The 63,405-nt window shown below is 45.7% G+C and overlaps 1 protein-coding gene across 1 annotated transcript; it reads left to right on the forward strand.

Annotated features, from left to right (window-relative positions):
- The first annotated feature begins 280 nt into the window (after positions 1-280).
- KIF3C (kinesin family member 3C) lies at positions 281-33,779 on the forward strand. The gene is made up of 8 exons (XM_052648405.1): positions 281-2,425; positions 19,117-19,218; positions 19,846-19,968; positions 21,042-21,160; positions 21,632-21,748; positions 32,973-33,081; positions 33,241-33,413; positions 33,653-33,779. The coding sequence occupies exons 1-8, from the start codon at positions 887-889 to the stop codon at positions 33,747-33,749; spliced, it is 2,379 nt and encodes a 792-aa protein (XP_052504365.1). The 5' UTR covers positions 281-886; the 3' UTR covers positions 33,750-33,779.
- Positions 33,780-63,405: the final 29,626 nt, after the last annotated feature.

Genomic DNA, 63,405 nt, shown 5'->3' on the forward strand with positions numbered 1-63,405 from the left:
GGGTGACGGCGGGCGGTGGCTGCGCTGCACCCGCCTGGTGGGCGCAGGACCTGGGTCGGCACCGGAGCCTGTCATTCCGGAGGGGGGCGGTCTGCGTGGCGGGGGGGCGGTGCGGGCGGGCGATGCACCCGGGTCCCCAGCGCACTGGCCGCGCCGGGCTCGCGTCTCCCGCCCCGCGGCCCCGCCCCTTGCCCCACCCCAGCCGGGCGGTTTAGCTGGGGCCGCAGAGCAGCGGCAACATCACTCTCGCCGCGGCTGCTCCGCCCCATCCCCTTCTGTTTTTCTCTCTCATTCTCCGGTGGCGACGGCGGGGAAGGCGGAGGCAGAGGCTGCAGCAGCCGCGCTGGCTGCAATGAATGATCCCCCAGCTGGGGGAGAGGACTCCAGGTGAGCCTCTGCCCTTGGGAGGGCCGGGACCCCCGGCCCCCCAGAACCTGCAGCACCCTTCCCCCCATCCCCCGCCATGGATCTCTAGAGGAGGAGGACGAGAAGACAGCTCTGCCGCCCACCCCCATCCCATTTTCCTCTTCCTTTATCTCATTGTTGCCGTCGCTGTTTACGGCAGCGCTCCCTCTGCCCCAGCATGGGGCGGGCTCTGGGTACTGCCGTTCGGCAGGCGCTGCTCCCGCGGCTGCCCGGCGATTCTGCCTAATTCTCCCTCCGCAGCCGGTGCAGCGAGGACCGGAGAGCGGTGGAGGCCCGGACTGCAGTAGCGGCGGGGCCAGCTCCCAGCATCTCCACCCTAGGAGGCTGCATGCGGATTGAAGAACGGTGACTGGGGGCTGGGCCGGCCCCGCTGATCCCGACCTAGGGAGGACAGCAGGACTAACTAGGCTGCGGAGGGGGTCCGGGGGTGGGGGGTGTGCAGGAAGGACAGAGCAGCAAGATGGCCAGTAAAACCAAGGCCAGCGAGGCCCTGAAGGTGGTGGCCCGGTGCCGCCCCCTCAGCCGGAAGGAGGAGGCTGCTGGTCACGAGCAGATCCTGACCATGGACGTGAAACTAGGCCAGGTGACCCTGCGGAACCCCCGCGCTGCCCTGGGGGAGCTGCCCAAGACCTTCACCTTCGATGCCGTGTATGATGCCAGCTCCAAGCAGGCAGACTTGTATGATGAAACCGTGAGGCCCCTGGTAGACTCGGTGCTTCAAGGTTTCAACGGCACCGTCTTTGCCTATGGACAGACAGGCACGGGCAAGACCTATACCATGCAGGGGACCTGGGTGGAGCCCGAGCTCCGCGGGGTCATCCCCAATGCCTTTGAGCATATCTTCACCCACATCTCGCGCTCCCAGAACCAGCAGTACTTGGTCCGGGCCTCCTACCTGGAGATCTACCAGGAGGAGATTCGAGACCTGCTCTCCAAGGAGCCCGGCAAGAGGCTGGAGCTGAAGGAGAACCCTGAGACAGGCGTCTACATCAAAGACCTGTCCTCCTTCGTCACCAAGAATGTCAAGGAGATAGAGCACGTGATGAACCTGGGGAACCAGACCCGGGCAGTGGGCAGCACACACATGAATGAGGTCAGCTCCCGCTCCCATGCCATCTTCGTCATCACCGTGGAGTGCAGTGAGCGTGGCTCTGACGGCCAGGACCACATCCGTGTGGGCAAGCTCAACCTGGTGGACTTGGCTGGTAGCGAGAGGCAGAACAAAGCAGGCCCCAACACCACTGGAGGGACCGCCACACAGCCCACTGGTGGTGGCGGCGGTGGAGGGGGTGGTGGCAGTGGTGGAGAGAGGCCGAAGGAAGCCTCCAAAATCAACCTGTCGCTGTCCGCCCTGGGCAACGTGATCGCTGCTCTCTCGGGTAACAGGAGCACCCACATCCCCTACCGGGACTCCAAGCTGACCCGGTTGCTCCAGGACTCTCTGGGGGGAAATGCCAAGACCATCATGGTGGCCACCCTGGGGCCAGCCTCTCACAGCTACGACGAGAGCCTCTCCACCCTGCGCTTCGCCAACCGGGCCAAGAACATCAAAAACAAGCCCCGGGTGAACGAGGACCCCAAGGACACACTTCTGCGGGAATTCCAGGAGGAGATCGCCCGCCTGAAGGCCCAGCTGGAGAAGAAGGGGATGCTGGGAAAGCGACTCCGCAGGAAGAGCAGCCGCAGGAAGAAGGCCGTGTCAGCTCCAGCCGGGTACCCGGAGGGACCGGTGATCGAGGCCTGGGTAGCCGAAGAGGAGGATGACAACAACAACAACCACCGCCCGCCCCAGCCCATCCTGGAGACAGCCTTGGACAAGAACATGGAGAACTACCTGCAGGAGCAGAAGGAGCGGCTAGAGGAAGAGAAGGCGGCCATCCAGGACGACCGCAGTCTGGTGAGTGAGGAGAAGCAGAAGTTGCTGGAGGAGAAGGAGAAGATGCTGGAAGACCTGCGGCGGGAGCAGGAAGCCACGGAGCTGCTCGCCGCCAAGTACAAGGTAAGAGTCCCCAAGGGAGCAAGGGCTCTCAGGAGGCCCCCAGAGGGATCTGGGCTGGCAGGCTTTGCTTTGAGGATCTGCGGTCTGGCCTGAAGCAAGGTGTCCTGCCCTTCTGCCAAGTGCTCCCCTGGAGAAGCCAGGCAAATTTCTGCGGCTCTGGGCTGCCAGGCAGAGCTGCTGAGGAGCACCTGAAAGGAAACACAGACTCACACACAGAGCAAAAGCAGGCAGGCAACCTCTCAAGCCAGTGAGCTTGGGCTGGCCTGACCTGCGGCCTGGCAGTCTCTGCTGGTGGCCCCCAGAACCGGTCAGTTCCATGGACAGCCAGGCAGGCGTTGAGCCTCATTTAGGTGTGGGTTCTCACTCTTGCTTAGCTGCCTCCCTTGTGATGGCCTCCCTTTGCAGCACCATCAGACCTCACGCTGCTTTAATACCTGACATTTGGATAACACTTCACAGTTTCCATAACTGTGTACGTGCTCTCATTTGATCCTTATGGTAGCTATCCGGGGTCCTGGTTGTTAAATCCCTATATTTACAGATGAGGGGCTAAGGCTCAGAAAAGTGACATGAGGTTCCATCCTACAAAGTAGCAGAGCCAAGCTGAAACCAGTGGCCCTTGGGCCCTTTCAATTCTTGAATGGCAAGGTGGGACTATGAATGGGTCCTGCTCCCTGTGAAGGCAGTCCAGCAGTCCACAGGGCCTATTGCTTGGAAGTTTAGGGAGGAGATCATGCTGAGGGTAGGAGAGCACCTCCGGCTCTACACTGGAAACCTGGAGTCTAGGGCTAGATGTACTGTAGCTCATTGAGTGACCCTGTGTTTATTGTGTCTTCCTTTCCTCAACCCTCAGTTTCCCATTTTGTAAAATAGAGGGTTGGCCTGGGTGATCTCTGAGGTTCTTCTAATCTGAGCAGCAAACCAGCTAGCTCCTAGTAAGACCCAATTCCCCATTACCCTGAGAGACCTCAGGGCCTCAGCATTCCCGCAGCCCCAGGGACACCTCCAGCCCACAGTGGAGCTAAGCTGCAGAGGTCCCCCTGCCTGGCTGGCCACTGACCTGTTAAATTTTGTTGTCACAGATGCCAGGAGTCCCTGTCCCAGGCGTTTCCAGGTCCATAGAGTCCTTAACTGTGGATTGGAGGAAGGGTGCAGGGAACCATGAGCTGATGTCTTGCTGGGGAGAGCAAAACACTATCGTTTCTTAGTCCCTCTCAGGAGTGTGGGCTGGGGCTCAGGGAAGCACCGCCTGGGAGGGAGCATGGCAGCAGCTGGAGGAGGGACAGTTGAGCTGCACACCATTGTCTGTGTTATGAGAATGTGCTGCTGCACCGGGGGGTTCTGGCCTTGCTTCTTTAATATTTAATTCACCACCAGGAGCTCAGCAAGGGTTATGCTGAGCCGCTTCCTCAAAGAAAGGATCAGGGGCCTGGCACATTTGGGGCCCTCCTGGAAGAAGCAGGATGTGAAAGGCAGGACAGTTAGACTCAGCTCTTCGAGGAGAAAGGAAATCTGGGCAGTCTAGTGCTTTCCACCAGGAAATCTTACAGGGGTGGTGTGTCATCAGTTTCATCACCAAGAGCCTCACCACTACCCATTGCTCTCCACCTCCACCCATCCTTAAAGCTAGGGAGCAAAAGAGGCTAAAAGGGTGCTCTTTGCCCCCGAAGACATGGGTAGAAGGGATAGAGCGAAAGATCCACTGGAATCCTTTCCACTGGGAACAATGGATCTCCCACTGCTGCCTACTCCCTGGCTCCCTCCATAGGATTCTTGGAGCACAGATAAGGGGGCAGTCAAGAGATCAGTGGCCAGTGGCAGAATTCTTGCCGTAGAGGCATAGCCCACTGAATCTCCCTTCTTACAACTGCCAGAGGCCTTGGGAAACTGAGGCCCAGACTCACCTAGGGCCACACAGGTGAGTTAAGGATAGCCAGACTCTACACTTGGTCTAGCTTCTTTCTATTACACCAGAGTCCTGCTGTTGTTACCTCGCTACTTGATGATCAGAGTAATTCATTTTTATGTCACTCTTACATTTTGATCTCATGGCATCCTCGCAGCTATCTCCAGAGATGAATATTACTATTTCCATTTGACAGTGATGAAAGCCAAGGCTGCTGACAGTCTCAGTGACCTGGATTGATAGGTGGCAAAGTCAGGACTGGAACCCAGGTCTATGCTGTGCTGTTTCCAAGTCTTCACAGATCCCTCCATGTGTGCTGTCTGTGTGACTCGTGACGAAGGCCTTTGCCTCTCTAGGCCTTGGGTTTCCATTTGCCTAATGAGGGGAAGTCTGACGCAGCTCCTTGGGGACTGGGTGACATGGTCATTATGTGCCAGGCTTTCGGATATAAGCAAAGGGGGAGGGGCATCTGGGAAATTCCAGGAGAGGAATGATTCCACATCCTGTGACTTCTTGTCACACCCAGCCCAGGACCAACAGCAGCCAGCAAGCCCAGAACAGAGCCTGGACAGAGGACCCCAGGCTCCCTAAGGCACTGCTGGTTCAGAGTTGGTTGTTTGGAGGATGGAGGAAACAATTTGAGGGCCCTTGAGGGATCCACTGGGTAATGAGGGGAGGAGCATGGCAGAGGTCCTCCCAGGCCTGCCTGGTTCACAGGGTTGTGCTGAAGATGAAGTGAGATCATTAGTGTGAGGGCATTTGAAATAAATGGAGGGCATTAACAGCCACTGGGTGGCTTCTGTCTGCCAAGCAGGGGTCCAGTGATCTCCAGGACTGACATCTTTATTTCTGGCTTAAGGGTTTCTTTCCCCTGCCATTTCAGCTGCCTTGCCTGCAGCTGTGGGAGCAGAGTCAGGCGAGAAGGATCTAGGAGCCCTCCGAAGGCAGGAGCTCGGATCCCTCCTGGAAATGAGTTTCTGCTCCCCATGTTCGACACACTCCAGCTCCCGCTTTCTGAGATATGACATCAGCTCCCCTTCTCATCCCCCCCTCCCCAATTCCCTTCTTCCAGTTCACACTGCCGCTGGGGGCAGTTGAGCAGTAGCTGACGCGACCCAGTGCCCTCATTCATTCTCTCTGACTCATCTTACAGTCTGTCTCACCCGTTTTTCCTGCCCACCACTTCTGGGGTCCCCATTCCCTTTGTTCTCCCCTCACTGTGTACAAACACAGTGCCTATCTCCTAGGAGTCTCCTTTCATCTCCTCTCATATTTACCTTGAGCCTTAGGGGGTTCGAGGTGTGCAAACGTGTGAGGGTTGGTGATTGTCATCAGCGCCCTGTTTCTGGGTAGTCATTAGCCATCCACACTTCCACCGTGTCTCTGGGGGGCTTGAGCGCGTACCAGACCTGAGAGGTAGGGGGAGTTGGTCAAGCCACAGGCCAGACCCACGACTGAGGTTACGGCTCTGCACAACAGCAATTCCAGTGTCTGTGCACAGTGCAGTCTCACTACCTTGAGAATATGCAATGTGTGTGGGTGGATCGAGAGAAAGCCCACTTTCATTGTGCAAGGAAGATGTTTTCATAACTGTTTTCATTTTGAGCTTAATTTTTTGAGGGCTCGGACTAGATGATTTCTAAAGCTGTGGTTCTAGATCTTTAGAGGGAAAGAAGGGTGTGTAGGGGAGGCAAGGGCTGCAGATGATACAAAATGCAGGCTCGAAATGAAGAGAGGACTGGAAGAGGTAGAAACAACACACTGCTTGTTGATCCCCACGTAAGTAGGTCTGGAGGGGGTGGAGGGAGGGGGCTGCTTGGCTAGAGCCCAACTCTCTCTGTAGTGGGTATGGGAAAGAGACCCTGCAGAAGCCGCCCCTGAAGCCAGAGGGATGAGGTCACTACAGAGAGTACAGGCTGCTTGAATTTTCATTGTCTCTCTGTCAGTCCCTCTTCTTCCTCCCACTTCTCAGCATTGGGGTTCACCATAAACAGTTTTGCAAGAGAAGGAGTCTGACGCTCGAAAAACAACAGTAATAGCAAGAATCATGCCATTTACGTAGCACTTGTCATGTGCCAAGCCCTATACCGTATATTGTATCCAGATTATCTCATGTAATCCTCACAGACACCTTCCAAGAAGGTGTTATTATTATTTCCATTTTATACTTGAGACAACCCAGATTTTGTGACTTGCCCAAGGCCTCGTGGTATGTATACGGCAAATCTAATTAGGTCCAGGTCAGTTTGACACAAACTCTGATCCTCTCTTGTGCTTAAAGAATTATGAATACTGGGACTGGTTGCTGGGGAGGTAGTGAAAAATGACAGCAGTGAGTGTAAATGTGTTGAATTTGAGGTGACAGAGTCCAGTGAAAAGCGGGAGATGGAGAGGGGGAGGTTTGTTTTTTTTTTAATGGTTTTTTTGTTATAGATCATTTTTTTAAAGTCTTCATTGAACTTTTTTTACAATATTGCTTCTGTTTTATGTTTTGGTTTTTTGGCCGCAAGGCATATGGGAAACCTAGCTCCCGGACCAGGAATCAAACCCACACCCCCTGCATTGGAAGGCGGAGTCTTAACTACTGGACTGCCAGGGAGGTCCCAACAGGGGAGTTTAAAAACAAGCACAGGACTGGAAATGGAGTTGAGGGGTCATCTGTAGAAGAGGGCTCAAATGAGACCCTTAGCCCTCTGTTCTTAACCCTCCCTCCCTTAATGTAAGTGACTCGCAAATCAAGATCTCCTGTCTGGGTCTTTGCTGACCTTTTTTTGTAGAATGCTGCATTCAGAGGTGATGTCAGAGTCAGGCAGGCCTGATTTACCAGTTCTGAGACCTCAGTTTCCTCATCTCTTAAGTGGGATAATAATAGTACCTATGTCATAGTGCTCTTGAGAAGGTGACAGTCAACATTAAAGCATTTTGCACAATTCCTAGCATGTAAGCATTCATAAATAATAACTTCATTACTGTTATCTTCAGTTACCTAATGGATGTCTTCACTTGGCCATCTTTCTGATATGTTAAACACATCACATTTTGGTTTGGCATTCAAGACCTACCAGAGCCTGGTTATCTCTCTCCAATGTCACCTACCTAAGAAAGCGATAGGAGAACTTAACAGCCAACTCCTCTACCCCATACTTTGAACTTAGGATGTTTCTCACTGCCCTTCTGCTGATTGTACTGGTTTTATATCACAGGTTGTCCTAGTAACCAGGGAGTGAGAATTATGGCAGCAGGTTAAACTCAATGTAAAGAGCTTCTTGATAGTTAGGATTGATCTGCTTCAAGAGATAATGTCTCCAATCCCTGGAAGTGTCCAAGGAGAAGCTGAACACCACAGTTGCTCTAAAGGGATTCAAAAGCCAGAAAAGTCATTGAACTAGGTGATCTTTAAAGTTCCCTCCTCTTCAAAGTCCTTTATTGTTAAAAGTAGCATTTTTTTTAAGCAAAATATAGAGTGTTCAGTTCATCTTTTTGAAAATTAAGGTGATAAGATTTAAATGTTAATGTATGAATTCAACCAATAATGGAAGATATTTTCAGCTTTCTATCATAACTGGTTAGAGAAAGACAATGAGAAAAAAAAAATGGGAGGAAAGACAGGAAAGAAATAGAGAGGAAAGACAAATGGAGTCAGAGCTGGGGAGACAGATGGAGAGAGAGAGAGAGTGGGTGAAGAGATGGACAACAGAATTTCTGGGGAGAAGAAAGCCCAATTGGGAGAGAAAGTGCTTTAGAGGAGAGCATGATCTTGAGGTTAGTCTCCAAACAGGGGTGTGTCCAGTCTCTAAAGAATCCCCAATAATCCAAGGAGCACCTATGTTCCCAAAGCTGGTCTGGTTCCTTCCCCATGTCCCCAGGGACACTAGCCCCATGCCAGACCCTCTGAGATTTATAGGGCCAGGAGATCAGGGAACTGTGTACACTGCCCTCCCCACCCCCCACCACTGCCACCACCCATTCCAGCTGAGTCCTCTGTGATCCTTGAGAGAAGCAAGTAACCAGAGCTCCAGGCTGGGTCTGGCATCTAGGTCAGAGTCCATGGCTTCTTGGCACCACTGAGAGCAGTGACTTACATTCCTTCCTGTCCCTGGCGGTGTGATCAGTTAACAGAATTGCCGTGAGCTGGGAGCATTTTGTAATATAAAGATCTGACCTGCAGGAAGTATGTAAGACATTGCCATCAGAGGTTCTGCGATTCAAGTTATGTTGGGACTCAGCAGGCCTTTTGGTCCAGTCTTAGGTTTCTCTTTCTGTGTGTTGGCTAGAGGAGTGTATTATCATATTGCCCTTAGTCATCTCCAGCCCCCAGACAGCACAAGATTAGATGAAGTGGCTATGATAATGTTCTTATTGTGCTTTGAGGACTAGGCGGAAGGGCCTGGAATTCAGCAGGAGAAGGGCACGCCCTCCCATCTGTGCCCTGCCAGTCTGCTGCCCCTGGCCAGTCTGGGGGCACTTCTGGGGCTGACTGGGCCTGAGAGCTGCTGAATCAGGTAGCCTGAGTAGATGAGAAATGGTCTCACTTCCACCCAGTCTAACTCTTCAGCCACGACAAGTCTGCGTAAGGTGGATTCCAGTGCTCTGAGCTTGTAGGGTCCCTGCACTGGGGGGTTGGTGTATATCTAGAATTTTGAATATCCTGAGAAATTCCTGGGCATTAAATCCTGGTCAGATTCAAGACTTACTTTCTAGTCGTCTCCCTTTGCTCTCAGATATACTCGGCTTCCCTTGTAGCTCAGTCGGTAAAGAATCTGCCTGCAGTGCAGGAGACCCGGGTTCAATCCCTGGGTTGGGAAGATCCCCTGCAGAAGGAAATGGCAACCCACTCCAATATCCTTGCCTGGAAAATCCCATGGACAGAGGAACCTGGTGGATTGCAGTCCATGGGGTCGCAAAGAGTTGGGCACGACTGAGCGATTAACACACACACATACTCAACTGAGGGGTACCAGGCCCTGGGCTGAACTGTGTCTGTAGTGGTAAGGAATGGACCTGCAGGCTTTCTCTTTCTTCAAGTGAGCCAGCAGAATAATAACAACAATTGGAATAATAACAGTAGCCACCATTTCTTTAGTGCATGCTTAATGTCAAGTATGGGCTCCCTGGGTGGCTCAGTGGTAAAGAATCCACCTACCAGTGTGGAAACACAGGAGACATGGGTTCGATCCCTAAGTCAGGAAGATCCCCTGGAGAAGGAAATGGCAACCCAGTTCAGTATTCTTGCCTGGAAAATTCCATGGACAGAAGAGCCAGGCAGGCTGCAGTCCATGGGGTCTCAAAGAGTCAATCATGACTGAGCATGCGTGCACAATGTCTAGTACTCACTGTATTCTCGAGTTGTTTTATTTAGTCCTCACAATAGCACCATGAAATAGTAGTGTTTTAATCTCCACGTGACACATGAGGATACTAAGGCACAGTAATGAAGGAACAATTTGAGGTCACATGCTTATGAATGTTAGCCAGGAATATGAACCGGTATCTGCTTGATTCCAAAGCCCACGATCTTCCCTCCACCCTGTATCACCAGCTCAGAAAGGGGGCTTCATGCCAGATCCCTGGCTAATAGACCCCAGTGGGAGCTCTTGTCTGCTGAGATGCTTAACTCGTCTCTGTCCTTACACATGATGCAAACCCCAGCCTCAGACCTCCGTCTGGGGCTGTTCATTCATATAATCAACAAATCTTGAACACTATGGCCAAGAATATAAATCAATAGGTAGGGTTAACTTTGTCTTTAAATTGTTTAAATTTCTGGAGTGAATCACAGGAACTCACTAATAATGGTTATCTCTAGGGATTTTATTAATAATAGGAAGGAGGCTTTTTTCACTTTTTTTTTTTTTTTAATAGCAAGCATATAGGGCTTCCCTTGTGGCTCAGTTGGTAAAGAATCCTCCTGCAATGCAGGAGACCCTAGTTCAATTCCTAGGTCAGGAAGATCTGCTGAAGAAGGGATAGGCTACCTACTCCAGAATTCTTGGGCTTCCCTTGTGGCTTAGCTGGTAAAGAACCTGCCTGCAGTGTGAGAGACCTGGGTTTGATCCCTGAGTTAAGGAAGATCCCCTGGAGAAGGGAAAGGCTACCCACTCCAGTATTCTTGCCTGGAAAACTCCATGGACTGTATAGTCCATGGGCTCATAAGGAGTTGAGTGAGCGACTTTCACTTTCACTATATTACTTTGTTAAAAACAAATCTAGAATTTTTAAGGGAGAAAAATATGTAAAAGAAATGTGTTAACACATGGTTGGAAGATTGGCTTAAATGAATAATTGAGGGAGACCCAGGGTCGAGAATAATTCTTAATGGTACTCAGTTTTTGGTAATCCTGTGACTTGGACAAGTCAGTTCCCCTTCTGGTTCTATAAGAAACGATCAATCAATGATTCCTTGCTTTCTGCACTATTTGCTGATTCACGGTGGAAGCAGCAGGTCAGATGCCCAGGTTTAGAGACCAGCCTGGATGAGGAACAGTAAGGGCCGGAAAGGAATGACCAAGCATTGCCTGGAAGCTGGAGGCTGAATGACCCAGGGTCTGTAAACTACGGAGTCTACACTTGATGCATCCTTAGGTCTCATCCAGTTCTGACATTGTATTAATAGCGTTCTTTTGTCTGGCTGGGTTTTTTTCCCCAGTGTTGGAGAGAAACCCTTTAGGACAATGCAAATAAGTGAACGAAGTAGAGGAGAAAGACAAAGTTAAGGATTAGATCTGAAGTGATCATGCTTTTCCTACTCAAGCAGATGAGCTGATTTTTTTCTTCCTGTTTTTCTCCAAGGTGGACTGAAGCGTTTCTGGGCATTCGTATCTTGTCCAGTGCAAGACTGGAAGTGGAATCCAGCTCATCTCATTCTCTGGCCAATATGTTTCCTGATCTCTAATAGTTCCTTCTTTTTTTGGCTGCACTGGGTGTTCATTGCACGAGGGCTTTCTCCAGTTGCAGTGAGCAGGGGCTACTCTTTGTTGCGGTGTGAGGGCTTCTCATGGAGATGGCTTCTCTTGTTATGAAGCAAGGGCTCTAGGCCCATGGGCTTCAGTAGCTGTGGTGCTCAGGCTTAGTTGCTCTACAACATATGGAATCTTCCTGGACCAGGGATTGAACCCATGTCCCCTGCATTAGCAAGTAGATTCTTATCCACTGTACCACCAGGAAAGTCCTAATTTTTTCTTCTTTTGGATGAGAAGATTACTAGCATGTAGTGTTTTGAGGCATCCAAGGAGACCCAAGGCAGGAACTCAGACTCAGTTTCCTGATTTATGTTCCTGAGGGCAGAGAATCACTGAAAATAGCATTCTTCTTCCCCTCGCCATTGTTTCTTTCATTTCTTTTTCCCTTGCTGCTGGTTCCTCAAGATCTATAACCAGAGGCCACAAAAGGAGAAACAGGTTTGTGACTGTAGGCGTGGCTGTATTCCCTAAGAGGTGGGACCCAGGATTGCTGCACTGGTTGTTTGTTCTGTGTGATGAGTGGTGGATAGGTGTCAGGTACTGCAACAGGAAGTAACCTCTGACATTTGATTGTACATTATCATTTACTAGGCATTTCTTCACCTGTTATCCAGCTCACCATTCTTACCAAAGCCTGCAAGGTTAGTGAATATTTGCCCCATTTTACAGATGAGAAAAACAGAACTCCAAGAGCTAATGCCCTAGATTTCTTAGCAAATAGGATGGCAGAGTGTGTGCCAGGATTCATGTTCTCTGATTGACAGGCCTGGTGCTCTTTGTTTCTTTCCGCTATGGAACTTGTGAGGTGGCCCTTCCTGTGAGCATTTGGGCTTCACCCTCTCTCAGGGACCCTAGTGATACTGATGCCCTCCCCACAAGCACACACTTAAGAGCCCTATCCCACTCATCTCAGAGGCCCCCATAAGAACCTCACACAGGCAGAAGCATCTTTAGCAGAACCCCGCCTGTTTCATCTGGAAGAGAAAGAAATGGTGCCCTGAGCTTTCCTGATGATTCCTGAGTTGGCAAAGGTGCAAAGACCAAATGCTACTTTCCCCCAAGGCGCTTTCCTGCCCAAATCCAGGAGAAAACTATGGCACAAGGACTTGGAATCAGGAGGCTGGTGTTTAAATACTACTGCCACTTACTGTCTCTATAACCGTAATCTAGTCACCTCACCTGTCTGAGGATGGGATCATATTCATTATCTCGTGAAGTTCTTGTGATGATTAAATAGGATGATAAATGCAAAAAGGACCCAACCCAGGCATATGGCAAATGGCAGCCAGGATTCCTGTCTCTTGCAGAATGTCATAGGTTAGCTGGCAGTCACAAGGCAGAGCCTGTTTGGCTTCTCTGTAAAATCATACTTGATGGTATCTCCTCAGAGGGTGGCTGGCTGTGCCTGGCTGTCTCCTTGCTGGTTTTCCAGACCAGCGTTTAATGAGCACTGGGCCTCCTTTCTACTCCTGATTTTGCCCTTCAGTTGCTCCTGGGATGGGAAGAGGGCAGCTTCTGAATATCCCAGGCTGTATCTGCAGGCTGGCCTGGTCCCTGTGGTGATCTTTGCTATTAACTGGGAGAATTTTGCAGGAACTAATAATGCCGTGGCCGGGGATTTGTTATGTAAGTGAATATTGAAACACTCCAGTCAGTAACATTTGGGTAACAAAAAACGTGTTACTATGTCTCCGGTCAGTAAGTTGCTAATTGTCACAGCAGCTGACCTGCCTCTAATACCCTAAGCAAAGGCCCTAATCAAATTGGGAAATTATTTGGAAAGTGTGTAGTCAATATAGGAATGGATACACATGTGCATGTGTGTGCTCAGTCACTTCAGTCCTGTCCCACTCTTTGCAACACCATGGACTGCAGCCCACCAGGCTCCTCTGTCCATGGGGTTATCCTGGCAAGAATACTGGAGTGGGTTGCCATTTCCTCCTCCAGGGCATCTTCCCGTCCTAGGGATTGAACCCGCGGCTCCTGCATTGGCAGGCAGATTCTTTTATCACTAGCACCACCTGGGAAGCCTCAACAGATACACATACCGACTCCTTAATTATGAGTTCTAGACTTAGAAGTCTTCATCTCTGGGCCTCAGTTTCCTCCTCTGTGAAGCACAGGGCATTGGGGTTGATGATTCCCTGAGGTCACCTTAATTGTCTGGTGATTTGTTTCCCTCTCACAAGAGTCAGACCACGTCCTTGCAACTCCCTGCCCTGTTTTCCGCCCCCACAGCCTCTGCTGGCCTTTTAGTTACACTGGACATATTCAGAACCAGTAGAACCAAACCCAGCCCTGTCTACAGGCTCCACCCACCTGGACTCTTTTTCCCTGAGAAATCGCAAAGGCAGCATTAACTGGGGCAGCTAAGAGCTCTGGGGAACTTTTCCTGGGAACTGGAAACCCCATATTCTGCTTTGTACCCTTCCAGCCTGAAGTGGGCTTAGGGATTTGAGACATCCTTGTCCCCTGCCCTCCTTAGGTGATAAAGGCAGAGATCTCTGAGGAAAAGGAGGAGATGGTTACTGGTATCCTCAGAAAAATGAGAAAAGCAAAGAAGAAAAAAACCACCACAAAACTGTTTCGAAGCAAAGAACCAAAGTCACGTATGACATGTCTCAGAGCATGGGGGTGATGCAGGCAGCGATGGACTGAGGCTGGGGAGAAGAGGGAGCTCAGACTCTGCACCTGGATTGGGGCCCACCCCCAGGTTTTTGTGCCGGGACCAGCCCCCTTTTCTAGCACAAGACAAGTTCTATCAGGCTGGCTTGAGCGACAGTGTAGGCTGGGCCAGTGGACAAGACTTGGCAAGAAACCAATAAGGCACATTTGGCTGTCATTCAGACCATGTCTGTGCTGGGTCCTGGCGGGTCAGGCAGAGACGTGTAGGAGCAGTGGACAAATGGAATGGGGTGATACGGGCAGTCAGGCATCTCCCAGAAATTCTCTGCCTGGAGCCCAGGCCCTGGCCAGAAGGAAAAGCCCTGAAACAGAGTTCCAAGGAGGAGGCCTAACACGAAGTCAAATGAGCAAGAACCAAGACAGAAACCAATCCTGGGCACGATGGCATGAGGGTGGCAGTGGGAGGAGCCTTGGGACTTGGCGGCCCTGGTAGCCTTGACTGATGCATCAGATTCCAGGCCTGATGGGCAGCGTAAAGTCTGCCTGTGTCCAACTTCTTGAGCTGGGTGTGGGTAGCCGGAGAAGGTGGGGGCTGAATAAACAAAGAATTGTTTTAAGTCACATCCATCTCCTCACTTTAAAATCACCAAAACACAAAAAAGCAAGCATAAAAGCGCGTGTTGGAAGAGGGGAGAGCAAACCTTTGCAAGCCTACCACAGAGCTACAGAGAATATAAATAGGAGACTCAATTTTATATCTATTATTAAGCCAAATTTAAAATCATGATAATACTTCATGGCTATGAATAAAAGCGGTTCCGTTATTTATTGCCGGCAGTGGTTTTAAGTGGTAAAACTGTTAGAAAGGTAACTTGACAGTATGTTCTAAGATATACAAAATGTTTATAACTTTTTGTCCACTTCTGTAATGTCCTTCTAAGAAAATCATCTAAAAGATGAAAAATTGGGAATTTTCTGGCGGTCCAGTGGTTAGGACTCCATGCTCTCACTGCTGTGACCCAGGTTCAACCCCTGGTCCGGGAACTAAAAGCCTATAAGCCGAGCAGCATGTCCAAAAAAATTATATGCATAAGAGTGTTTATTGTAAACATTAACCAGGCAAACAAAATTTCTTATAATGGGGTTTATATTATAAATTATCCACTCTAAATATTATGACTCCTCTGTCCATGGAATTCTCTAGGCAAGAATACTGGAGTAGGTAGCCATTCCCTTTATCAGGGGATCTTTCTGACCCAGGTATTGAACCCGAATCTCCTGCATTGCAGGCGAATTCTTTACTGTCTGAGCCACGAGGGAAGCTCAAATATTATGCAATCATTAAAGTAACAGAAAATTCTTTTGTTTTTAAATTTTTGTTGGAGAATAGTTGATTTACAATGTTGTGTTAGTTCAGGAAATTCTTGAGCTATTTGATAGTGTGGAAATAGCAAGATATAAACTTATATTTCGGAGAAGGAAATGGCAACTCACTCCAGTATTCTTGCCTGGAGAATCGCAGGGACAGAAGAGCATGGTGGGCTGCTGTCTGTGGGGTCGCACAGAGTCGGACACGACTGAAACAGCAGCAGCAAACTTATATTTATCCTATGTCTATAGATAGGAAAAATGATGTGTGCATACGGAAAAATCTGGGGTCAAAAGCTAATTTATATGATGAAGAATATGTGAATTTTTTTCCAGTTTATTTCTGTGCTTAGTTTGACATTAGTGAATTTGTTTTTCTGAAAGCAGAGAAAGACAATAAAAGGTTAAAAATATGTCCCCAGAATCCCTTGATGAACTGTGAGTTATTCAATCCAGTACTCTTGAGATATCACATTCCATAAATATATTATCTTCTGTAAAGATGAACTTCCCTTTGTCCTAAAAATTCAAGGTCTAAGCTCTTATTCTCCCTACCATGGGTTGATTAGAAAAGCCTAAATCTTTGCCTTTCACACCTTTTGATGGTATAGTTTCCAGGTCCATTCTCTTAGCCTTTCTCTGTCTTTGCCATCTAAAGAGTCCTATTGTTTTTTAAGCCCTTGCATGGTTTTAGCCGCCCTTTTCTGAATCTTCTCTCTGCTTCAAGTCCCCAGAGATGCAGTGAGAAACTGTAGACAGTCCTCCAGATTCAGCTGCATCGTGGTGTTATATTAGGGTAGGATGATTTTTGTTTTGTTTCCAGAAAAGCCTTGGTGATGGTACCTGGCCAGATACTATTGGCTTTTTTAGCTGTGGCAGCGTATTAAGCCAATGTATTCTGGGAACCATAGAGAATTACTCCTCGCTTTTCCTCTTTTTGTGGTTTATAACTGACTGCTCACAGCTATCATTTAATGAAGATTTAGGATTACTTTTTTCCCCAATGTAAAACTAACTGAAGCTCATCTGCCATTTTTTGGTCCTTTCACATGGCCTAGAAATTCTCCTGCTCTTTCCCACCTACAGGGATTTGGGGGCATCTGTGAAGTTGGCATTTCGCCCTGTGCACCCTTTCTTGCATGATTTCTGACATTTGAACATGTTTCCATCTGGAGAGATGCCGGTTTGTTTCCTTCCCCTCCTTCCCCTCCCCTTCCTCTGTTCCCTCTCCCCCTCCCCCATGGAGTAACCGCTGATGTAGGACCGTGCCAGGAGCATTTTAACCTCTTAAGTTCTGGCCATTGGCTTCCTCGTGGACTGGAATAATCTAGTCTGTCCCTGAGGGAACTCTTGTAGAGTAGTCACACATGATTCCTCTTGCTGGAAAATGCTGCTTTTCTATTAGCAGGTTCTGCTTCCTAAAACACTGCACAGTGTCTGTGGTAGGAAGAGCCTGGGCTTGGGAATCAAGCAGACTTGGGTCTGGAGTCTCCGTTTATATGCAACCACCATGGTGTGACCTTGGATGGATTACTTAACCTCCCTGAGCTTTCATCAGAAGAATGATGGTGCTTATAGTTTGTCCCTAAAGCATGTCACACAAGTTACTGGAGGGGGTCTCAGATGCTGATTCACTAGGCCTGTGGAGGGCCGGAGATTCTGCATTTCAAACAAGTTCTCAGATAATGCTGGTTCTGGGGACTGCAGAAAGCAGTGATTCTCCAATTTGATTGCACCCCCAAATCCCCTGGGAACCTTTAAAATCCACCGATGCCTGGACCTCACCACCTCCCTGCTGCTGCTGCTGTTGTTGCCGCTAAGTTGCTTCAGTCGTGTCCGACCCTGTGCGACCTCATAGACGGCAGCTCAACAGGCTCCCCTTCCCTGGTATTCTCTAGGCAAGAACACTTGAGTGGGTTGCCATTTCCTTCTCTAATGCATGAAAGTGAAAAGTGAAAGTGAAGACGCTCAGTTGTGTCCAACTCTTAGTGACACCATGGACTGCAGCCTACCAGGCTTCTCCGTCCATGTGGTTTTCCAGGCAAGAGTACTGGAGTGGGATGCCATTGCCTTCTCCCCACCACCTCCCTACCCTCCTCCATTTCCAGTTTAACTGGTGGTACGGTATAGTCTGGGATTTCCCTGGTGGCTCAGACTGTAAAGAATGCCTGCAAGGCAGGAGACCCAGGTTTGATCACTGAGTTGGGAAGATCCCCTGAAGTAGGAAATAGCAACTCACTCCAGTATTCTTGCCTGGAGAATTCCGTGGACAGAAGAGCCTGGAGGGCTACAGTCCACAGGGTCACAAAGTCAGTTGGATACGACTGAGCGACTAACACTTTCAGGGTGTAGTCTGGTCATTGAGCCTTTTAAAAGCTCCCTAGGTGATTTTAATGTACACCAAAATCTTGAGATCCATTGCTTAAAGGGTTATGAGCAGAAATAAGTGTGAGACACCTGGCACATAGCAGGTGAGGAGAAAAGAATTATTTTCTTCCTCTTGATTCCTTGCCCTGTGCTTCTCTCTCCACCCTCATCCCCAGTCTTTAAATCAGGTAGAAAAAAGCAGGGCATCAGCTGTGGCCCTGTGCCTCCCTCACTCGAATCTTCTCTAGAGCATCTGGTTTGGGAGAAGCCCCACCTCTGACCCCCTCCAGAAGCCACCTTCAACTCCTGTCCTGCTCTGTCATCCATGATGTATGGGATACAGGGACCCCCTGCTCTCTTTTGCCAGCACTCCCTGCTTTGAGAGCCCTCAGTCGGTCAGCAACTTCCACTGGGAAGAATTCCAGTGGGGAGGCAGCCAGTTTCTTTTGGTGGCTCAAGGTGATTTCAACCTTCCAGGAGGCCTGGGATGAAATCAGAGAACAGCTGGGCAGCACCCTCAGACTAGCAACAGTGAAAATGCATTTTATGTAGTCACAACTGGCACAATTTATCCATGGCTGTTATTCTTAAAGCTTCAGATTCAGTGAGCACCTACACAATGTCTGTGCCAAGCACCAGGTGAGGGGCTGCGCATAGCACAGGGCTCATTGGGGAGACTGGTTCACCTCTTTATTAACCAGCTGCATGACCTGAAGCCAGTTGCTCTTAGCTTCCTTCCTTATTGATTGAGGTCTCTCTAGGGGTAAAGTTGGAGGCACCTGGCCAGTAACGCTCAGCGGATGTTTGCTGGCTGTCTTTCTCAGAGCAGGGGTGGCCCCAGGGTTACAGATGTGAGAGATGAAGGGTAATTGGGCTGAGACCTTGCAGTGAGTGGGTGGAGCTCAAGTCTTTCTGGCCATCTCCAAACGCCGGCTGCTTCTGGGGCCCCAAATGCCCTTCAGTGCTGGGGAGTCTTCTCCCTATGTCTTTTCTTCTGTTTTCCAGCTGAAGAGCAGACCCTTTCCTGCTGTCTGAATGAGAGCCCCCTTCCTGAGTCAGGAGCCAGTTAGCTAAAGGGCCAGGCTGCTCAGAGACTGTATCCTGCATCTCCCTGCCTCCTGAACACCAGCTGGTCCTGGTTGCCAGGATTAGATCGCCGCCCGCATTCCCTTCCCCGAGCATGATGAACCAGCCTTCCATCCGTATCCAAAGCAAACAGATCAGGTGCCCTGTATTCTCTGAGGGCTTCCCTGCCTTGACTCACCTAATGGTCTTGCTTACAATGGGAGCCTTGTGCTGGGGCCCACGAGGCTAGAGGGGAAAACTTCCTTCTTGGTGAGGGTCCTGAGCCCCCATCTGGGACATATCTTCTGTTCTTGCCCTGAAGGGCAGGGAAGCCAAACCTCTCAAGCTGGGGCTGCTCTGGCCCTTTGAAAACCCATCTCTTTACCCCTCTGTGTCCCCAGGCCATGGAGAGCAAGCTGCTCATCGGGGGCAGGAACATCATGGATCACACCAATGAGCAGCAGAAGATGCTCGAACTAAAGAGGCAGGAGATTGCCGAGCAGGTGGGGCTGGGGGCTTCAGGTCCCTGGGGGGTGGTGCATGGCCTTGAGGTCAGATCTGGGGGGCTGAAGGCAGTGAGTCATCATGAACTCAGGGTCCCTGGAATTACAGGGCTGAAAACCTAACTCTGTGCATCCTATGGGTCCACCCGCCCAGGTGCTGGCTCTCCATGATGTCAGCTTCTACAGGGCACCCGATCCTAATTCCCAAACCTTCCACAAAGGTGTGAGTTCTTCACCAACTGTTTCCGAAAGCATCAAGAACCACAGTTTGTTGGTCTTACCAATCAGCTGTGATACTACACAGGAGAGGCTGAGACAGCTGAAAAGCCAGTACCTGGGCATCAGTGGATGTGGTCAACGGCCCTGGAAGCCCCAGCGGTTAGGGGCGGGGTCTCCTTCCACGTGGGGCAGTGCCTGCAAAAGCATGGCCCTGTGAGCTGGGAAGAAGGTCCAGAGAGGCCTCCACTGAGGATGGGGTGGGAGCGATGGACCTGGGCTGTGAGAACCTCTCTGTGTCCTCCTGGCTCCTGTGGCCACGACGGATCCAGGTTCCATGACAGGCAGAGCTCCCTTGGGTCTTGCCGGTATGTGCTGCTCCTCTGAGCCCTGTCCCCTGCCCCGACCTAGAAACGCCGCGAGCGGGAAATGCAGCAAGAGATGATGCTCCGGGACGAGGAGACCATGGAGCTCCGGGGCACCTACACGTCCCTGCAGCAGGAGGTGGAGGTCAAAACCAAGAAACTCAAGAAGGTAAGTTGGCACAGCAGGACCCTGGGTCTGGGTGTGTGTGAGGGCCTGGCAGTCACCTGCCCAAGGCAGGTTGTGCTTTAGCGACCCCTCCCCACTTTGCTTGACCGCTGACCCCTTGAGTTACGTTGCCTGGGTGCTGGGGTGAGGAGCCAGGGGATGCAGGGGTCTGGGTGGAATAGAACCTTTTCTCTTGCTTCAAGAGGGGCCTGAGAGGCTGGGAATGCTTTCACTTCCGCTCTGCAGGTTTGCTGCCCTCGTCCTGGGTCACTTGCCCCTGTCCTGCAGTGTCACCAGTGAGTCACTGTTTGGATAGTCAGACACTGAGCAGGCCAGGGGAGTGGAGACTTGAGCCTGGGAGAGCTCAGAGAGGAAGCACAAGGCCCTCCAGAGATGAGAGTATTGGCCACCAGGACCCTGTGAGGTCCATGGCCAGGGAATGGCAGGAGCATGAGCTGAGGGCCTAGGGCAGGAAGCCGCAGATTCCAGCCTGGATTCTGGAAGAGCCTGGAAAGCCCTTTCATTGCTGAGGTGGCTGCTCCAGAGCAGGCCCGGCAGAGGCCCAGTTCCAGAGGCAGTTTCCAGTTTCCATACCTCGCGGTGTGTTAGGAGTGGGACAGACAGTGGGATCGGGGTTGCCCTCCCCACACCCCGCCTTTTGAGAGCCGCTGGAGAGGGATAGGCCACTTTGCAAACTGGCTGAGGCTCCCCTGAACCCTGGACCAGTAGTCCTGATACTCGGGTCCTGATTCAGGCTCTTCTGCACCTTGTGTGTGACCTTGAGCAAACCTGTGCCTGAGTTTCCTATCTATAAAAAGAGGGTGTTGGACCAGAAGGTTCCCCAGGTCCCATCAAACTTGAGCATTGCACGATGTGGACAGCAGCTGAGAGTGAGCGGTGTCGGAGGGATGAGGCAGCCCTTAAAATAACCCGACCTGATGGATGAGGGACATTCACACGGGGACCCTGGCCTCATCCTGGACTGAGCCGATGGACCCTGAGCCTGCAGGCTGGGGGAGTCGAGCCTCGTTGGGTGCCACTCCGTACCGCCTCTGAGCTGCACCTTCCCTCGCCAGCTCTACGCCAAGCTGCAGGCGGTGAAGGCGGAGATCCAGGACCAGCACGACGAGTACATCCGCGTGCGGCAGGACCTGGAGGAGGCGCAGAATGAGCAGACCCGGGAACTCAAGCTCAAGTAGGGCCCCTTCTCTTCCCAGCTGGGGCCCGCACAGCCATCTCTCAGGCTCCGGGCCTCTCCCTGACAGGCTCCTCTCTTTCCTGAAGGCTTCAGTTCTTTCTCCTCACCCATGTCCATGACCCATAGGAATGGAAGGAATGAATGGGGGAGGGACCCATTGCAGTATCTTCTACCTCCTGTTTTCTCCTTTCTGTCCTCTGCCTGCATTAGATGAACCTTGTAAAGTGCATGCTGGGTGTTGCCCAGAAGTACCTCCTAAGGCCCTGAGTCTATAATCTTTGCTTGAGAAACTGATTTCCAGGCTCCATTGTTTCTCTAGGGACCCCCTCCCCCCGACTTTTTGGTTTTTCCATTTTCTCTGTTCCCTCTGCCTCTTTGTATCTTGCTTGTCTCTTCTCTTGCAACCTTCACCTGCACTGCGTGGTCTCACTCCCCAAACCCCCATCTCTACCTCATTCCTGCTCCCAGGTACCTAATCATCGAGAACTTCATCCCCCCAGAGGAGAAGAACAAGATCATGAACCGGCTTTTCCTAGACTGCGAGGAGGATCAGTGGAAGTTCCAGCCCCTTGTTCCTAGTGGAGCGTGAGTCTCCCATCCCGCTCTCTGGGCCTAGGGACTCTCAAGCTCACCCCTGATTAGGGGTGGCCAGGCGCTTGGGGGAGATGGAGGATGGGTTTTTTCAGGACCAAATACAGGGATCTCCATGAAGGAAGGAACGTTAAATACAGTGTCTCGTTGGTCCAGAAAATACTAGCTGGCTAACACTTGGCCAGTCTGGTGAATATTCGTTTGTCAGATGCCCAAAACAGCATCAGTAGATAATATTGCCAAGCATTTACTGTGTGTCAGACACTGTGGGAGACTCTGCAGACAGAAGGTCAATAAGACACAGTCAGAGCTCACAGTCCAGTGAGGAATACAGAAAAAGAACCGGATCAAGAAAGGACAGACAGGTGAGGTCTTTGTAGCCTTACTCAGCTGGGTGATTCAGCATTTCCACCTGTTTCCACGTCCTAGCTCTTGGTTTGCATCCATTGGCTGGGTGTGTAGCTCCCTCTGCTGGTGGCCCTGAAGAACAAGACTGGACAGGCACACCCAGCCGAGTGACTGCCTCACCCAGCCGAACCCCTGCCCCTTCGTTGAAAATCTGTGTACAGGGGTGCTCCAGAGGCAGGACACCAGTGCACTTCCCCGGCAATTCTTTATCTATCCTAGGAATATTAATACCAAGTTAGGGCAAGAGTTTCCCCAAAGCTGGAGTGGGAAGCTAATTTTAGAGATCCGTAACTCCTCACTGGAGCATCAGATTGCCTACTTGATTTGCCTACTTTCTGAAGGGCTGATCCTGCCCAAGTCCTGCAATCAGTATCTTTGCTTACTGTTGAATTATTGCATCTCCTAGCCTAGGTAGGCAAAGAGAAAGATTCAGTGTTTTCTTTGTCATTGGGAAGCCTGAAAATTTGGCTCATTCCTCAAAAGCTGCTTGCTTTAGCTTACTCTGCAGTGTTTGCATTTCCATTACTCTTTGGGAAGAACCAATCTTGACATACATACCCCATGTGTAAGTTGGTAAGCAGCCAGTTCATGAGTAAAGGACTTTTCAATGGGGTCAGTTTGGAGTTAAAATCCACCTTTCCAATCTAAGTAGAGACCTGTAGTAGTATATCATTTATTGCAGATGTTCTCCACCCTGGCTGCATCTAGAATCGCCTCTGAGCTGGGCTCCAGATAATCTGATTTAAGGGGTCGTATGGGTGGATCCCAGGACTTTTTTTTTTTTAATTGTTTTTTCAAATCCTCCAGCTGATTCTACTGGAAGCTAGGTTCAGAAACTGTTTCATTGCCATCCACTGGAGGAAGATGCTGGTGAGGTTTTGTAAGGTCATTTTGTGCTTACAAAGTTCTCAAGGTGAAAGTTTGTAGGTAGAGGAATTTCTTTACATTAGACAGAGATGGATGAGAGAAGCTCTGAAAAGGTATGTTTTTTTTTTTCTTACTGGCTAACTTTATTTTAAAATTTTTTATTGGAGTATAGTTGATTTATATTTGAATTTTTAATTTTGAAAATCAAGAATAATACAAAGAATTCCCGTGTGCTTTTCACCAAAACTCCCCAGTTGTTAGCATCTTGCCACATCTTGCTTGATTAATCCCCTGCCCCCAACAATTTGAGATTAAGTTGCAGACAGTCAACCTTTTACCCATATTTCCTAAGAACGAGGACATTCTCTTACATAACCACAGTACAGTGATCAGATTCAGGAAATTCTGTATTGACACCAGATGAATATACAACAAACAATATTCAATTTTAGCCAGTTAGCTCAATAATATCCATTAAGGCAATTCTTCCCCACCCACACCAGCCCACCTGTGATGGTGCATTGCATTTAATCATGCCTCTTCCTTTAATCTGGAACTAAAAAGGGATCTTGATTTGAGTTTTGAAAATTTCATGCTTCAGAGGAGTTTATTCGTTTCTCGAAACATTGTCCCTGCAATTTTTACTTGACTGCCTAAGCACACAATTCAGACTTCAAAGCATGGTGGTACTTTGCCTGAAGCTAAAATACACTTTCTGCTTAATGTGTATGAATTTCCATTCTTTATTCTACTTCTTTTTTAAGTTTGCTTTCTTCCTTTTACTCAAATAACTTTAAATATTTTTTTAACTTTTAAAATAACTTCTCTTTTTGCAAAAATAAAGTGGTGTGCATACACTGAAAAACCATACACAGACTTAAAAAAATTAAAACAGCTATCTTAAAATAGCACATGTTAAATAATATCTAGAGTAGATACCAGTAACAGCTTGTAAAATAGAAGTCCTCTACTTGGTATCTTTGCTTACTGTTGATTTATTCCCTCTCCTGCCTGGTAAGGCACCTGGAGAAGGACATGGCAACCCACTCCAGTGTTCTTGCCTGGAGAATCCCAGGGACAGAGGAGCCTGGTGGGCTGCTGTCTATGGGGTCGCACAGAGTTGGACACGACTGAGGCGACTTAGCAGCAGCAGCAGCAGCAGCAGCAGCCTAGTAAGGCAAAGACAGAAAGATTCAGTGTTTTCTTTTGTCATTGGAAAGCCTAAAAATTTGGCTCATTCCTCAAAAGCTGCTTGCTTTAGCTTACTCTGTAGTGTTTTCATTTCCATAACTTTTTGGGAAGAACCAGTGTACATACCCTGTTGGCTTAAATCTGTATACAGTTGTTCACCAGCCCGCATTTGTATGTCTCCATTAGCAGCTTTCTGACTGGATCCCAAAAGGACTGTGTTCCCATAAAATTTTATATTAAAATTGTAAACATATAAATACTTTCACAAGCTTTTTCAAAGTTACGGTTAAGTATATTCACAACTTAACCATGCTATTTCATACAGAATCTGTATGTCCCTCTTCGGAATGCAGAATATTTATTTTGTGTAGAAAATAATCTGGGTAAGGGTAAAAAGTATTAAGGTAATTGTGACATCCCAGTGTTCTCCACTGTACTTAAATACAGTTGATATAAACAGGTATTATAGATTTCTTTAAGAAAAAATTCCAATAAATAAATTACTTCAAAAAGACTTGTTAATAAATACCAGGTAGTCAACTACATGCTATTCTGAATTACTCCTCCAAAAATTATTTTCTTTTTTAATGTCACCTGTCCGTTGTCTGATAACTGCAATAAATAATATGTATCTCAGAACTTTTTAAAAAACCACAAAAATACAACAGAGAAGTAGTAACAGATCTAGGAAGATTTTTATGAAAGCAATTTTTTTTCCACAGCAGTTGGTGGTTAAAGTAAAAACACTTTCCTCCTAATTGGAATTTCCAGGTGAGATAATAAGTCAGCACAGAGCGCCCCAGGGTAGCATCCTGGTGTCAGAGTCACTGGCCTGGATCTGTGCCCCAAGCCCCTCCTTTCACAGCCAGAGAGGGGAGGGCCTTGGATGCAGCTTCCCCCATTTCTGGGAGCCCTGGGGCCTGAGACTGTGGAACAAGCTGCCTCTCTGGGAGGACTGGGTCCCACTGTTTGCAATATAACTTGATCAGGGCTGAAAACCTCTTTTGTCCCCAAATATATTTAACGAATGAAGGCATTGTCCCGTTTGCTCAATTCACCTGTGGAGTATTCTGCTTCACTTTGGCCTGTGGTGTTCTGGGGATGAGACACTGAAGGCTACTCAAAATGAGAGGACAAAAGCCTTGTTGGAAAGAAATTACCTAAAGTCATGCTGTCCCTCTAGAAAGCTTTTGCTGGAAGAAACATTTCCTCTCCTCCTCTAGCTGCAGGCATCTACCCCCACACTCTTCCCTGCACTTCTTTCTAAAACAAGGAGTTATTGTTGGGGAGCCCTTGAAACACACTCATATCAACTTATTTTGGAAGTCTGTCCCTTTTCTTTTCTCTACTGTCTCTCGCTGATATACAGTAACTTCAGGTGAGGTCTGTTCCACAATCGCAAATAATTTTGGTTAAAGTTACTTTGAAAAGAAAATATTGGCAGCTACCTTCAACCATCACGGTTTTACAAGTAGGACCTTTTATGTTTGGCTTCTCATAATAGACTTTATTTTTAATTGTATTTATATACAACTGTCTTCTAAGGGTTGTATATTTGGCAGTATCTATAGCCCATGTTTTGCGGTTCAAAAATTCTATTTGTAACTTTAGCCCTTTGCTCTTTGCATTCCTGGCCACTCTAGACTCTTTTCAGAGCGTCATGGTGCAGTAGAAAGAGGCTGGTTTGGGATGTAGAACATTTGGAATTCTGGTCCCTGCTCTGCCTTGAGAAGGTTTCTTAACTTCTCTGAACCCAAGTTTCTTCACCTGCAAAGTCGGGATGATGAAACAAAAATCCCTGCAGGACTGTCAAGATTGAAATGAAATAACACGCATGTGTCTGTGTGTGTTGGGGAGGTGGGGGCCTGTTCTAGGCCACTACCTCGCACAGAGCAGATGGTCCATCAATGGTTGCTGTTATACCAATAAGCCAACATGATAATTTTGGGGACTCCAGAGAAATCAGTTTGTCATCATCCCCTACAAGTGCCATAGAAGGACAGTTTGACTTGTTGCTTTTGTTTTAGATTTTGATGTTTAAATCAGGCTGCCTCCGAGTTTAGAGAGAGCATTCCTTGCTCTAAACAGAATAAGGATAGAAGGTTAAGCTGGTTTTGTTACAGAGGCAAAATTTACCTCAGTCAGAACATTCTCAGCTCTGGGTTGAGTCCCTAGATTTATTCCCAGGCCTGTGAAAACTGAAAAAGAGTCTGAAACTAGGAGAAGTTTTTGCCTTCCCAGGCAGCGGTGAGCCATGCGGAGGGGGCGTGGGAAGGGGGTGGGGCAGTTCAGATGAGCCAAAGGATGCTGCAAGGTGGACAGCTGACCTACAGGGACGGGGGCACCTGATCGATCATGGAGAAAAGTCAGATTTGCTGTGGTGGGTGCTTGTAAAGGACATGGAATGAGAAAACACACCCTGTGATGTTGGCTGCTGGTTTTCAGAATAGAAGAAAGGTATGGTAAGCAGACAGCTGGCAATGAGATTGGGATCAGCCTCTGAGATGGGACTGATATTTTTAATATTAAGGGGAGAATATATATAATCTTGTGATAGAAGTTATGTGGAGAGAGGGTCCTAAGAGAACTCTGAGGATCTGCTAAGCACAGGATAACTGCTGTGGCTTTCTTTTGGGAGGGGTGGATACTCCAGAGCCAGGCCTCCATTCTGGGCTGTCAGCCACAACCTGCTTACTACAGAGGGATCAATCATGGAAAGTAGGCCTGGGGCAGAGAGAGAGGAGATGGAAGTTTGGTGTCCCAATTACAGACTCCCCTCCCCCACCCCCTTCTTCCCTCCTGCCACCCAGAATAGCCCTGGCATCTTTATTGGGTCAGGCTGCCAGTTCACACTGATCCACGGCTCTGCTCGTCCAGCCCTGTTCGCTTGTCGCGTTCCCAGAGCCTGCAGCCTTCGAGGCACGCTGAGGCCCAGACAGTTGTGTGTGTGCTCCTGAAAGACACCATGGCATCTAAAAGGAGCATTTGGGAAAGTTCAGTTCCCAGTCTCTTTCTAGTTGTATGACCTTGGGCGTACAAGGCATTTCACTTTTCTGAGCCTCAGTCTCCTTTTCTGTCCCATCTGAACCTCAGGAAGTTGTAAAGTTTTAATTAGATGCAGAGATGCACCTTATAAATGATAAGCTATTATTTTACTGATTTTCCTGCTCCTCTCGCCAAAAGCCACCTCCTCACCTCTCAGAGGGTCCACAGCAGCAGAGCAAGCTGGGGCTTCTACAGCTTCCTCCTTCCTTCCTTTTCATCTATGAAGAGGGGTTGGTGGGAACCCCAAGTGGAATCCAGCATTCCTTAAGATAAAACCTGAGACTGTGGTTTTTCACTACTTGCTGTGGCAGAAGGCTGGCATTGTTCTGTCAGGTCCTGCACGGCTTGTTCTCCTAGTCAAGGACAGAATGTCCTATCTCTGAGTTACTCAGCCTGTTTTTTCTTCTCTTCTATCTTCTGTCTGCCTTTCGGCTTTTTTCATTGCTTGTTCATATCCCTGTTTGAAATTAGCAAGTGGAGATGAGAATAAATAATCATCACAGCTGCCACGTATTGAGCCCTTGCGGTGTATTGTGCTACGTGCTTGTCTTGTTAAATCTCAGCAGTTCTGTAGGATGGTGAGATATCTGAAGCTCAGGGATAATAAGCTGCTTCCCAAGGTAACAAAGCCTAAGGCGTAGAGCCAACATTCAAACTTGGATCTGCCTGACTCTAAACCCTGTTAATTTTTTAGTGGAAATAACTGTCTTGTTTTCTTTCCTATTTTTATTTTTTCAAATACCTCACACTCATTAAGTTGCTGAGAGTATAAAAAGTCTAACATACTGTGAGTTGGCCAGAATATAAAGCAATGGGAACTTTCTTGTAGGTATATAGCCTCTTGGGCAATATCTAGTAAAACTGAAGATGCACGTTGGAACCATTCCATTCCTGGGTATATACCCCAAAGAAACTGTTGAATATATATTTAAAGATACCTGTACATACAGAAGTCTTTACAACAGCACTGTGTTAAATAGAAAGGGAGAGAGAAAAAGGAATTGACTTAGATGTCCATCAACAAGAGAACATATAAAAAACATAAAATGCTATATTGAAACCTTAAGATAATCAGTATAGTTAAATTGTAATCATCTAATCTAGAGCAGCATGGATAAATATAAAAGATATATTTGGGCACACAAAAAATGTATCTGTACTATACAGTACAAAATTTAGAAATAGGCATACAATACTATATATATTGTTTATAAATATATACATATATAAATATTAAAACATGCCTGACATTAATAATCACCAAATTCAAGAGAGGGATTAATTCTGGAGAAGGAAAGTCTTAAAAACTGTGCCTATATTTTACTTCTCAAAAAAGATTTGGTGTTAAGTATAACAAAATGTTAAGATTTAGCAAAACTGGATGGTAGGTAAACAGATGTATATTATTTTCTGTGCTTTTCTGAGTACTTGAAATAACTTATTAGATATAAACTTATACATTTTAAAAATTGTAAAACCATCCAAAGACAATTACTATTAACATTTCGTTGAATATCCAAACTTCTTTCTAAGCGTCCACACATGTATACACACTTCTTTAAAATCAAAACAAATTTCATCTTTTTATTTGCTGTTTTACTTAATATGTTATAGAAATCTTTTCATGGCTACATAAAGCCAGACTGCATAATATTCCTTCACATGACTGAATAATTTAACTTGTCCATTCTGGTGCACATTTGGTTTGTTTCTAATTGTTTGTACTTGTAAATAATATTGGAGCAAACATCCCAAATTTTTGACCCCATCTCTGATTATTTCCATAGGGAAATTCCTAGGAATGGGAATTTGGGTCAAAGAATACGCATGTTTTAAAAGCAAAGCCTGAGTTTTGTTTTATAAGTAATAGCTTTGTTGAGATATAAACTAGACACAAAGTTCACCACTTTAAAGTATATTATTCAGTGGATTTTAGTATGTTCACAGTTACATAACAATACCACTGTCGAATTCCAGAACATTTTCATCACTCCAAAAAGAAACCTTAGACCCATTTGCTCCCTAGTGTCCCCATCCCTAGAAAACCACCAGTCTATCCACTTTCTGTCCCTATGGACTTGCCTATTCCAGATAGTTCATATAAATGGAGTCATACAACATGTGGTCTTTTATATCTAGTATCTTTCACTTGGCAAAATGTTTTCAAGGTTCTTCTACATTGTAGCATGCATCAGTCCTTCATTCCTTTTTGTTGCTGAATAATATTCCATTCTATGATATTCCACATTTTGTTTATTTTTCATAAATGAATAGTCATTTGGGTTATTTCTACTTTTTGGCTATTACAAATAATTCTTCTTTGAACATTCATGTATGAGTTTTTGTAGGGCATATGTTTTCAGTTTTCATGACTATGTACCTCTAGTAATGGAAGTACCAGGTCATACGGTAACTCCATGTTTAACTTTTTGAAGAACCGCTATACTGTTTGCAAAGAGGCTGCGTCATATTATATTCCCACCAACAATGCCTGGAGGGTCCAATTTCTCTGTATCTTCACCAACATGTGTTATTATCTGTCTTCCAGGATTATAGTTATCCTAGTAGCCAATGAGATATCATGAAGTGGTATCTCACTGTGGGTTTGATTTGCATCTTCATAATAACTAATAGTGTTGAGCATCTTTTCATGTGCTTACTGGCCATTATATATTTTCTTTGGAGAAATGGCTATCCAGATCCTTTGTCCAGTTTTAAACTGGATTATTTGTCTTTTTATTGTTGATTTATAAGAGTTATTTATAGATTCTAAATACAACTCAGAATAGCAAGGAGAGATAAGAAAGCCTTCCTCAGCGATCAATGCAAAGAAATAGAGGAAAACAACAGAATGGGAAAGACTAGAGATCTCTTCAAGAAAATTAGAGATACCAAGGGAACATTTCAGGCAAAGATGGGCTCAATAAAGGACAGAAATGGTATGAACCTAACAGAAGCAGAAGATATTAAGAAGAGGTGGCAAGAATACACAGAAGAACTGTACAAAAATCTTCACGACCAAGATAATCACGATGGTGTGATCACTCATCTAGAGCCAGACATCCTGGAATGTGAAGTCAAGTGGGCCTTAGAAAGCATCACTACAAACAAAGCTAGTGGAGGTGATGGAATTCCAGTTGAGCTATTTCAAATCCTGGAAGATGATGCTGTGAAAGTGCTGCACTCAATATGCCAGCAAATTTGGAAAACTCAGCAGTGGCCACAGGACTGGAAAAGGTCAGTTTTCATTCCAATCCCAAAGAAAGGCAATGCCAAAGAATGCTCAAACTACCGTACAACTGCACTCATCTCACACGCTAGTAAAGTAATGCTCAAAATTCTCCAAGCCAGGCTTCAGCAATACGTGAACCATGAACTTCCAGATGTTCAAGCTGGATTTAGAAAAGGCAGGGGAACCAGAGATCAAATTTCCAACATCCGCTGGATCATGGAAAAAGCAAGAGAATTCTTGAAAAACATCTATTTCTGCTTTATTGACTATGCCAAAGCCTTTGACTGTGTGGATCACAATAAACCGGAAAATTCTGAAAGAGATGGGAATACCAGGCCACCTGACCTGCCTCTTGAGAAATCTGTATGCAGGTCAGGAAGCAACAGTTAAAACTGGACATGGAACAACAGACTGGTTCCAAATAGGAAAAGGAGTACGTCAAGGCTGTATATTGTCACCCTGCTTATTTAACTTCTATGCAGAGTACATCATGAGAAACACTGGGCTGGAAGAAGCACAGCTGGAATCAAGATTGCCAGGAGAAATATCAATAACCTCAGATATGCAGATGACACCACCGTTATGGCAGAAAGTGAAGAGGAACTAAAAAGCCTCTTGATGAAAGTGAAAGAGAAGAGTGAAAAAGTTGGCTTAAAGCTCAACATTCAGAAAATGAAGATCATGGCATCTGGTCCCATCACTTCATGGGAAATAGATGGGTAAACAGTGGAAACAGTGTCAGACTTTATTTTGGGGGCTCCAAAATCACTGCAGATGGTGATTGCAGCCATGAAATTAAAAGATGCTTACTCCTTGGAAGGAAAGTTATGACCAACCTGGATAGCATATTCAAAAGCAGAGACATTAGTTTGCCCACAAAGGTCCATCTAGTCAAGGCTATGGTTTTTCCAGTGGTCATGTATGGATGTGAGAGTTGGACTGTGAAGAAAGCTGAGCGCCAAAGAATTGATGCTTTGGAACTGTGGTGTTGGATAAGACTCCTGAGAGTCCCTTGGACTGCAAGGAGATCCAACCAGTCCATTCTAAAGGAGATCAGTCCTTGGTGTTCTTTGGAAGGACTGATGCTAAAGCTGAAACTCCAGTACTTTGGCCACCTTATGCGAAGAGTTGACTCATTGGAAAAGACTCTGATGCTGGGAGGGATTGGAGGCAGGAGGAGAAGGGGACGACAGAGGATGAGATGGCTGGATGGCATCACTGACTCGGTGGATCTGAGTTTGGGTGAACTCCGGGAGTTGGTGATGGACAGGGAGGCCTGGTGTGCTGCAATTCATGGGGTTGCAAGGAGTCAGACACGACTGAGCGACTGAACTGAACTGAACTGAACTGAAATACAACTCATATATTGCATGGATGATTTGCAGATAATTTCTCCCATTTTATAAGGTTATGAAGATTTACTCCTTTGTTTTACCTAAGAGTCTTATAGGTTTAGCACTTACATTGAAGTCTATGATTAATTTTTAAGTTAGTTTTTTATGTATGGTACAAGGGAAGAATCCAACTTCGTTTTTTTATGTGTGTGGCTATCCAACTGTATCTGTGCCATTTGCTGAAGAGCCTGTTCATGCCCCATTGAATAGTCTTGGTCCCCTTACAGAGAATCAGTTGCTTGTAATAAATAGAAGGGTTTATTTCTAGATTCTTAATTCTGTTCCATTGATCCTTATGTCTTATGCCAGTATCACACAGTCTTCATTACTGTAACTTTGTAATTTTTTTGTTTTTTTATTAATGTATAGTTGAATTACAATGTTGTAATAAGTTTTGAGGGGCTTCCCTTATAGCTTAGTTGGTAAAGAATCTGCCTGCAATGCAGGAGACCTGGGTTCGATCCCTGGGTCAGGAAGATCCCCTGGAGGAGGAAATGACAGCCCACTCCAGTATTCTTGCCTGGAGAATCCCATGGACAGAGGAGCCTGGTGGGCTACAGTCCATGGGGTTGCAAAAGAGGGACACAACTTAGCAACTAAGCTACCACCAATAAGTTTTGAAAGTGGAAAAATGTGAATCTTCTCCCTTTGTTCTTTTTCAAGACTGTTTGGCTATTTTGGAGCTCTTGCATTTCGAGCCTGAGTTTCTAATCATTTTATTGTGTTAAAACCTATGAAGGAAAATGAAAAGCAGAACCACTAATTAATGGTTTATTATAGTATGTGAAGCCAGTCTGTGAGTCTGACAGCTAAGATAAGATTGGATTGCCTTTCTTCATTCCAGTCTTCAGTCAGACCTTTTCACTGTGGAAAAAAATTGAAGCAACAAAAGTGAAGAAATGTCTTCTTGTGTTATTACTCTTTTGAGTTGTCAGATTGTATTAGAGCAAAGAGAAGCAAATTCCAGAACTCGCAGTCTGTGCAGCCTCCTGACTACCTGAATGATACGTAACCCTTCATGATATCATTCTCCCTATGTGTTCAGAGGAAATTGATTTAAAATATAGCCTCTTCCCTACAGCAATAGCAGCCAAATGAAGAAGCGGCCAACGTCTGCAGTGGGCTACAAGAGGCCAATCAGCCAGTATGCTCGGGTTGCCATGGCAATGGGGTCCCACCCCAGGTACAGGGTAAGAAGCTGGGAAATAGAAAGGGTGGGTGGATGCCTGCAACGGCTGCTTCCTCTATCTGCCTCATCACCCTTGCTACTCCCATTATCTCCCCGAGTGCCCAGAAGAGGCTGGCCATCAGGCCCAGGGCTCACCTCTGGCCTGATATTCCCGCCACAGGCTGAGAACATCATGTTTCTGGAGCTGGATGTGTCCCCGCCAGCGGTCTTTGAGATGGAATTCTCTCATGACCAAGACCAAGACCCCCGTGCACTACACATGGAGAGGCTGATGCGGTTGGACAGCTTTCTGGAAAGACCTTCCACGTCTAAAGTCCGGAAGTCCAGATCCTGGTCAGTATCATCATGGTCAGAGTGGGCAATGGACTTAGCGCGGAAACCGCAGTTGGGGAGGTGGGGGGCTGGTGGACGTTGAGGAGGGTTGTGGTTGTACCCAAAGGGCGTGAAGGGAGACTGATAATTGGGGCTGTGGGGGCTGAGTTCCTACAGCGACAGGATGAGGGAAAGAAAAGTTCTCACTTTTTTCCGTTTCCTGCACCCCCAACCCCCCAACCTCATCTACACCCCTGCAGGTGCCAGAGTCCTCAGCGGCCTCCACCTCCCACCGCACACGGCTCGCTGGCCGCCGCTGCTGCTCTGCGCCCCACGACAGTGCTCGACCACGAGTGACAACCTTCCGTCGGGCTTGCCCCGTCCCCCCCCCCCCCCCCGCCCAGAACCCCAGGGACGGGGTGGCCAACCCTGGCTCATCTCGCTGCCGCTCGGTGTGCGTGCGTGCGTGTGCGTGTGTGGGCGCATGTGCGTGTGCGTATGTTGGGGGCGGGACCCCGGCAGGCGTGCTTCTGCCGGCTCTTGGCCTCCTTTATTTAATTAATGTTATTTATTCGTGGAACTCAGTTCGTGTGGGAAAGGAGCCCTCGCCTGACCCTGCCGTGCTCACCGCCCAGCCGCCACCTCCTCTTGCCTTTAGACCCCACCCCGCTGCCCCAGTCAGCCCTCCCTCTCCTTCCGGTCAGTTGCGCCCAGCAGGGAAGACGCAGGTGCCTGTGTGTATTTTTTTCTACCTGGCTTGTCCCGGAATCTCCCATCTCCTGCGCCGCCGGTGAGCAGCTGCTGAGCGCTTTCTGGGACTAGAGAAATAGAAGATGTGTGCTGAAGCCAGAAGACATCCATCCTGCCGATGGTGAGCGTGTGCTTCGGGCGGAGGGAGAGCCCCACTCTCCGCTTTCCGGGCTTCAAACAGCCTCTTTCCACTTCTCGGGCTCCTTACCAAGGACTCCAGTGACCCCATCTGCGCAGCCCATGCTTTTCAGCTTTGGCAAGAACTCATGGCTTCCCGAACTGTTTCCTGCCCACCTTCCCAACTCGGGGAAGGGAACTGTGAACCGACCAGTCGCTGCCTCCTCGGGACCTCCGGGACATGGAACAGTAATGGAGACAGTGTGGACAGTCATCAAGGGACGTCCATTTGTTTCCATTCCCTCTGAGAAGTCACTTTGGCCGACAAGGAATCAGGCCAACTCTCCATCTTTGAGATGCTGCTGCTTCCAGCCCTCATCATTCCCTGCAGCTGCCTGTATCCCCGCTACTAGTGGGAGGATCAGTGTCCTCCCTCTGGCTAAACAAAGGCACCGGAATCTGATGCTTCTCCCCGCTCGTGGAGCACAGGAGATGGAGACCCAGGCACAACCTGCCAACTCTGCCCATTGCCCCTGTTCCTGAATCAGATTTGTTGGGCACTGTTTTGTTGACAAGACTGACCCTTCAGCATTGTGCAAATTGGTCCCTAAGGAAATCCTTTCACTTCCTTTTGTGACATCCCAAGATGTCTCCGGGTATCTCGGGTAAATTTCTACCAAAAAGAAAGATAAATTGTCATTGACTTACCTTTTAAGTGTATATTTTGGTGGAAGAATGAAGAGGTAGTCATGAATGAAAACACATAGTTTGGGACTGAAAAACGACCTAATATGGAGTCTCCAGTTACAAGAATATGAGGAGTTTAGTCACTGGGGAAAGGCATGAAGCTGACAGGGCTACCTGAAATCTGGTGTGTGGGAGGTGGCGGTGGGGAGTGGCTACCTGGTTATTCTCTTTCCATCAGGAAATGAACCCTTCTTGGACACAGCTCAGTTTCTGCCCTGAGGACCAAACTGTGGTTTGGTTTACTTCAATGATGTTGTCATTGCTGCTGTAACTATGACGCCAGGTGGTTGGGCCATTCATTTTCCACTGGCTCCTGTCCTTCAAGGAAACAACATTTTTCATCAGAGCCCAGAAGATGGTTTGAGACTCAGGATTCAGATCAGAGATTCGGCTGTGGCTAGGATAGGAGTGGCGTGTAGAAATTTTCCAGGTGGCCTGGGCGCAGAGGGACCTCCAGGCCTGCATTGAGCAGCCTCTCCCAATGACCTCTTTCTAGTTTGTGGATGAAGCCTCATGTGTTACCCTTATTTATCACTTGGACACATCGACTGCATTGTCTGCTCACTTGACCCTCACAGTCTTACAGCACAATGTACCCAACTTCCCCACCCTCAGTTGGAGGGCTGGGCCCAAGGTGTGGTCAGAGGAGGAGTTCCTGCCTGCAGTTTGTGTATGTGTGTGTGTGTGTGCACGCGTGTTTATGTGTGTGTGTGTGTGTACCTCCACAGGGGACACTTTACACTCCGTGTAAGATATGCTGGGAACAGGGCCACCGGGGTGGCTGGATCTCAGTCTCTCCGTCTCTCTTTCTCTTCTTTTCCTTTTGATGTATCCAACACTTGGTTGACAAAGTAAGGGCCTTGATTAGGACCAAATTTCCATGTCTATTGCTATGGTCTTTATTTAGGACAGCGATTAACAAGGGAGTGGCCCGTTCTTTTCACTCTATACAGTTGACGATACAGGACATATGTAATATATAAATATATATATAAAACATTACCCTCTGTCTCCTTGGCTTAGGATGAGATCTCTCTGTCAAGCTGAAATGCACCTGCAGCTCAATGCTGCCAGCAGCCTGCAGGCCCCAGCCCTGTTCAAATTAACACAGTCGATAATAAAGGAATGAGTATCGTTACAAAGTTGGTTGCCTGCCTTCTCTTCCCTTTGACTCTTTCTGCGTTTCTTTTTTATGGTCTCCCTTCTTTCTCTTCCGTGGTTTTTTTCCGAGAGGGGTTCAAGAGGAGTGACCAGCGGGAGTGATCAGCACCTGGGAACACTGGCTACTTCATAACAGGGGCTCCATCTGAGCAGTGGGGCCAAAGGGGCAGGACTTGGGCTCTAGGCTGAAGCCTGTGCCCGAGTTATGGCAGCAGCTGTTCGTGTTCTAGGCTAGCAGTCCCCTTCCAGTTCGCTTTGAGCTATGAGCAGATTTCAGAACTGCCTAGATGCTGTCCACGTTAGCTGTCAGTATCATTTCACTGCTCTGCCCCATCTGTTTCTCTGTTTATCAGCCAAGAGAGATTGAAACGGGCAATAATGTGGGAAAAGCACATCCGTATGCCTGGCACATGGTGGGTACCGAATTAAAATAATTAAAAACTAGTTTCCTCTCACCCTGTCTTCCCAAGGCCTCTTTTCCTCCCTCTGAGTTCATCTGCTGGCTCCCTGTAGTGTGGCAGTCTTAAAGGAAATGAGAAGTAGTTGCTGCTAAAAAAATGTAAAGCCCAGGGAGTTGCCTGGCAGTCCAGTGGTGGGGCCCAGGTTAGATCGCTGCTCAGGGAACTAAGATCCCACAGGCCCCGTGGCACAGCAAAAAAATATAAAATGGTGATACTGATGGTTTCCTGGAGGGGCCTCCTTCCTTTGCTCTGGGCTCCAGCCCTGAGATCTAAGGGGGTTCCGGGGCTCTGCTGCTTCAGGGATTTGTCAGATATTTTTAGGTATCGAAAATTTGCTATCATGCTAAGTCGCTTCAGTAGTGTTTGACTCTTTGTGACCCTATGGACTGTATCCCCCCAAGCTCCTCTGTCCAAGGGGTATGGACTGTAGCCCGCCAGGCTCATCTGTCCAAGGCATTCTCCAGGCAAGAATACTGGAGCTGATTGCCATGACCTCCTCCAAAGAATCTTCCTGACCCAGGGATCGAATCAGCGTCTCATGTCTCCTGCATTGACAGGCAGGTTCTTTACCACTAGTGCCACCTGGGAAGCCCAATCTTTATACACCTGTAGTTCTCCCAGGTAGGAGTTATTGTCCCTAGTTTACAGAAGATATAGGGAAACTTGGCTAAAGATGTGGGCTTAGTGATGAGGCTGTGAAGCCTGTAATTTTTGATTCTGTGCCTCATCTCACTAGCCCACCTGTACCTTGGAACTGATAGGCACCCTACATGTTCTACAAGTAGTGCAAGCCTGGGACAAAAGGGAAGAGTGGTGGGAATAAACCAAATCTCCAGACCCTTATTCTTGAGATCCTATTTTAAAGCCACGCATTCCTCCTATTAGCTGTGGGCTCACTTGAGTGGCTGAGCTAGGTGGTTCCAGAATTCCAGTGAAACAGCCAAAGGGCAGAAGCTTACCCTTGGCTGGGGTCTCTTGTAGACAGCTTTGTTGTTGATAAGGCAACTGCCAGGTTTCTCTTCTTCCTGGGCACCTGATCTCCACAGAGTCACTTCTTTCTGTTTTCAGTTGCCTAAGGCTAAGTGTGTGTTAATCAGAACTCTTCCCCATGACTAAAGATTCTCTTAAGCTGGCCTGAACAAAATAAGGACACTCAGAAACATGCTGTGGACCCCCAAGGACAAGGACAGACTACGTTCTCAGGAACAACCTAGTACCAGGGACTCAGACCCCACAAGGACCCTCTTTATCTCACTGCACTTCTGTCTGTGTGAGGTGCATGATCTTTCCTCAGCTGCTCCAGTCCGTGACTTAGAAAATACACCTGCCAACAGCTGTGTTTACAGGACTCAGTCATTCGGAGAGACTTAGAAGTCCCAGTGCCAACTTCAACTTGCACTAAAATTGCCACCCTCAGAGGTTCCGCCTTATTACATCTAGGATAGATCTATGCGGTGGACACTGCAGTTTGCCTTTCCAATATCCATTCTTCCCTTGTCTTTACTTACACAGTAACTTTGTTCAAGGAGGGCAGTGCACCTAACTCAAAATACTCATATTCCCAGACTGTGCAGCAATGACACCCATAGGGCATAGTTTTGGCCAAGGAGATGTAAGTGGAAGTCAGCTAGGGATTTCTGGAAATGTTTTTGCTTTTCCTGAACACTCAGTTTCCCTCTTCCTGCCTAGAATTCAAACACACCTCCTGAAGTACATTCTTCACTGAAAAAAGAAAACAAACCACATTTTTTGAGCACCTGTTACCCTTGTATTCTAAGTTCTGTTCCAAGTGCTGGGTGTACATCAGTGAACAGAGCAGAGAGAAGCCCCTGTCTTCATGGTGCTTAACTCTAGGATGGGGAGAAAGACATAAACAAGAAAAACCTCTTGTAGGTTCAGATGACATTATGTGTGACCCCAAAAATCAGAGAAAGGAAATGGGGAGCTCTAGATGCTGATGGTAGTGGTAATGGAGGTGGTGATGGTGGATGGTAGCCATTCCCTTAGTAGTCACTTACCAAGAAGGTGACATTGGAATAGAGTCTTGAAAGACGCAAGGAAGTGGACTCCAGGAGAGAGAAAGCAAATGCAAACTTCATAGATGAGAGTGTGTCAGACTTGTTCAAGGAGCAGCAGCCACATTGCAAGCTCGAGGCAACAAGCATACCAAGTAAAGATTTATGGAGTGGAGAGACCGTGAAACCAAGTCCTTGGGTGGCGGGAGAGGTGAGGGGGTTGTGCTGCTGCACCAGCTTGAGTCTGTCTACTTCTAGACTTCTAATGGTGCCAGACAAACCCCCAGAGGTTTAAGCCAGTGTTAGAGGGATTTGCCAGGGATCTGCTTGTGAGAAGAGCACCTCCAAGTGATTCTAGTGAAAACTCACTCAAATCCGAGAAAGGTGGCTGAAGCCATTTGTGATTCTGAGTCGTGCTCTGGTGGGGCTGCCCTTCAAGCACCAAGTCCACCTGCCTGCATAAACACCAGAACTGCCCTCGAGGATGGTAAAGGCAGAGGACACAGAGGGCGCTTCAGAGCCCCTGTGCTCAACCACATGCCCCCTCTTCAAAACCAGGTGGAGTGAGGTGGTGAGGGGCTGCTACCTTGTTTGGGCTAGAAGACCAAAGTGATTATTAATATCCAAAACTCCCTTTTTGCAATAAGGAAAAGTACACCCGGAAAAGGAAAGTAATTTCCCCAAAGTTAATGAATGGTGTGCAAGCTGGGCCTGGGGAGCATAAGGACTTGTTTTCTAGACACACTATTTATGTTTTTTTGTATTTTTAAGAAATAATTTAAAACTTGCAGAAAAGTTGTAAGAATCACACTAAGAACTCCCCTATACTCTTAGCAATAGCAACCCACTCCAGTACTCTTGCCTGGAAAATCCCATGGATGGAGGAGCCTGGTGGGCTGCAGTCCATGGGGTTGCTAAGAGTCGGACACAACTGAGCGACTTCACTTTCACTTTTCACTTTCATGCATTGGAGAAGGAAATGGCAACCCACTCCAGTGTTCTTGCCTGGAGAATCCCAGGGACAGGGGAGCCTGGTGGGCTGCCGCCTATGGGGTGGCACAGAGTCGGACACAAATGAAGCGACTTAGCAGCAGCATATTCTTAGCCCAGAGACCCTGTTCAAGTTTTGCCAGCTGTCCCAAGAATGATCTTTATAGCAAAAGGATCCAATCCAGGATCATGTGTTGTATTTAACTGTCACTTCTCTTTAGTCTTCTTCTTGATCTTTACACCTACCTTAACATTCTTTACTGTTACAGGCCAGTCAATTTGTAGACTGTCCCTCAATTCAGATTTGTCTGAGATCTCCCTTGATTAGAGTCAGGTGATGCACAGAAGTGATGCTGTGGTCCTTTCATCATATCCCGTCAGGTGGAACATGATGACATTGCTTTGTCCTGTACTGGTAATGTTCAGTTTGATCACTTATTAAGGTGGTGTCTGCCAGGCTTCTCTATTGTAAAGCAGTCACCCTTTACCCATTTGTAAGTAATAAGCATCTTCTGAGGAGGTACTGTGAAGTTATGTAAACATTCCACTGCTCTAAATTTCACCCACAGTTGGTTTTAATATCCATTGATAATCTCCTGCTTGAATGAACTATTGTTATATGGTTGACAAACAGTGGCCTTTAAATTCCATTATTTTTCCTACATTTATTAGTTGACATTAATGTGTTAGAAAGAAACTTGCTTTCTCTTCTCCTTGTTTTTTGTTTATTTATATCAGTATAGACTCATGGATTCTTTTGATATTCAAAGATTTGTAATCCATCATTACTATGAGATGTTTGTTTTTTTTTTTACTATGAGTTGTTTTGACACTCAGATTATCCCAGATTTGATCAGTGGCAGTGCCGTCAAGCTGGTTCTGTGTCCTTTTGAAATTAATGTTCCTGTTATATATATATATTTAAATTTATTTATTAACTTGGCTGTGTAGTGTTTTAGTTGCAGCCTGTGAGCTTAGTTGCTCTGAAGCATGTGGGATCTTAGTTTCCCTAATCAGGGATCAAACCTTCATTTCTTGCATTGGAAGGCAGATTCTTAACTGCTGGACCACCAGGGAAGTCCCAAATGTTCTCACTATGTTTTAAATACATCCTTTCAGTTCAGTTCAGTCGCTCAGTCGTGTCCGACTTTGCGACCCCATGAATCGCAGCACGCCAGGCCTCCCTGTCCATCACCAACTCCCGGAGTTCATTCAAACTCACTCCATCGAGTTGGTGATGTCATCCAGCCATCCCATCCTCTGTCATCCCCTTCTCCTCCTGTCTCCAGTCCCTCCCAGCATCAGAGTTTTTCCCAATAAGTCAAACTTTCTGGTAAAAAAATATGTTCCAGATTTATCATAAGAGTCCTGATTCCTTTTAGTGAATGGTATGCTGCTGCTGCTGCTGCTAAGTCGCCTCAGTCGTGTCCGACTCTGTGTGACCCCAGAGATGGCAGCCCACCAGGCTCCCCCACCCCTGGGATTCTCCAGGCAAGAACACTGGAGTGGGTTGCCATTTCCTTCTCCAGTGCATGAAAGTGAAAAGTGAAAGTGAAGTCGCTCAGTCATGTCCGACTCCTAGCGACCCCATGGACTGCCTACCAGGCTCCTCCGTCCATGGGATTTCCCAGGCAAGAGTACTGGAGTGGGGTGCTGTTGCCTTCTCCTGGAGAACGGTATACTTACTTCTAATGGCAATCTGCACCACCAGGCTCTCTCTATGCTCAGGCTCTCTTAATAGAGCGTGAAAAAAACATATATAGTACATAAATAGTTACACATACATACACACTTTACAACTGTATTGAGTTTGCCTCTCTATCTATGAGTTCACACCAATTTCTCCAGTTCCAACGAACATCTAAAGTTCATTCCACCATTCCTGTTTTTCATATTTATAACTCTTTCCCCTGACAGTTAAGAAACCTGACCCCTATTAACCTCAATATATTTATTGATACTTATTTGCCTAATTCCTTTGTTTGTGGCCAATTTCTTGACCCCCACAGGGCCTCCCCCTAGTGGCTCAGTTCAATTCAGTTCAGTCGCTCAGTCATGTCCCTCTCTTTGAGACCCCATGAACCACAGCATGCCAGGCCTCCCTGCCCATCACCAACTCCCAGAGTCTACCCAAACCCATGTCCACTGAGTCGGTGATGCCATCCAGCCATCTCATCCTCTGTCGTCCCCTTCTCCTCCTGCCCTCAGTCTTTCCCAGCATCAGGGTATTTTCAAATGAGTCAGCTCTTCACATCAGGTGGCTAAAGTATTGGAGTTTCAGCTTTAGCATCAGTCCTTCCAAGGAACACCCAGGACTGATCTCCTTTAGGATGGACTGGTTGGATCTCCTTGCAGTCCAAGGGACTCTCAAGAGTCTTCTTCAACACCACAGTTCAAAAGCATCAATTCTTCAGCGCTCAGCTTTCTTTATAGTCCAACTCTTACATCCATTCATGACCACTGGAGAAAACATAGCCTTGACTAGATGGACCTTTGTTGACAAAGTAATGTCTCTGTTTTTTAATATGCTATCTAGGTTGGTCATAACTTTCCTTCCAAGGAGTAAGCGTCTTTTAATTTCATGACTGCAATCACCATCTGCAGTGATTTTGGAGCCCCCCGAAATAAAGTCAGCCACTGTTTCCACTGTTTCCCCATCTATTTGCCATGAAGTGATGGGACCGGATGCCATGATCTTCGTTTTCTGAATGTTGAGCTTTAAGCCAACTTTTTTTTTTTTAAGCCAACTTTTTCCACTCTCCTCTTTCACCACAGTGGTAAAGAATCTACCTGCAATGCAGGAGCTGCAGGAGACTCAGGTTCGATCCCTGGGTTGGGAAGTTCCCCTGGAGAGGGAAATGGCAACCCACTGCAGTATAGTTGCCTGGAGAATCCTATGGACAGAGGAGCCTGGTGGGTTACAGTCCATAGGGTTGCAAAGAATTGGACATGACTGAGCAATTTGTCACACAGCACACAGGGCTGCCACCCTGCTCAGTTGTCCTTTTCACATGAGCGCCAACATCTCTGGGAGGCCATGGTCTGCATAGCCATGTTTAATGACCAGATTGCCAAGGAGGGAGGAAGAAGGGGAGGGAACTGGGAAGTGTGGAGGGAGAGGGAGACACATATTTGAAGCAAAAACCTTCCTGTACTTTATATTTCTCTCTGTGTGCTGCAGCAAATTTAGAAAAGCACAGGAGGATGAGAAAAGAAAGGATGTGAACTGTCCCTGCTCTACCAAGAGTCACTCAGTTGTGTCCGACTCTTTGCAACCCATGGACTGTAGCCCACCAAGCCCCTCTGTCCATGGGATTCTCCAGGCAAGAATACTGGAATGGGTTGCCATTTCCTTCTCCAGGGAATCTTCCCAACCCAGAGATCGAACCCAGGTCTCCTGCATTGCAGGCAGACGCTTTAACCTCTGAGCCACCAGGGAAGCCAAATTGAGTAGTTAGGAAGAAATTCTTTTTTGAATGGTAAGAGGGGAAACACCCAGTGTGCTCACCACCCAGGAGCACTGCACACACATCTGGCTTCCACTGGGCACTGGGCCTCATGGGTGAATTGGCTGTAGCAGGGCCCCTCTCCTGTATGCCCCTAGTCCTGTATGCGTCCAACTCCCTAGGGCATCTAAAATGATGGCTTTTACCCCCTCACCAGCAGTTTCTCATGGTAAGAGACACTGTAGAATTTACAAAGAATAAAGAGCCCTGTAAGTGTAAGGGGTTATTATTATGGTTGTATCAGGATGTTAGATCAGTTGCTTAAAAGGGCATCCCAAATAAGTGGGGTTTAAACAAAACAGTTTTATTACTCTCCCATATGGTAATATTGGTATAAGTGGACCAGGGCTGGTTTGCTGACTGATAGGGCTATTCCATGGGATTAGAAACCTGCATTCTCTCCACCTTGTTGAGTCAATATCTTTAGAGTGTTGTTCTTGTCCACAGGGCCAAGACACTCATCACAACATCTGTGTTCCTGTCACTGGAAAGGGAAAACGGAGGAGTAGAGGGAGTGGTGCCCCATCCTTAATGGGAACTGGAAGTTGAGTAATCCTAGTGGCCAGAACTTTGTCACGCTCACCTTCAAGGTGGGGGTCTGGGTCTTTATCCCGGGTTGCTAATAATCAGAGATTTTATTATGGCACAACTGTGTGGACTGGCGCTGTTATTTGGTCACAAGGTGAGCCCTGTATTCTCTGGATTCCTGCAAATTCCAGATGTGTGTTTCTGTCACGGACAGCAGAGCCAAGACTTGCAGGACTTGGACCTTCTACAGTTTGGGGGAGAGAAAGGAGAGCTCTAACCAAGAAAAAAGAACAAAGTTAGCTACAGAAGTGAATAGGTAGAATGAGAAAACATAGCACTAATTATACAATTTAAAAGCCGACAAATATCACATCACAAAATTCAGAAAAATAGTATGATATGCTTACTGTTAATAGTATGATATGACCTCTCTAAAACTTCTTCCCTGCATTTTCTGACTGTGCACTTTTGGATGCGTCTGAATACACCATAACTTTGCAATATTTTCTAGCCAGAAAAACATACAAAAACCCCAGATGCATAATTAATTCAGTGTCTCTTTTTAAAAATATTATTATTGAGAGTTTAGAAAAGTTTCTTTCTGCTTCACTTTATTATCGGTGCGTGCATGCTAACTTCAACTGTGCCCAACTCGTTGCAACCCTATGGATTGTAGCCCACCAAACTCCTCTGTCCGTGGGATTCTCCAGGCAAGAATATTGGAGTGGGTTGCCATGCTCTCCTCCAGGGGATCTTGCATACCTAGGGATCGAATCTGCATCTGCCTCCTCTGTTGGTAGGTGGGTTCTTTACCATTAGCGCCACGTGGGGAAGCTGTCATATATTATTTCAGAATTATGATTTAATTTGGGAAAACCTCTATCAAATTTCTTTCATATATGTGCTACAGGATTTCAGGGCATTTCACGTTATTGGTATATGTGTGCAATAACTAATCTTAGATACTGTTTGAAATAATAATACTCATTGACAAGTTTGTTGATGATATCCTAACTGTGATGGTTTATTATTAGTTTTTTATATCTTCATATGTCAGCATTGGGGGGATACAGAAAACATACAACATACACACAGATGTATTAGCTGTTTTAGTACTGCTGCAAGATTGTGTCTACAAACACAAGAATTCTGATAAATTCTCTTTTGCACAACTTCCATCAAAAAGAGGAAAATGAACTGTGTGTTTATGATTAGAAACACTATGTTATGTATATTCCTGACAGGAGGGAATTTTCATTTTGATCAGGGATTGATGAGAACCAAATCGTCTGCTTATACTATTTTGCATGTCTGAAAACTGGAAGAGTTTTCTACAGACAAGCTTTTGGCTCTGTAAATTTCAGACCTTGTCTCTCCTTCACTATTCACCGATGTCTGATGCCAGGTACTGGAGGACTCTTTGTTACCAGTTTATGGTCTCTGGCCCTGCACTTTAATATTTTGCCACCTGAGTGAGTGAGTGGGCAGCGTGAGTCGTGAGGGGACTCTTGGCAGGTCTTCCTACCCTAGGTCAAATAGCAATATTCATCTATACATTTAGAATGTGCACTACATAAATATATCCCATTGAACCAAGCTAAATATGTCCCCAACTCAACTGCCTTTTAGTTAGATCTAAAATACACACGTAGCCATGACTTGAGGGTGTCAAGGAATTAGGAGTGGAGACAGTGGTTTTAAGTGACTACAGTAAAAATATCTTAGTTTTAGAATTCTTTTCCAATTTTATTTAATTAACTTTTGGCAGAGGGGCTTGCGGGATGTTAGTTCCCTGACCAGGGATTGAACCCAGGCTGTGGCAGTGAAAGAAAGTGCCAAGACCTAACCACAAGACCACCAGAGAATGTCCCCAATTTTATTGAGACATAATTGACATATAGCACTGTGTAAGTTTAAGGTATATAGCCTATTTTATTTACATCCATCATGAAATGATTTCTACAATAAGTTTAGTGAACATTACCTCTTATAGATACAAAAATTGAAGAAACAGAAAAAAAAAGATTTTTTTCCTTGTGATGAGTGTTCTTAAGATTTAGTTTTTATGGGCTTCCTTGGTAGATCAGTTTGTAAAGAAGCTGCCTGCAATGCAGGAGACCCCGGTTCAATTCCTTGGTAAGGAAGACCCACTGGAGAAGGGATAGGTTAACCCCTCCAGTATTTTTGAGCTTCCCTTGCGGCTCAATTGGTAAAGAATCCGCCTGTAATGCAGAAGAACTGGGTTTGATCCCTGGTTTGGGAATATCCCCTGGAGAAGGAAAAGGCAATCCTCTCCAGTATTCTGGCCTAGAGAATTCCATTTACTGTATAGTCCATGGGGTCGCAAAGAGTCAGACATGACTGAGTGACTTTCACTCTCTTAAAAACTTTATATATAATGTACAACAGTGTTAATTATATTTACCCTTAGTTCTTACTTATCTTCTAACTGGAAGTTTGTACCATTTGACTGCCTTTATCCAACCTGGTTCTCACCGACTTCCCCACCCCTTTACAACCTGTAACCACAAATCTGTTCTCTTTTTCTAGGAGTTTGTTAGTTTCTTCATTTTGTAGAATAAGTGACCTACCACACAGTATAAGTGACTTACCACATATTACTTCCTGGTACATAGCATAGTGATTCAATATTTCTATACATTGCAAAATGGTCACTGCAATAAGTCTAGTTAGCATTTACTTTTATAATTTTTTAAAGAAACATGTGACTATATGATTACATTGTCAGGGCCCTCACTGGCCCCTGCAAGCAGGGTGTCCTGGGGTTTAAGCTTCCATATCTTCATAGTATGGCTTCCCTGGTGGCTCAGTGGTAAAGAATCTACCTTCTACTGCAAGAGACACAGATTTGATCCCTGGGTTGGGAAGACTCCCTGGAGAAGGAAATGGCAACCCACTCCAGTATTCTTGCCTGGGGAAATCCCATGGACAGAGGAGCCGGACACAACCCTGTTGACTGGACAGCAACAATAGCAACATCTTCATAGTAAATCCATCTCAGTACCCGTAGGTGTCGACAGAGATTTCACGGTAGTGATTCAAGGTAGAAACCAACTTTGCATTCCCCTTGGTAACCTAGCCCTGCTTTTCCGGCTCTCCTCTTCATACCACTTCCCTTCCAACCCACGTTCTGAAGACTTCTCTCTTCCTGATAAAGAGGATAAGCAATAATACGCAAGTATCACCACAGATAAATTTCTTAATGTGAAACTTTTTTAACTATAAGATTAATACATGCCTAGTCAGAACAGTTAAAAGAAATAAAAGAACATATACACACGTGTACACACATTAGAAACTAAACAACATGTAGATAAATAATCTTAATAGTTTTATCTATGTAATTAGGCCACTATTAACAATGGGCAGCTAAGAGCTGTCCAACCCACCCCGGGACTGTGCCCAGGCCCTGTTCAAAGGCATCATTCATGGAAGACTGAACTTGTGCAGAGTGTTGCTTCTTAACCTGTGGTGTGTGTGTGTGTGTGTGTGTGCATATGTGTACTCATATGGGCACACACAAGTATACACACCCATGCTATACAGCAGGTACTGTGGAGAATGTGCTCTCTCTTTGGTTGGCAATCCTCTCTTTCAAAGATGCTTGTTGAACATGTGCTTCCTCACACAGCCCTGTGTTTAGTCTCTCTCCAGAGATCAGGAAGAGTTTCTAGATCCCAGGTATTCACACAGACATTCATTTTTAATGCCAAGCCTGTGTGACCACCATTTCCAAAGCCAGGGCCGAAGGTGGAATGCAGCTGATTAGAGAACATCTTTATTTTAAAATAGGAGTAAAGTCTGATGAGACAGGTTGCTCTCACTGTAGGGAATTTAAGTGCTTGGGGTTGGCCTTCCTTCCTTCCTTTTTTACCACACCTCTTTGTCTGTCTGTCTCTCTGTTTCTCTCTGTCTCTCTGTCTCTAGAACCAGTGGCCTACAAAAGGGAAATCAGTACTTTAAAAAGAAAACATGGCAGGAAGGGATAAATTAGGAGTTTGGGATCAATGCATACACACTACTATCTACAAAATAGAGAAACAACAAGGACCTACTGTATAGCACAGGAAGCTATATTCAATATCTTATATAATTTACAATGGAAAAGAATCTGAAAAAGAGTATATTCATATATATGTTAAGGGAAGCACACTGACTGAAACTGCCCACCCTGGCCAGGCACCATAGTAACCATTTGCATGAGTTGTTTTAGGAACAACAGAGGTAAGGAACACGGAACTAATAAGCCACCACCAACCTGAAGAGTTTGGGAAAGGTCAAAAGGAGACACCACATGTCCGACCACCTCCCAGAATCCTTCTTGCTGGCATCCATCTTAGCTGAACAGGCGTGCACCACCAGGAAGGACTCTGAGTGTGAATAATTGGCTAAAAACAACCCGGAAACTAACCCCATCACCATAAAACCCGAGACTGCAAGCCATGTGACAGAGCTGTTCTTCTGGGTTCCCTTACCCTTCTGCTCTCCACCGGATTGCTCTTTCCCAATAAAATCTCTTGCTTTGCCAGCACATCTGTCCCCTTGGACAATTCATTTCCGAGTGTTAGACAAGAGCCCAGTTTCAGGCCCTGGAAGGGGTCCCCCTTCCTGCAGCATATATGTACAACTGAATCACTTTGCCGTGTACATGAAACTAACACAACATTGTAAATCAACTATACTTCAATAAAATAAAAGAAAAAAATCCTCAAAAACAAACAAACAAAACAGGATTTTTAAATATTTTTTTGAGGAAGAAACGATAATATATTTTACCTGTCTACTTTTTAAATGAGGAATGAAGAATTAACAGTTTGTACGTTTACATATAAAACGTATGCTTTTTAATGTAAAACTAATAGTCAAACATATAAAAAAATTCAGTTCTACAATTCAGCTGGTTTTGTACTTGGCTGGTTAAGATACTCTTAGAAATAGAATGGAAATGGGTTTGCAGGAAAGAGAGAAAGAAAAACGTGAGGGAGCTATCCTAGGCTGTCATCTAGAAAACACGGTACCAGGAAAGGACCACGTACAAGAGCGAGTGATGAAGTGATGGGGAATGAGCAGGAACCAGCAGGAAGAGCTTTGGTTCATGCACCAGATTCTACCGTCCAGGATCCTGGGACCTAAAGCAAGTGGAAGCTGACCTTTGAGTCCTTTTGACGTCTTGCAAGTATTTCAATGCCATCTTTGCCATCTTTACAAAGAAAAACAGATTTTCTGCTTTTATGGTTACATGTTTAACTTTTGAAACTTCATGCTGAGAAAAAGGGTTTATTTCCCCAGGGAATTCTAAAAGTTTTGCTAGCACTGGAAGGCACGACTTGTGTTTCAGAGATCCTCCTCCCTACTGAACATGGCTGTTAGCGGAGCGGTATGACATCTCCCTTTGATCTGCAGAAGCTGCTTGACTCATCTTTGTTTTTGCAGAGCTCAGGGCTGTCACACGCCACAGTAGTTGTTCGTGGCCCTTTCTCCTTGTGAAACTCAACCCATATTTCGATTGCATTTCATTCTAGTTGCAAGAGATGCAGTAGAAACAGTAATAAAAGCAGTTCAATGAAAATGATCCAAAGGAATAAATGGATTTCTGCCCTAAGTGCAGCAGGGAAGAAGCACTCCTCACCCCCAGCCTCTCCCAGCAACCAAAGCCTCAACTAACTCCTTCCAGCTCCCAGGGGAACTGCAGAGCTCCCAGGCAGCCCCCACTCAATTTGCTTTATAAAGGGAAAATAATTCTTAAGGAGCTGTTGGAAACCTGCATTATATCTGAAAAAGGGGGGGAGGGTAGCAGTGAAATATTTAAAAAGAGAGTTGGAGAATGGAAGGGGATACGATATCCAAAAATACCCAACTAACACGCACTCACATACACCCACACACACTTAGCCAAAGCCCCGTTCCCAACTACAAAATGGAATCTAGCTCAGGAATGATAATTTACCATATTCTTCAATTCCTCAGAGAAGTGAAGGGCTGTAGTCATGGTGTTTTAGAAAGGGAGTTTCATTCATTCATTCATGACTACTTACTGAATACCTGCAAGGAGCAAGGCTTATGCTAAGCCTTTAGCAATTGTTGATGTCATTCCCGTCAACAATTCCTCACCACCCACATAGCTACCATTTCTCCCCATTTCCACTGCAACCTCCCCTCCCCCATCAAATCCTACAAGTCTCCTAACTGGTCTGTCAGCTTCTATCTTCCACCTTTTCTCCCTGCCCCATCCCCATCTCTATCCGCATGGTACATTCTCCACACAATAGCCAAAAAGATATTTCACAGCAAAGAGTTTATATTTAAAATGTAAAATAAAATCATAAGAATCCCCTACTTAAAACTCTCCGATGGTTTTATGTTACCCTTTAAAAACTGTTTTTTGTTTTTTTTTCACAACTGCCTTCAAGGTCCTACACAAACTGACTCCATCTATACTTTGATTACAATCTTATATCACATCCCCCACCTCAAAATACGCAGTACTGACACTGGCACTTTTAATTATGCATATGGTCCCTCAGCTTTGCTATGCTTGTTTCCTGCTCAAGGCCTTTGCACTTGCTATGTCCTTGTCTTGGGACACCCTCCCCCAGAGTTGTAGATGAGTTTCTTTTCACCATTCAGATCTCGCATCAAATGTCACCCTCTCAGTGAGGTTTTCCCCAAATGTCACCTTCTCAGTTAGGTTTTCCCTGGCCACTCAGTCTAAATTGGTTGCTCTTTCTATACCATTACCCTTTTAAATTTATTTTCTAAAAGCATAGCACTTACCACTATCTGAAGGTGTTTTATTTGCTTGATTTTTGACATAATAGTTTTTAGTGTGGTCCCAGGTTCATAAGTTTTGGCATCACCTGGAAAAATAGAGGTGCCTATTCTCAGGCCCTACTCTAGACCTACTGAATTGGACATTCTGGGGGTGGGATCCAGATATTTGTGGTTTGTACAAACCCTCCAGGTGATTCTGAAGAGAATTAAAGTTTAAGAACCACTGGCCTTTAGTAATTACTGCTTCTCTCCCTCTTCCCCCTCAGAATGTAAATCCAAGAGAATGGAAGTCCATCTGTCTTATTCAGCACAGAGCTACCAGCACCAAATATATAGCAGGCACTCAATAAATTGTTGAATGATGACAGAGTGAATGAATGATTGATTGGCGTCCTGAATTCTGTGTCTGGGGGTCACATGGGAGGGACTTGGCAGAGAGCCCTGTGGAACCAGGCACCAGGAATCTGCTTTTGTCTGTATAACATATTGATTTTGCAGGCTAGATAAACCCAAACAGGGAATTCTGAAGTTAAAGAAATGCTTGAAAACTATTGTTCAAAATGTTATTAATTACAGTTTGGAAACTAGGAGCATATTCCAAGGTCCTTCTCAGAGAACCAGATGGTTTGTAGATTGTATCCGATTAGAGGACAAGGATAATATCTTTTTCTTTCAATTCTGTACAGTTCTTACTACGTAAATCCCAGAGCAGGCTGCTGATTGACAAAGTGGCTTTCTCTTCCCTCAGTCATTTTGCTTTATATCAATCCTGGAATCTAAAAAAAAGAAAAAAAAATCTCTAAATCAATTAATTCTGCCTCCAGTGGTTTCTAAAAGCTTTCAGATTGAAACACCAGGTCAACCTCCAGCCCAGATGAAGGAGGAAAAACACCATCTTTGCGAAAGACATTGAACTTTAGAAAAGGTTAGATCAACAAGGAGAACAATAGAAAGGCCTTGGGAACCTCTTCTTAGAAATAATCCGCTGGCTTGAAGCAAATACTAAAGGGCAGATGCCATGCTGGGTACTGGGGTTACAAAGACGGAGAGAGTAGGTTCATGTCTTCAAGGAGCTCACAGTCTGAGGAGAGAGACAGGCACGTACACAAATAGAGCAGAGAGTCAGTGCTGAAGTGATGACTAACTGTGAAGGTTTGCAAAGGAAAATTCCTGGAGGAGGTGATATTTGAACAGATCTGGAGAGCTGTTGTCTCATTGGGTAGGCAGGAAAGGGCAGTCCAGACAGAAAACACAAATGTGAAAGCACAAAGATGAAAAAGGGCAGGGAAGAGTTCAAAAATGATTACGAGAAATGACTGAATTGGTTACAAGATATATAGAGATATTTAGAGAAATTTAAATACTGACTGACTGATATTAAAATTTATTCTTAAGTTTTAAAGATATATTAATGATTTGTGGCTATATTGGAAAGAGTTCTTATCTTTTGGTGATACATATTGAAATATGATTTCTGGTTAAAAGAATACGGTATTTGGAATTTGCTTCAAAATAATATGGGGAGGGCAAGAGAGGGTAGGGATAAAGATGAAAAGAGGTTGGCCTTGAATTTTTGTTGAAACCAGAGGATGGATAAACTATATTTTATATGTCTGTCCATTTGGAATTTTTTATAATAAAGAAGTCGAGTGTGGTGAGAGAGACTGCCTAGGGCTGTAGCTACTGTCGTAATGAGCATTCAACAAACATTTATTACTTTTCTCGCTCTCTTAAATGTGTCATTAGATGTGATAACCATATTACTACTTATAGACACAAGCTGGAGGAAAAAGCTAAGTAAGTCACTGATGCTTTTTCTAACCCAAGTCCTACTTCCCAGAGGTTGCGTTGCCCACTGTTTGAAGCAATGGCCCCGCAAGAGTTGCCCTTGCTTACTGTTATGCATGGGAGGGGTGGTTGGTCTCCAAAGTGAATGCAGGTTTGTTTCCAAGGGATCCTGCTGAAGGCCACCCTGAGAGATGAAACACACTTGATCAGGGCTCAGCTGGAGCTCCAGCTCCCGGGTTCACAGAGGGGCAGACAGCTCAGCCTCTTCAGGGTCCCCCTCTCTCTTTTACCAAGGATTGAGCTCAGGCTTCCCTGGTGGCACAGATGGTAAAGAATCTGCCTACAATATGGGAGACACAGGTTCGGTCTCTGGGTCAGGAAGACCCCCCAGAGGAGCAAACGGCAACCCACTCCAGTATTTTTGCTTGGAGAGTCCCCATGGGAGCTTGGGGAGAAGCCTGGGGGGCTACAGTCTATGGGGTCCAGAGTTGGACACAACTGAGCACATAGCTAATGCTCGCATGAGCTTAGGCAGGCGAGGAGCATCCCGGGGGAATCTTCTGCACATGGTGTAGCTAGGACACAGGCCTTAAGTGAGGAAAAAGTGAGTGGAGCATAGGCAGAGGGGACACTTCTTATCTAGACTCCAGGGTCTATGACCTACCATTTAGGGAAAACCAAAAAACAGAAAAAAAGATTGTGGGAGAAGGTGGATATAGAATACACGAATTGCTGTTTTCTGAAAGAAGTCTCATTGGAAAATTGGAATACCCAAGCAGGGCTGAACTGCTTTACAGGTAGGCTAGATGACTGAGCCACTCGTGGCTGATTTGAAGGGACCTCAGAATAGACTCTCTGCAAACAAGTCCCCTAAACACCACAGAGACTAGAAACACTATCATTAGAGAGTATTTCTTTGGTATTAAAATTCACAGGAGGAGAAATACATTGTGCACATATTAGTTACAATTATTATTCATAATTTTCTGCTAATAATATCTTAAATTCACGTAGTATCTTTTTTAAAAAATGTTGTTTTATTTTTTTGCTGTGCTGGGTCTGTTTTGCTGCGAGCAGGCTTTCTCTAGTTTTCTCTAGTTGCAGCAAGCAGGAGCTACTCTTTGTTGAGTGTGGGGGCTTCTCATTGTGGTAGGTTCTCTTGTTGTTGGACACAGGTTCTAAGCACTCCGGCTTCAGTAGTTGAGGCAGGCGGGCTCAGTAGTGGCAACTTCTGGGTTCTAGAGCATAGGCTCAGAAGTTGTGGCACCTGGGCTTAGTTGCTCTGTGGCATGTGGGATCTTCCTGGACCAGGGATTGAACCTGTGTCTCCTTCATTGACAGGTGGATTCTTAACCCCTGGATCACCAGAGAAATCCCAGACTCTCGTTTGATGGGAGAAGTGGCAAGATATATTATAAAGTGGTATGGACACAGGGAGGCATGATTCATTAGGAATTATTTTTCTTTATTTTTTTTAATAAAGCGCTTTTAAGCACAGATTTAAATAACAGAATAATTGTGAAGATAGTTTGGAGAGTTTTCATATACTCTATACCTACTATTAACATCTTACATTATTAATATATTTGTTATAATTTATAAATCAATAGTAATACATTATCATTAGCTAAAGTCCATTCTTTATTCAGATTTCTTTAGATTTTGCCTACTTTTCTGTTCCAGGATCCCATCTACAATGCTACATGACTTTTAGTCAGCTCGACTCCTTTGACTCCTTTTGACTGTCACAGTTTGTCAGACTTGCCTTGTTTTTGATGAACTCGACAGTATTACTGGTCAGGTATTTTGTATAATGGTCCCTCTATTGGGCTTTGTTTGATGGTTTCCTCATGACTAGACTATGGGGTTTGGGGAGGCTGAGGCTATGGGGTTTTGGGAAGAACACCATAGAGGCAAAGCATCATTGTTATCACATCATATTAAGGATACGGTGTGTGTGTGTGTGTGTGTGTCTTAGTTGCCCAGTCATGTCCGACTCCTTGAGATCCCATGGACTATAGCCCACCAGACTCCTGTGTCCATAGGACGTCTCAGGCAGGAATACTGGAGTGGGTTACCAGTCCCCTTTCTAGGGGATCTTCCTAACCCAGGCATCGAAACCAGATTCCCTGCATTGCAGATGGATTCTTTACCATCTAACCCCACCACGGAAGCCATATACATGTCTGTACCACACAGCACGTGGGATCTCTAGTTCCCTGACCAGGAATCGAACCCATAGAAGCCCAAAGTCTTTACCACACTCGTCTGCCAAGGAAGTCCCTAGGGTACATACTACTATTAACATGATTTATCACTGTTGTTTTGACCTTGATAACCTAGCTAAGGTAGTGCTTATCCATTGTGAATTTACTTAAAAAAAAAAATCTATTTATCTGGCTGCCCTGGGTCTTAGTTATGGAATATATACTTATAATTGTGGCATGTGGGATCTAGTTCCCTGACCAGGAATTGAACACAGGCCCCTTGCATTGGGAACATAGGTCTTTGCCACTGGACCACCAGGGAAGCCCCTGAAATTACTTTTTTTTTTTACTTTCTTTCTTCTGTGTTCTTTGGAAGAAATCACTACGTACATCCCACATTTAAATGATGAAGAGTTATATTCCCTTTCTTTGAGGGTGGAGTGTCATCTACACAAATTATTTGAAATTCTTCTATATGGGAACTCTGTCTCTTGTCCCATATTTATTTATTTTTTAATCATTTATTTATGTCGGTGTATACTCACAAAATTTATTTTATACTTTGGGTTATTAATTTTGTTGCTCAAATTATTGGAAGCCATTAAAAAAAATTAATTTATTTAATTGGAGGCTAATTACTTTACAATATTGTAGTGGGTTTTGCCATACATTGACATGAATCAGCCATGGGTATACATGTGTTCCCCATCCTGAACCCCCCTCCCACATCCCTCCACATCCCATCCCTCAGGGTCATCCCAGTGCACCAGCCCTGAGCACCCTGTCTCATGCATCTAACCTGGACTGGTGATCGATTTCACATAGGATAATATACAGGTTTCAATGCTATTCTCTCAAATTATTGGAAGCCATTTTGAATCATTTATGTCACTACACTACAGAAATAGAATTCAAGCTGTCCAGAAGCTCCCAACCATCATGTCTTCCAGTCACTATTCTGAACTTGTGATGACATCAATCCCTGGGGTCTGCTGTTGCACTTTATACAGTTGGAATTATGTACTCACCTGTGCCTGGTTTCTTTCACTCAGCATTATGTTTGTGAGATTTACCCATGTTGCTACACTTTGCTGTGGAGAGGCCTTCTCACTTTGTAGTTTTCAACTTTAGACCTTCCCACCCCAAGATTCTGAAATGGGGCACACGTCCCAAACTTATTTTGTTGCAGTCCTAGGTGGAGGTTATCAAAAACAGGCTTGAGATCAGAGCATAAGTCCATTGGGAATTGATTTCAGGAAGCCCTGGTGAGGGCGTGAGGAAGGAAATAAGGAAGGGAGGAAGCCAGGCAGAGGAGTTAACAAGTAACTCAGTGGAGCTCAGTCTCACAGGGTCCTCCACTCAGTGGGGGGGTGGTTCTCCAGGGGATCCTCCTTGGGGGTTCTCCATTGGGGCCCTCCACGGGGTGGGGAGTGGTTCTCCAGGGTGTCAGGGGGTCCTCCATGGGGATCCTCCCTGGAGGTTCTCCACAGGCTGGTGTTCTCTTGGGGGTCCTCCATGGGATCATTCATGTGGGGGTTCTCCACTGGGTCCTTCCTGGGAGTGCTCCACAGATGTCTCCATGGATTCTCTGGGAGATTGTGCAGAACTTGTTTCAGAGCTGTCCTGCAGAGAAGCAAAGAAACTTCAAGTATTTATAAGCCAATTCCTTTCAGTTATTGTTTGAAAGTTGAGTATATTAACACACTAACAATTGCAGTCTGCCCCCAGTGTGGGTGAATATGCACCTGTGTCCAGAGAAAGCTCTTAGGTAGGCTCAGGGTTACAGGTACCAGCAGGAAAAAGCCATCAGAGTGAAGGAGGTCTAGGCCAAGGCAATGGGTGTATCACTACTGTTAACACCTTTTCCACCCTGATCTATTTGGATCACCCACTAAGTCTATTTGTCATGGATATTTTATGCTGGTAGCCAGCAGCAAAAACTAAAATAAAAATTAATTGACAGATATAAGGCACCTGTCAAAATGATACAAATTTTTAAAAAGTGGCAACCACAAAGAGTGATTTGGAGATATGGACTGAGTATTTTCATACTTTAATGGTAGAACTCTAAATTGTTTATTTTTTGCAGAATGAAATCTGGCAATATCTGTTAAAAATAAGCATTCCAGAGATGATGGATGTTCATTAAATCTATTGTGGTAATCATTTATGATGTTTGTAAGTCAGAGGATTCTTTACGTTGTACACCCTAAACTTATACAGTGCTGTGTTGTCAGTTATAGCTCAGTAAAACTGGGGATAAAATAGGTATTCCACTGCAACTAGTGTATAAATAAGTTCTGGAAATTTAATGACAACACAGTGATTATAGTCAACAATACTATACTTTAAACTTCAAAATCACCATGAGGTTAAATCTTAATTGTTCTCAATATAAAAAGAAGCAATGATTATATGACCTGATGACGGTGTTAGCCAACCTTACTATAGTAATCATAGTGCAATATACAAATGTAGCAAACCAACAAATTCACACCTCAAATTTATAATGTTACATGTCAATTATAACTCAATAAGAAAATTTTTTCAATGAAAAAAGAAATGAGGCTAGCTAATAGAAGCAGTCTCAGTTTCTGTACTGCACTGGTACTGTGACTGTAGTGTTATTTTACTTATCACTTCCCTCCTCTGCCACTCATTCTGGATCCCCCTCACCTTCAGTCAATGTTTCTGCCGGTCTTGGTTGCTTGCCTCCATCCTTGAGGAGTCTTGAATCTTGGTTACCCAGCCTTCGCTTGAGAATCTAGTGCTCCACCCCAGTAGTTCCTCCAATAGGGGGCCATGCTGGTGTTTTGAGACTCTTGGTATCAGTGTGAACTATGATCTCTTGGAAAATCTGAATATCCCCTTCTGCCATTGTTCAGTTATTCTAGTCAATGACCATAAATCCTTTGGGGGAAAGATTATAAGGGAATTGCTGGTGTTCTGTTGCATCATTTTAGGGTTCATCCTCAAGGGGACTTGGTATCTCCTTCAATTGATGAGCTCTGGGTGTGAGAAGAGGCGCATGTCTGGAAATCGTAAGGGACTGTGATTTTTCCATCGTACTGGCAGAACTCAGCTTTCTAGTTGTATTAGTTTTATATTCCCCCCAAACAAATCACCACAAACTCAGAAGTTTTAAAAACAACCCCCATGTTATTACCTTACAGTTTCCCTGTTTCAGAAGTCTGGGTATGGCTTAGCTGAATCCTCCACTTAAGGTCTCACAAGGTTGTAATCAAGGTGTCAGATGGGCTCTGTTCCTTTCTGGAAATCTCTTCTGGATGGAGCTTCTTTCCAGAGCTTAGAGTACTCTTCTAAGTTGACATGGTGATTGGTTGAACTCAGCTCTTTGCAGTTGTAGGACAAAGGGGGCTGCTCTTGGCACAAGGCCCTCTCTCTTTTAGGCTGCTGCTGCTGCTAAGTCACTTCAGTCGTGTCTGACTCTGTGCGACCCCATAGACGGCAGCCCACCAGGCTCCCCCGTCCCTGGGATTCTCCAGGCGAGAACACTGGAGTGGGTGGCCATTTCCTTCTCCAATGCATGAAAGTGAAAAGTGAAAGTGAAGTTGCTCAGTCGTGTTCGACCCTCAGCGACCCCATGGACTGCAGCCTACCAGGTTCCTCCGTCCATGGGATTTTCCAGGCAAGAGTAATGGAGTCGGATGCTGTTGCCTTCTTCACTCTTATAGGCAGTTCACCTTTCATCAGCTTGCTTTTTCAAGGCCAGTAGGAGAATCTTAGCCCAGTTGGCAAAGCCTTTTATCAGTTCAGTTCAGTCACTCAGTCATGTCCGACTCTTTGCAACCCCATGAATCACAGCACGCCAGGCCTCCCTGTCCTTTACCAACTCCCGGAGTTCACTCAGACTCACGTCCATTGAGTCAGTGATGCCATCCAGCCATCTCATCCTCTATCGTCCCCTTCTCCTCCTGCCCCCAATCCCTCCCAGCATCAGAGTCTTTTCCAGTGAGTCAACTCTTTGCATGAGGTGGCCAAAGTACTGAAGTTTCAGCTTTAGCATCATTCCTTCCAAAGAAATCCCAGGGCTGATCTCCTTCAGAATGGACTGGTTGGATCTCCTTGCAGTCCAAGGGGCTCTCAAGAGTCTTCTCCAACACCACAGTTCGAAAGTATCAATTCTTCAGTGCTCAGCCTTCTTCACAGTCCAACTCTCACATCCATACATGACCACAGGAAAAACCATAGCCTTGACTAGATGGACCTTAGTCGGCAATGTAATATCTCTGCTTTTGAATATACTGTCTAGGTTGGTCATAACTTTCCTTCCAAGGAGTAAGCGTCTTTTAATTTCATGGCTGCAATCACCATCTGCAGTGATTTTGGAGCCAAAAAAAATAAAGTCTGACACTGTTTCCACTGTTTCCCCATCTATTTCCCATGAAGTGATGGGACCGGATGCCATGATCTTAGTTTTCTGAATGTTGAGCTTTAAGTCAACTTTTTCACTCTCCTCTTTCACTTTCATCACGAGGCTTTTTAGTCCCTCTTCACTTTCTGCCATAACGGTGGTATCATCTGCATATCTGAGGTTATTGATATTTCTCCTGGCAGTCTTGATTCCAGCTTGTGCTTCTTCCAGTCCAGCATTTCTCATGATGTACTCTGCATAGAAGTTAAATAAGCAGGGTGACAATATACAGCCCTTTATGGTGCACTCCTTTTCCTATTTGGAACCAGTCTGTTGTTCCATGTCCAGTTCTAACTGTTGCTTCCTGACCTGCATACAGATTTCTCAAGAGGCAGGTCAGGTGGTCTGGTATTCCCATCTCATGAAGAATTTTCCACAGTTTGTTGTGATCCACACAGTCAAAGGCTTTGGCATAGTCAATAAAGCAGAAATAGATGTTTTTCTGGAACTCTCTCGCTTTTTCGATGACCCAGCGGACGTTGGCAATTTGATCTCTGGTTCCTATGCCTTTTCTAAAACCAGCTTGAACATTAGGAAGTTCACGGTTCACGTATTGCTGAAGCCTGGCTTGGAGAATTTTGAGCATTACTTTACTAGCGTGTGAGATGAGTGCAATTGTGTGGTAGTTTGTGTATTCTTTGGCATTGCCTTTCTTTGGGATTGGAATGAAAACTGACCTTTTCCAGTCCTGTGGCCACTGCTGAGTTTTCCAAATTTGCTGGCATACTGAGTGCAGCACTTTCACAGCATCATCTTTCAGGATTTGAAACAGCTCAACTGGAATTCCATCACCTCCACTAGCTTTGTTTGTAGTGATGCTTTCTAAGGCCCACTTGACTTCACATTCCAGGATGTCTGGCTCTAGATGAGTGATCACACCATCATGATTATCTGGGTCGTGAAGATCTGTTTTGTACAGTTCTTCTGTGTATTCTTGCCACCTCTTCTTAATATCTTCTGCTTCTGTTAGGTCCAGACCATTTCTGTCCTTTATCGAGTACATCTTTGCAAGAAATGTTCCCTTGGTATCTCTAATTTTCTTGAAGAGATCTCTAGTCTTTCCCATTCTGTTCATTTCCTCTATTTCTTTGCATTGATCGCTGAGGAAGGCTTTCTTATCTCTTCTTGCTATTCTCTGGAACTCTGCATTCAGATGCTTATATCTTTCCTTTTCTCCTTTGCTTTTTGCCTCTTTTCTTTTCTCAGCTATTTGTAAGGCCTCCCCAGACAGCCATTTTGCTTTTTTGCATTTCTTTTCCATGGGGATGGTCTTGATCCCTGTCTCCTGTACAATGTCACGAACCTCATTCCATAGTTCATCAGGCACTCTATCTATCAGATCTAGGCCCTTAAATCTATTTCTCACTTCCACTGCATAATCATAAGGGATTTGATTTAGGTCATACCTGAATGGTCTAACAGTTTTCCCTACTTTCTTCAATTTGAGTCTGAATTTGGTAATAAGGAGTTCATGATCTGAGCCACAGTCAGCTCCCGGTCTTGTTTTTGTTGACTGTATAGAGCTTCTCCATCTTTGGCTGCAAAGAATATAATCAATCTGATTTTGGTGTTGACCATCTGGTGATGTCCATGTGTAGAGTCTTCTCTTGTGTTGTTGGAAGAGGGTGTTTGCTATGACCAGTGCATTTTCTTGGCAAAACTCTATTAGTCTTTGCCCTGCTTCATTCCGCATTCCAAGGCCAAATTTGCGTTACTCCAGGTGTTTCTTGACTTCCTACTTTTGCATTCCAGCCCCCTATAATGAAAAGGACATCTTTTTTTGGTGTTAGTAAGCCTTTTATAATGTAACCTAATTAAAGAAGTGACGATCCCATCGCCTTTGCCATACTCTATTGGCTAGAAGCAGGTTGTAGGTTTTCAAGGACAGGAGATTATATGAGTATGACTCATGGGAGGAGGTGGTTCACCCTAAAGTGTGTCTGTGTGTCTACCACATTCATTCTTGGTCTTTTTTTAAAAGTTAGGCAATATCCTTATTGTCCATCCATCCATCTTATTCCCAGGAACACCATGGTCTATTAACCATTGTCCCTTGAATCTGGGATGGTCTTGTGACTTGCTCTGGCCAATGAAAATGGCAAAAGTGATATTGTGGAGGGCCTTGAGATACCTTACAGCTTTTGCCTTTGCCCTCTTGATATGCAGAGATCTCCACAGGACGAGAAAGGTGGTCTAACCTGGAAAAGAAAAAAAAAGCCATGTGAAGGAATACCAAAGTGTCCAGAGTGAACAGCCAATGCCAGCTGCAAGACATGTAAGTGACACCAACATGGACCTTTCAGGCTGTCTGCCTCTGCAGTTGAACGCAGCAACATGAGTGAGCCTGGGCAAACTAGAAGAGGCACCATGCAGCCCACCCACAGAATCACGAGAAAAAACAAATCACTGTCATCTTAAATGACTGGTTTTGGAGTGGTTTATCATATGGCCATAGGTAACTGACATAGATGTTTCTACATCAATTGCAATCAGTGTTTGAAGGTTGCTCCTAGGGGCATTAAGACCCTGGCTTTTCTGGTCTGCCCTGTTCCAGACTGAAGTACGCTCCAGTGATCAGGGAGAAGTCTCAGGCAGAGTCCCAGACGTTTTCAGGAAGGAGCTATCAGCAAATACAGGAACACTGAGTGTTAGGCTGATATGAGAGCTGCTTTTATTACAACCTCAAAATCTTTTTTTTCCTCCAACTTGTAAACATTATGTGGAATGGGGCCGGGGGTGGAAGCAGGAGTTTTCTTTGAGGAACCAAGAACACTGGAGTAGATGATGCCTTTTGGAGACACCATCAGCTAGGGGAAGAATTTGCAGAACACAGAGCTCAGGCTATCAGAGACAGAGATTGATGGCCTACCTTGTTCTTTTCAGTGTCTCTGGCTTTTGTAAGAGCTGCAGTTCTCACAGCCTGCTGTCAGATTACCTGCCTAGAATCCCTCCTTTTGTTTTCTCTCAGATGCTTCTCTCTGCCTTCCAGTAGATAAGCTCACCTATTATCCCTTGTAGAACTCCTCACTAGCCTCCTACCAACCCAGCTGTCTTTCACCATGCTTACCTATCTCCTAGCCGCTGCCTTGGAGGACCCCGCCAACTCCAAATCCTGTCCTGTTCAAATCTAGTTCATTCAGTGTTTCTGCCATGTTCCATATCAGTATCAGTACTTTTTGGTATCAGAACTTCTAAACCTTGCAGAGTTTTGAAAAAGGACTTGACAAAAAAGATCTTGTTGGTGAGATGAAATTATAGGAAATTTCAGGTGTGATTTCTTCCATTTCTGTGTGGCAAGGGAGGTTACATTCAAAGTTGCAATAGATGTGATAGCCTAGGCTGAAGAATTGTTCCCAGGTACCAGATGTGGGTGAATTAGCATTTCAAAACATCTTTGGAAGGTTACCAGAAAAAATCTTTTTTTTTTGTCTGAACACCCCAAAAGATGGAGCAAAATTTGAGTATATACTAAGATAAGCTGTGTTCCTGTATTTGGAATATAAGGAAGTGGTTTTACAAGAGAATGAACAAAGAAATTCACTTCCAGTTTATTAAGATCACAAGGGCAAAAACTACAGCGTATCTTACTAGGTATACAAAAACACTCAGGGTTAAAATATTCAAAAGCAAAAAAAAAAATACCCTACCTTATTTTAGAAAACCTTAGTCTTAAAGCAAATACCAGAATATACATTTAGGTGCTCCTATGAATTCAAATGGTCACAAAAATAATTGAACATGTTGCATTTTCCTCATCTATTTCTTCTCTTAAGATAGCTAGTCAACATTTTCGAGCATCTACCATGTATCAAAAACTGCCATTCATTTAATCTAGTCCTCAGAACAACATCCACTATGCCAACTAGTTCTAGTTTAAATTCATGACCACACATCTCAAAAGGAGTCTCAATGCTGCCAAGCAACCCTACTACACTTCCCCAGTATGTTCCTTGCCCATTTTCCAAAACAAGGATTTCACACATTTTCTGCTCTCCTCAAATCTCCCACATCCTCTTCCGCCTCCTCAGTCCTGCCTATCTCTTCCACTTCTTCCCAGATCCCCATCTGCCTCTCTCAATTCTTCATCTTTATATTCCACTGATGTACCAAATTCTTTCCTCTCCCTGGGAGCCTTTGAAATTCCCTTTCCTTCTCATTGGAATGCTCACACCCTCATCTTCATAAGACTTGTTCCTTCTGTTTTTCTAATCTGCTGTCTCAGTTCAGATGTCAAATTATCAGACAGTCTTTCCCTGTAAGCTAAAGATGCCCCCTCCCCCCACTCTCTTGCATGTTAACTTGTTTTATTGTCTCCCAGACATTTACCAACACCTGATACTATCTTGTCTGTTTTTTTCTCTCCATCTCCTCTTGAATAAAGCGTCATGACAGCAGGGCTTTACTTTTCTGGTGTACTTCTGTATTCTCAACATCCAAATCTGAGCCTGTTGCACAATAGAGTCGAAAGGAATTTTCATTGAGTAAATGATCCCAATTTTTGATAGATGAGGAAACT

The sequence above is a fragment of the Budorcas taxicolor genome, chromosome 11, assembly GCF_023091745.1.
Source record: "Budorcas taxicolor isolate Tak-1 chromosome 11, Takin1.1, whole genome shotgun sequence".
NCBI lineage: Eukaryota > Metazoa > Chordata > Mammalia > Artiodactyla > Bovidae > Budorcas > Budorcas taxicolor.

What these genes read in the sequence shown, in the direction of transcription:
- KIF3C (XM_052648405.1), top strand. Translation starts at nt 887, where the DNA reads ATGGCCAGTAAAACCAAGGCCAGCGAGGCCCTGAAGGTGGTGGCCCGG. An exon ending in TGCTCGCCGCCAAGTACAAG is followed by an intron (nt 2,426 to 19,116) that starts GTAAGAGTCCCC and finishes CTGTGTCCCCAG; the next exon opens with GCCATGGAGAGCAAGCTGCT. An exon ending in ACCCGGGAACTCAAGCTCAA is followed by an intron (nt 21,161 to 21,631) that starts GTAGGGCCCCTT and finishes TCCTGCTCCCAG; the next exon opens with GTACCTAATCATCGAGAACT.